The sequence below is a fragment of the Oncorhynchus keta genome, chromosome 14 (assembly GCF_023373465.1).
Source record: "Oncorhynchus keta strain PuntledgeMale-10-30-2019 chromosome 14, Oket_V2, whole genome shotgun sequence".
Taxonomy (NCBI): domain Eukaryota; kingdom Metazoa; phylum Chordata; class Actinopteri; order Salmoniformes; family Salmonidae; genus Oncorhynchus; species Oncorhynchus keta.
In genome coordinates this window covers 24,842,174-24,914,262 of record NC_068434.1, presented here as the reverse complement: position 1 = coordinate 24,914,262, position 72,089 = coordinate 24,842,174, and the positions used below count along the sequence as shown (strand labels likewise).

The window sequence follows — 72,089 nt, the reverse complement described above, 5'->3', positions numbered from 1 at the left end:
TTACACTCACCCCCCTTTTGACCTCCTCCTTTTCCGCAGCAACCAGTGATCTGGGTCACGGCACCAATGTAACAGTATAACTTTAAACCGTCCCCTCGCCCCTACCCGGGCGCGAACCAGGGACCCTCTGCACACAGACAACAGTCACCCTCAAAGCATCGTTACCCATCACTCCACAAAAGCCGCAGCCCTTGCAGAGCAAGGGGAACCAGTACTTCAAGGTCTCAGAGCAAGAGACGTCACCGATTGAAATGCCACTAGCGCGCACCGCTAACTAGCTAGCCATTTCACAGCCGTTACATATGACCTTCACATGTTCAGATAACCTCTGGTACAGAGCTGAGGTGTGGGGGCCAATGGGGAGGAGGGGGGAGGGGGAGCACGTCCTGCAGCTCTGCCTCTGATGACAGGCCTGTCCTCAACCTGCCCTTTGTCAGACTAAACACAGACCTTAACCTGGAGGGGCTCTCTGTGCTGCTTGGCCCTAGCTGCTTACTGCCCTACGCCATCCTACAGCTCACATGGAACCTATAGTATGCACACACATGCACACGTGCACGCAAGCACACACACACACACGCACACACACACGCACACACACACACACACACACACACGCACACACACACACACACACACACACACACACACACACACACACACACACACACACACACACACACACACACACACACACACACACACACACACACACACAGTCTCATGTTTTATGGCGATGCTCAGTTTAACTCTTTCTCTTTAACTTCTTGGCGCACCCATCCCGTTAGCAGGATAATTTTCGTCAACATCCTCTGAATTGCAGAGCGCCAAATTCAAATTATATTCCTAAAAATATTTAATTTTCATGAAATCACAAGTGCATTATAGCAAAATACAGCTTAGCTTGTTGTTAATCTACCTGGCATGTCAGATTTAAAAAAAATCTTTACAGCTAAAGCAAACCAAGCGTTTAGGTAAGGACATCTCTCTCAGCAGACAAACCATTAAAAATAGCTAGCAGCAAAGTAGATTGCTCACGAAAGTCAGAAAAGCAATAAAATGAATCGCTTACCTTTGATGATCTTCGGATGTTTGCACTCACGAGATTCCCAGTTACACAATAAATGTACCTTTTGTTCCATAAAGATTATTTTTATATCCAAAATACCTCTATTTGGTTGGCGCGTTATGTTAACCTGTTAAGTCGACCCTCTACTTTTTCGAACATTCTGTTAAAAATCGCGCAACATTTCAGCGCCCTGCTACTCAGGCCAGGAATATAGTATATGCATATGATTAGTATGTGTGGATAGAAAACACTCAGACGTTTATAAAACTGGTTAAATCACGGCTGTGACTATAACAGAACATGCGTTTCATCGAATAGTGCAGGAAAATCTGATCACTGAAAATGGAAATAAATATCCTTGCGCTACTTCCAGGAATTGTTCAAAGTGAACCGAATTAAATGAGGCCGAGGTTGCAGTGCCTACAGCTTCCACACGATGTGTAGAGTCTTGTCATTTGATTCAGCTTTGATTCTTGGTCAAACCGAATCAAGGGAACCGATTCCCTCCGGTCTCCGACCGGATGTTTTGGTCGAGCTCTCTCCAGACATTTTTTCGAGACAGCTACCTATAGAATTTACATCGCCTCCTGATGAATTTTATCGCTTATTAACGTGTACTAATACCTAAAGTTGCATTACAAAAGTATTTCGAAGTGTTTTGTGAAAGTTTATCGTCGACTTTTTGAATTTAAAAAAATGACGTTACGTTATGAAACGCTATTTTTTTCCGTTTATCACACAGTCTTCATAGATCGATATCTAGGCTATATATGGACTGATTTAATCGGAGAAAAAGACCCAATAGTGATTATGGGACATCTAGGAGTGCCAACAAAGAAGATGGTCAAAGGTAATGAATGTTTTATATTTTATTGTGCGGTTTGTGTAGCGCCGAATTTGCTAATTATTTTGTTTACGTCCCCTGCGGGTCTTTTGGGGTGTTACATGCTATCAGATAATAGCTTCTCATGGTTTCGCCGAAAAGCATTTTAAAAATCTGACTTGTTGCCTGGATTCACAACGAGTGTAGCTTTAATTCAATACCCTGCATGTGTATTTTAATGAACGTTTGAGTTTTAACTAATACTATTAGCATTTAGCGTAGCGCATTTGCATTTCCAGAGCTCTAGATGGGACGCCTGCGTGCCAGGTAGGAGCAAGAGGTTAAGTAATCCACAGGCTCGAGTGGTCACGACGGGGCAGACGAAAATTCAAAATAGTATCCGTAAAGTTCGTAGAAACATGTGAAACGTTTTTAATAATCAATCATCAGGTTGTTTTTACAATAAATGATCAACAATATTTCAACCGGACGGTAGCCTTTTCAATAGGAGAGAGAGAGAAAATGTTTGCTCCAAGCTGTTGGCGCATGCAAAACTCTGCTGGCACCCAGCCATCCACTGACGCGATGTGATCGTTATCGCAAATTTTTCAGAATAAAAGGATGAAACTATGTCTAAAGACTGTTCACCCCATGTGGAAGCCATAGGGAAAGGAATCTGGTTGATATACCTTTAAATGGAGGGAAGGCATGCAATGGAACAGGGAGCTTTCAAAATAAGAGGCACTTCCTAGTTGGATTTGCCTCAGATTTTCACCTGCAATATCAGTTCTGTTATACTCACAGACAATATTTTGACATTTTGGAAACTTTAGAGTGTTTTCTATCCTAATCTGACAATTACATGCATATTCTAGCTTCTGGGCCTGAGAAATAGGCAGTTTAATTTGGGTACATTTTTCATCCAAACATCAAAATACTACCCCCTACACTCAACAGGTTAATGCATCAAAGCCTTTGTGAGTGGGTGTGGCTATGAGGATATGGGTTAGTGTTGCGTCACATTGAGTTGTGTGTTTCGGTGAAAGGTGCAGTACATCTCTGTTGATTCAGATAGTGGACTGGTCCTCTGTGTATTCATTGGCCATCTGAATGGATGGTCCCGGAAGGATTTTGTGACCACAGCTGATCAGTGTCATCCTTGCTCTTTCTGGGACACGGGGAAACTAGGTCACTGGGATGTCAGTAATAGGGCTTTTACATAAGAGTGGGATGGGTTCCACAGATATGCAGCAGGGCTGTTGCAGAGATTCTCTCACAATGCAGTACAACAACCTAATGAGAGAGAGAGAGAGAGAGAGAGAGAGAGAGAGAGAGAGAGAGAGAGAGAGAGAGAGAGAGAGATGAAATTCTCATCCTTGGTTGAGATCCCTAAGAATGTCAGAAAGGCAGAATCTTATTATCCTAGGGAATGTGCAGAGTCGCAAGAGAGTGGAGGAGATTAGATGTTTCTGGCCTTTGAAGTACATTTTCCATTCAAATTCCATCAAGTGTTTGAGGGGGCACTGATAAGGGGCATCTCTTATAATTGCAGTGGCATTAAAAACCTTCATGTGAGAAATAATATGAACCTCTCCACCTCTTTTAGATGAAAACTTTCCCTCATTTCCAGGAAGTGTCATTCATTTGTGTGTCATTGTAAATCTGAAGAGACCAACATAACAATGAGCACAGAGTTATAGGAATCCATGTCCAAATATAACATAGAAAAGTCACAGTCCATAATCTGTACTTTTTCATAAATCCCTTTTACACTCTTCTCTCTCACACAGTAATCAGCAATGTACTATTTCGCAGTGGTGAAATAATTGTTGGTGTTTTCAGTGTTGGATTGAATAGTTCCACTATTTTCCCAATATCTAACTACTTTGTCTTATCTCTCACTTGTTTGGTAACTGTTTCAGTCAATTTAGTAATAGTCACTTGCCATCTCTTGGAATGAGAATTGAAGGAGAATACTTGTCTCGGGGATGTTGATGTTAGGGCAGTGACGGACCTTCAGAGTGTTGAGTCCCACAATCACGTCAGTATAATTTAGTGCCCTCTTAAACATTGTGTGTTTAAGCTACAGACTCTAGTTTGTCTATTTCTTCTGCATCCACTGATATCAACCATTAGCCTGTGTGATTAACAGGGTCTGAGCTAGAGCAGTGTTTGTGACAAGGACGCATCCCAAAAACGTATATTCTCACAAAAACGTCTGTAATGTCCAAAGCTACTAACTATTATAACCCCACTATGAAATGCGGAGACTCACGTACACTCACATGTAATCTGTTTTGTTATATGACACTGACAAGCCACACAACAGTCGTTAGAAGGTAAGGGGATCTTCTACATAGAAGATCATAGGAAATCCCTGGACATAGTGTCTATAATACTGTAATAAGCTCACATAGTTGCTGTCACAAACTCCATTCAGTTGTCACTGACTAGTTGGATATTCATTTTCCACTGAGCAAACAATTTATGTACTTGCAGCCTTCTTCTAAATGCATTTTGCTTGGCGGACCCTATTCTTGTATTGACATTTGTCAATAAAACTCATGAATGCCTCTGTTTATGTCAAATTGCTTTGTGTTTTAGTTTAGCTCTGGATGTCCTGGAAAGAAAATGGTAAAACATTTAATTGTGATGAAGAAAATGAAAGTAGTGAAACAACACAGATTTGTGATGGGGTCCTTGGGACTGATGAGGTTAAAAACGAGGCCGTGCTCAAATTGTGGGGCTGAATGTCGTGGTGGTGCAACCATTTGATCTGCTGTGTTGGTGTGTGTCCTCTTTGAACTTCACTTTGTGCTCTTGGCTTCTTATGAGTGGCTGGGGTTGGGTGTCAGGATAGGGTTGCTCCATGAGTCCTGGCCTAGTGGGTTCACTCAAAGTGGGGTGAACCAGGGCACAGGGAGAGGACCTCCCCCCACCCTCCAGGACACTTTGAGAGGGGTCAGGGTGACTTGACGTCCCCAGGGCCCGAGGGGAGCACCGTGACAGGATGTCCCCGAGGAGCTGGCCCAGGAGTGACAGGCCAGGCCTGGCATTTAGCCCTCAGATCCTGTTGCAGGGTGATACGTATGTGCATCAGAGCAGCACCTGACCAAACACTGCAGACCTGACAGAGGTGTCTGAACACGTTCGGCCTGCCCAAGAACATGTACTCACTCACTCCCTCACCCAGCCCCTGCCTTACTCTGGTACCAATAGCTGCCTTACTCTGGCACCATACCTACCTTAAAATCTCAAATGTACAGCTGCCTTACTCTGGCCCCATACCTGCCTTAAAATCAAAAACATGAATCTGTCTTAAAATCAAAAATCAAAATACTCTGGCCCTGTACCTGCCTTACTCTGGCCTAGGGCTATGGTGATTCAATTTTGTCAAGCAAATAACTGCTGGTCTCACAATAATTGACTGTTAATTAACATCAACTGTCACACCCTGATCTGTGCTTGTCTCCACCTGATCTTTGCTTGCCTTTTGCTTGTCTCCACCCCCCACCAGGTTTCTCCCATTTGTCCCCATTATCCCCTGTGTATTTATACATTTATAAATATATATCGTCTTGTCTCGTCAAGCCTACCAGAGTGTTTTTCCATACTCCTGTTTTTGTAGTTCCTGTTTTCTAGTCCCCCCGGTTCTGACCATTGTCAGCAGCATACCACAACTGCTTGCTTGCTTCTGAAGCTAAGCAGGGTTGGTCCTGGGCAGTTCCTGGATGGGAGACCAGATGCTGCTGGAAGTGGTGTTGGAGGGCCAGTAGGAGGCACTCTTTCCTCTGGTCTAACAAAATGTCCCGGGGCAGTGATTGGGGACACTGCCCTGTGTAGGGTGCCGTCTTTCGGATGGGATGTTAAATCAGTCTCCTGACTCTCTGAGGTCATTAAAGATCCCATGACACTTATCGTAAGAGTAGGAGTGTTAACCCCAGTGTCCTGGCTAAATTCCCAATCTGGCCCTCAAACCATCATGGTCACCTAATAATCCCCAGTTTACAATTGGTTCATTCATCCCCCTCCTCTCCTCTGTAACTATTCCCCAGGGTGTTGCTGCAAATGAGAACATGTTCTCAGTCAACTTACCTGGTAAAATAACAGATAAATAAAGATAAAATTGCTGCCTGCCCTGACCCTGAGCACGCCTGCCATACCATTCTGCCTGCCCTGACCTCTTGCCTGCCTGCCGTGCTGTACCTATCTGACTGACCCTGTTTACGAACTTCTGCCTGTCCTTGACCTGCCTCTTGTCTGCCCCTTGTCTATTAATAAATATCAGAGACTCAAACCATCTGCCTCCTGTGACTGGAAGGACTCCATACTTTGGCAGAACGCCATGACCAGGGTTTCAAATTATTAGTAGAGCAATTCCGGGGACTATCTATCAGGCAAAATGTCAGAACGGAAACCTCCAGGGCTCTCAGTAATCCCCCTACCAGTGGTGATCTTGTCCAGCCTACACCGGATTCCCGAGAACCCCGCTTACCACCTCCGGAGCTCTATGCTGGGGATCCTGGAACCTGCCGGGTGTTTCACTCCTGGTGCTACCTCATTTTTGAGCTGCAGTCCTCTTCGTTTTGAAGATAGCGTATCTCATAATGCTGATGTCTGGAAGGGTGCTCACCTGGGCTACGGCTGTTTGGGAGCAACAATCTGCCATTTGCCTTCGTCTCGAGGATTTCGTGTCGGAGGTGAGGAAAGTGTTTGATTCTCCGGGACAGAGGGGTCCTGAAAGCTACTTTTACTACGTCAAGACTCCTGTAGTGTGGCAGACTACACGATAGACTCTCACACGTTGGCCGCTGAGAATGCCTGGAAAATGCATTACATATCCACCTGTCCAGTAAAAGACCAGGCTCATCAGTAGGTACGAGTACGCTGGTGGGCCATACTGGGAGGGTTTCTACTCATATTACTCATACCCCTTTCCATGTTATCCTGCTGTGGGGTGACCGGTCTACATCTCTCCGGGTAATCATTGACTCTTGGGCTGATGAGAGCTTCATGGATGCTACTCTAGTATCTGACCTGTGTATCTCCACATAACTCCTCTCCATTCCCATGGATGCCAGGGCACTGGACAGATACTCCATTGTCAGGGTCATTCACAGTACAGTTCCCATTAACCTGCAAGTGTCAGGTAATCAATGAGTCCATACAGTTTCTACTTTTTTTATCTCCCCATGTTCCTGTTGTTTTGGGATTTTCATGGCTTCAGAGACGCAACCCCCTGATCGACTGGGCCACTGGTTCTATCCTTGGTTTGAGCCCGTTATGCCATACACATTGCCTTAATTAATTAAAACCTGTTGGTACTAGGGGGCAGTATTTTCATTTTTGGAGAAAAAAAAACGTTCCCGTTTCAAACGGGATATTTTTGTCAGGACAAGATGCTAGAATATGCATATAATTGACAGTTTTGGATAGAAAACAATCTAACGTTTCCAAAACTGTAAAGATATTGTCTGTGAGTATAACAGAACTGATGTTGCAGGCGAAAGCCTGAGAAAAATCCAATCCGGAAGTGCCACATATTTTGAAAGCGCTGCGTTCCAATGAGTCCCTATTGAGCTGTGAATGTCCTATCAACGAGCTTACGCTTTCTACATATTCCCCAAGGTGTCTACAGCATTGTGACGTAGTTTTACGCATTTATGTTGAAGAATAGCCGTAGGCGGCTACATTGCGTATGTGGTCAAATGATGTCTCCCAGGGTGACTCTCGCGTAAAATACAGAGGTAGCCATTACTCCAATCGGTCCTACTGAAAAACGAATTGTCCCGACGGATATATTATCGAATAGATATCATAAAAACACCTTGAGGATTGATTATAAACAACGTTTGCCATGTTTCTGTCGATATTATGGAGCTAATTTGGAATTATTTTAGCTGTTTTTGTGACTGCAATTTCCGGGCGATTTCTCAGTCAAATGTGAAGAACAAACGGAGCTATTTCGCCTACAAAAATAATATTTTGGGAAAAAATGAACTTTTGCTATCTACCTAGGAGTCTCGTGAGTGAAAACATCTGAAATTCATCAAAGGTAAACAAATGAATTTGATTGCTTTTCTGATTTTCGTGACAAGGTTGCCTGCTGCTAGCAAGGCATAATGCTATACTAGTCTATGATAAACTAACACAAATGCTTGTCTAGCTTTGGCTGTAAAGCATATTTTGAAAATCTGAGATGACAGGGTGATTAACATAAGGCTAAGCTGTGTTCCAATATATTTCACTTGTGATTTTCATGAATAGGAAGATTTTCTAGGAAGATTTATGTCCGTTGCATTATGCTAATTAGTGTCAGGCGATGATTACGCTCCCTCTAGGGGCGCATACCTGGCTGTTTCACCTGTCTTGTGCTTGTCTCCACCCCCCACCAGGTGTCTCCCATTTGTCCCCATTATCCCCGTAATGTAATGTAAACTACACTATCACAATAATTTCATTATTTATTTTAGGCAGGTCTAAAGAAACATGATACGAAGAAAATGTTGTCTATTTCAGAATATAATACAGTACAGAATATAATTCTCTGAATTGTCCTTATGTCCTTATGTTAGCCTGTGGGCTACACTAGTTTATTTAGCAGACAAGATTTCTTTAGAATTACGTGGCATTGTTTTTAAAATTATTTTATAGTATGAAGAATACAATTGAACATAGCTAAATAAAATAAAATATTTTCTCCAAACGATTTCCGAGGGAGTGGCTGGCACATGCGGCTATTCTGTGTTGAGTGGTTAACAAAGAAACAGATCCTCCTATATGTTTCATTTAGAGTTATTTATGCCACTTTAGTTGTGATACAAACATTGGGCTGTATGTTTCGATTTTTTATAGATTCTAGGGCTGCATGATGCGACTCCAATAATGATTTGAAAAAAGTTGCTTCAAAGGCATGAGCTCTGCTTTGTTTCTTATGCAAGCTGCACACACTTCATCAGTCTCTCATTCACAATTTGACAAGCACTTGATAATATTCTCATCAGGTTGAGAATTTCCTGGCGGTATCCCCCTTGTGTGGCCGTAATGACCCCTAAAAAATCCATGCCTTTTGTCGCAAAAGTGGCTGTTGTGCCCTTGGCCTGAATATAATAATTATAATTCTCTTCTCCCGGCAGCCGTGCCCGAAGCACCTCTCACTCACACGGCACTCTCAGATATCTAAATTCTTATTAGCCAATTTCCGTCACATGATTGGACCCTTCTCACAGACATCACAGCTCCGATGTATGCTACAAGTGAAGACAGACACATCGGGGACGCGACTGCGCGTGTCCATCTTATCGAATTTCAAGGTGCATATTGAAGATGTTAGAAGAACTGTCCACATTTACTTTTCGTCAGCCAACAAGATGAGTAGGCCTAACAAACAGCAAAAGCATTAGCCTATGTCAGTCTACTATCCCCCACAGTACAAAAGCGGACCTATTCTATTGGTCAACTTGTCCTTCTGTGCGAAAAATAAATATTCCAAACATATTCTGGGACAGTTGTGGGATGCTATAGATCCCAAATGAATAGAACCACATGCATCAAAACAACTTTTGCTGTCACGCCCTGATCTATTTCACCTGTCCTTGTGCTTGTCTCCACCCCCCTAGCCTTTTAAAATTGTAAACTTGGATTAGCTAACACAACGTGTCATTGGAACACAGGAGTGATGGTTGCTGATAATGGACCTCTGAACGCCTATGTAGATATTCCATTAAAAATCTGCCATTTTCAGTGCTAGCTGTGCCACCAGAGATTCTGGGTTCGAGCCCAGTCTCTGTCGCAGCTGGCTGCGACTGGGAGGCCCATGGGGCGGCGCACAATTGGCCCAGTGTTTCCTCCGACACAGTGGTGTGGCTGGCTTCTGGGTTGGATGTGCATTGTGTTAAGAAGCAGTGTGGCTTGGTTGGGTTGTGTTTCGGAGGTAGCATGGCTCTCGACCTTCGCCTCTCCCGTGTCCTTACGAGAGTTGCAGCGATTAGACATGACTATAACTACTACCAATTGGATACCACGAAATTGGGTAAAAAAATAAATAAAATAATAATAAATGTAAAAAACAATAGTAATTTACAACAACAATGTCTACAATGTATTTCTGATCAATTTGGTGTTATTTTACTGGACAAAAAAACGTGCTTTTCTTTCAAAAACAAGGACATTTTTAAGTGACCCCAAACTTTTGAACGGTAGTGTACATGTCAGTACATACACACAACAAGTAGGTCACATGGGGGAGAGGAGCTGTGTCATGAGGTGTTGACATCAGAATGGGATGAGATATTCTGGCTGGGTTTGCTTTATGTGGTTGAGCTAAGTCTTCCATAGTGCAAATTCAGAGGCCCAAGAAAGGGAAGCGAACCCAACAAATGAAATACGCATTCCCTTCACTGTTAGTTCAGTAAGTTCAGTAGTTAGATGGTTGGTCATTGTGTAAAGTCTTTGTTTGTTCACAGGGTTATTGAACTGTATTGTGTTTCAGAGATCCTCCCCTCATGTAGCCTGTGAATTATTGAGCTGGTTTGGGAAAGCCAGGTGGCTCAACATGAGGAGTATATTTTTAGCCTGTAGTCTCTTAATGGAGGTCTGAGAATGAGGTCTTTCGGGGGGACACTCCCAGTTCTCTCCATTCTCTCTTCCATACTCACCCCCACTCTCTTCTTTTCATCCAATCCCTCCCGTTCTCTTCCTATCCCCTACAGAAAAAAAGGTGCTATCTAGAACCTAAAATCGTTCTTCAGCTGTCCCCATAGGAGAACCCTTTGAATAACCCTTTTTGGTTACATGGTAGAACCATTTTGGGTTCCACAGAGGGTTCTACCTGGAACCAAAAAGGGTTCTACCTGGAACCAAAAAGGGTTCTCCTATGGGGACAGCCGAAGAACCCTTTTGGAACACTTTTCTAAGAGTGCACTCCCATCTCTGCCATTCTTTCTCCCGCTCCTCTTCTCTTTTCACACATTTTCGAACTATTATTTGTTTCAAATGAGAGGGTATAATGGAATAAGTAGTGTTCTGATATCAGAATATATGCATCTTGTATGGAATGAATATAGTTCTTCAAGGTATAAAAAAATGAAATATTTAAAATCTGAAAACCTTGAGTCATAAGGTGTTCCTCTATATTCCTCTATACTTGGAGTGGCAGGTAGCCTAGTGGTTAGAGTGTTGGGCCAGTAACTGAAAGTTGCTAGATTGAATCCCTGAGCTGACAAGGTAAAAATCTGTCTTTCTTCCCCTGAACAATGCAGTTAACCCACTGTTCCTAGGCTGTCATTGTAAATAAGAATTTGTTCGTAACTGACTTGCCTTGTTAAATTTTTTAAAAACTAATTGACACAGAGTGTTAGCATTATGGGAGTATTTGACACAGAGTGTTAGCATTATGGGAGTCTGCTTATTCTGCCTGTGCCTCTTTGTATGGAAGAGGAGCTGCTAAACTTGCAATGGAAATGCCCACAAGAGGCCCTTGGAATAATTCATCAATGTTTTGATAAGGGATAATGGAAGTGGTTAGGTACAATTCTTATGCGACAGATCTTTTTAGTGTGAGTATTCACCATCCACAGAGTCCCCCTCACTACTTCATGCCCATATCTCTCTTGTTCTTTCTCTCTCTCTCTCTCTCTCTCTCTCTCTCTCTCTCTCTCTCTCTCTCTCTCTCTCTCTCTCTCTCTCTCTCTCTCTCTCTCTCTCTCTCTCTCTCTCTCTCTCTCTCTCTCTCTCTCTCTCTCTCTCTCTCTCTCTCTCTCTCTCTCTCTCTCGTGGCTGACCAGTGCCCATTCATAATTCAGCTCCTTCCATAATGTATCCTTTTCACTCAATACTCAAATTAAATCAAATTGTATTTGTCACATGCCCCGAATACAACAGGTGTAGATTTGAACGTGAAACGCTTACTTACGAGCCCCTTTCCAACAATACAGAGTTAAAAAGTACAATACTTGCATACTATTGTTTGTACAGATGAACGTGGACTTGTGTCATGCACAAAGTAGATGTCCTAACCGACTTGCCAAAACTATAGTTTGTTAACAAGAAATTTGTGGAGTGGTTGAAAGACGAGTTTTAATGACTCCAACCTAAGTGTATGGAAACTTCCGACAGCAACTGTACCACCAAGGTACCACGTGCACCTATACAAACAATATTACGCATGTATAAACACCATGGGACCACTCAGCCATCATACCACTCAGGAAGGAGACGTGTTCTGTCTCCTAGAGATGAACGTACTTTGGTGCAAAAAGTGCAAATCAATCCCAGAACAACAGCAAAGGAAACAGGTACGAAAGTATCTATATCCACAGTAAAAACGAGTCCTATATCGACCTAACCTGAAAGGCCGCTCAGCAAGGAAGAAGCCACTGCTCCAAAACCGCCATAAAAAGGTCAGACTACGGTTTACAACTGCACATGGCTACAAAGATCGTACTTTTTCGAGAAATGTCCTCTGGTCTGATGACACAAAAATAGATATGTTTGGCCATAATGACACTCATTATATTTGGAGGAAAAAGGGGGAGGCTTGCAAGCTGAGGAACACCATCCCAACCGTGAAGCACAGGAGTGGAAGCATCATGTTGTGGGGGTGTTTTGCTGCATGAGGGACTGGTGCACTTCACAAAATAGATGGCATTATGAGAGAGGAAAATTCTGTGGATATATTGAAGCAACATCTCAAGACATCAGTTAATGCTTGGTCGCAAATGGGTCTTCCAAATGGACAATGACCCCAAGCATACTTCCATAGTTGAGGCAAAATGGCTTAAGGACAATAAAGTCAAGGTATTGGAGTGGCCATCACAAAGTCCTGACCTCAATCCTATACAAATGTTGTGGGCAGAACTGTGGGAAGCTTGTGGAAGGCTACCTGAAATGTTTGACCGAAGTTAAACAATTTAAAGGCAATGCTACAAAATACTAATTGAGTGTATGTACATTTCTGACAGGCTGGGAATGTAATGAAATAAATTAAAGCTGAAATCAATCATTCTCTGTACTATTATTCTGACATTTCGCATTCTTAAAATAAAGTGGTGATCCTAACTGACCAAAGACGGGGAATGTTTACTAGGATTAAATGTCAGGAATTGTGAAAAACTGAGTTTAAATGTATTTGGCTAAGGTGAATGTAAACTTCCGACTTCAACTGTAGTTAGGGGTAAAATTGCCTAGTAATCAGGATTGTTGATTAACAGAGTAGCAGCAGCGTATGTGAAAGAGTGTGAAAGAGTGTGAAAGTGTGTCTCTCCATGTGTGAGCCAGTGAGTGTGCATAGAGCCAGTTAGTGTGCATAGAGCCAGTGAGTGTGCATAGAGCCAGTTAGTGTGCATAGAGCCAGTGAGTGTGCATAGAGCCATTTAGTGTGCATAGAGCCAGTGAGTGTGCATAGAGCCAGTGAGTGTGCATAGAGCCAGTTAGTGTGCATAGAGCCAGTGAGTGTGCATAGAGCCAGTTAGTGTGCATAGAGCCAGTGAGTGTGCATATAGCCAGTGAGTGTGCATAGAGCCAGTGAGTGTGCATAGAGCCAGTTAGTGTGCATAGAGCCAGTGAGTGTACATATAGCCAGTGAGTGTGCATAGAGCCAGTGAGTGTGCATAGAGCCAGTTAGTGTGCATAGAGCCAGTGAGTGTGCATAGAGCCAGTTAGTGTGCATAGAGCCAGTGAGTGTGCATAGAGCCAGTGAGTGTGCATAGAGCCATTTAGTGTGCATAGAGCCAGTGAGTGTGCATATAGCCAGTGAGTGTGCATAGAGCCAGTTAGTGTGCATAGAGCCAGTTAGTGTGCATAGACCCAGTGAGTGTGCATAGAGCCAGTTAGTGTGCATAGAGCCAGTGAGTGTGCATAGAGCCAGTTAGTGTGCATAGAGCCAGTGAGTGTGCATATAGCCAGTGAGTGTGCATAGAGCCAGTGAGTGTGCATAGAGCCAGTTAGTGTGCATAGAGCCAGTGAGTGTGCATAGAGCCAGTGAGTGTGCATAGAGCCAGTTAGTGTGCATAGAGCCAGTTAGTGTGCATAGAGCCAGTGAGTGTGCATAGAGCCAGTGAGTGTGCATATAGCCAGTGAGTGTGCATAGAGCCAGTGAGTGTGCATAGAGCCAGTTCGTGGGCATAGAGCCAGTGAGTGTGCATATAGCCAGTGAGTTTGCATAGAGCCAGTGAGTGTGCATAGAGCCAGTTAGTGTGCATAGAGCCAGTGAGTGTGCATAGAGCCAGTTAGTGTGCATAGAGCCAGTGAGTGTGCATAGAGCCAGTGAGTGTGCATAGAGCCAGTTAGTGTGCATATAGCCAGTGAGTGTGCATAGAGCCAGTGAGTGTGCATAGAGCCAGTTAGTGTGCATAGAGCCAGTGAATGTGCATAGAGCCAGTGAGTGTGCATAGAGCCAGTGAGTGTGCATAGAGCCAGTTAGTGTGCATAGAGCCAGTGAGTGTGCATATAGCCAGTGAGTGTGCATAGAGCCAGTTAGTGTGCATAGAGCCAGTTAGTGTGCATAGAGCCAGTTAGTGTGCATAGAGCCAGTGAGTGTGCATAGAGCCAGTGAGTGTGCATAGAGCCAGTTAGTGTGCATATAGCCAGTGAGTGTGCATAGAGCCAGTGAGTGTGCATAGAGCCAGTTAGTGTGCATAGAGCCAGTGAATGTGCATAGAGCCAGTGAGTGTGCATAGAGCCAGTGAGTGTGCATAGAGCCAGTTAGTGTGCATAGAGCCAGTGAGTGTGCATATAGCCAGTGAGTGTGCATAGAGCCAGTGAGTGTGCATAGAGCCAGTGAGTGTGCATAGAGCCAGTTAGTGTGCATAGAGCCAGTGAGTGTGCATAGAGCCAGTGCAGGAGAATCAGTGCAAAAAAAGGGGGTCATTGTAAATAGTCTGGGTAGCCATTTGATTAACTGTTCAGCAGTATTATGGCTTGCAGGTAGAAGCTGTTCAGGAGCCTTTTGGCCCCAGACTTGGTGCTCCGGTACCGCTTGCCCTGTGGTAGCAGAGAGAAAAGTTTATGACGGGTGGCTATAATCTTTGACAATTTTTAGGGTCTTCCTCTGACACCGTCTGGTATAGAGGTTCTGGATGACAGGGAGCTTGGCCCCAGTGATGTACTGGGCTGTACGCACTTCCCTCTGTAGTGCCTTACTGTCGGATGCCAAGCTGTTGTCGTACCAAGAGGTGATGCAGCCAGTCAAGATGCTCTCAATGGTGCAGCTGTAGAAATACTTCCACAATCCCTTATTTTTCACGCAAATTAGCAAAAATTATTTGTCCCTCTGACAAAAACAGAACAAACCAAACAAGCATAAAGAAGAGGAGGGTCAGTGCAGTCCGATGGAGATCAGTCAGCGCTCATTTCCATAGGCCTCTCTGTCTGATTTGATGCTCTGTGACATATTGAGTCTAATTTGTAGCCTAAAGAACTAAACAGCTGTGGCCTATTTTATTGTGCTGTGTTCCGGTGGGTGATGTCACCATTTTTGCCTTGTAAGACTGACCTGTCTTCAGTGGTCAATGTGAAGATGTCAGTAGAATTTCTGTGGACTGCTGATGGAGGAGGAAGGGCAGAGGACAGCAGGCCTGTGTAAAGGGCTCTCCACAGTGATTTCACAGTCTACGCCAACGGAGCTACGGAGCGCTGTTTGCGCCGCGTTCCAAAACTCCAGCCGCACAAAAGTACGTACAACTACCTCCGTCGGATCCTTTGCGTGGACTGTGTAGAGCCTAGGTTTTCAATACGTCTTCGTCGTAAAGTATAAAGAGTGAGAACACGTAGTACTCATTTGTGCTTTCGATTCCTGACTGCTCCAGGACATAGCATACCTATGTGTTGTGAATGCGTGCATACAGGCCCCAGCCTGTCTGGCCAAGAGGGTGTACAGCACACCATATGTGACAGCTAGACACAACATGGCCAATCAGCTGGGACTGGGGGGGGTCAGGAGATGCAGAGTTTGACTGAATATGAATGAAAATGTATGTGGGTCTTGGTAAGAAAGACTATTGATTTTAATGAAACTATGAAATAGGCTTAGTGATCCTTTACATTGGTACTAGTTACTGTATATTAATATGTTGTGTTTATCTGTCTGTTTTACAGATGAAATGAATGGCAGTAATCTTGGTAAGTACCACAAACACTTTTTAATTGAATCTATTTGCACTTGATGTTTGAACAATCAATCATCTTGAACCTCCATTCTAACCATGTTCAGTCACTGAACACACTTGAAGTATATGAGAATGATAATACCATGTTAGAAACTGCCAGGATTCATCATCGGCACCTCATCACATAAAGCTCCCATCTGGTAAAGTAAACCCCAGCACAGTTTGTCTCAGTGATTCAGAGCAAACAACAGGTAAGCTCAGCCCAGTCCAGATGTTGTTATCTCTCGGGTCATTGTGTAACAGTCAGTTCAATTAAACAGGTAGGTATGTGATTGTAAAGATGTGGCTGTGTGATTATCACAGTGATACAGACTCTTGGATAGCCCACCACCAACCAGGCATGGAGGCTTTTTACATTCCTCCCTTCCAGGTGCTGAACACAGCAATGTGACTGGGACATCATCCACGTCAGCCACTTAGCGTCCGCCTCCAGGCCCAGTCAGGGATGCACTATCGGGTGTTCCACCACCGAGGAGAGGGGTTTGGAGGGACTGAAACCAGTCAGACCAGCCTGGCTTGAATGAATCCTGAATCCCTGCCCACCTGATTAGAGGTCTCACCCAGCCAGCCAGGATGTAATGACAGAATTATGTTCTTGCCACTTCCCGTCTGCCCCGGCTGGGCTTATAGTCACGCTAGCCTGGCACAGTATGTCATTAGCTCCCCAACTGTAGCCCAACGAGAGGCAGCAGCTCTGTCATTTTACATCTAAATCACAGGGCTCTCTGGAGATCACAGCAATGCTAAATCGCTCATGTAACCGCCTACCCCACGCTCACTTAGTATGCAGAGCTTATATATACTATATTAACACTGCAGAATTACTGTGACATTGATGGAACAGAGGCGAAGAGATGTCAACTAGGCAAAACTGTTATTCTGGATGATATTGACCTACTGTGATCATTCCATCTAACTGTGATTGTAAAAATATATTGCTAATAATATTAGAATGATTTTTAGATGATTTATGGTTAACATCACAGGGATGATTAACAGGCCAGCTCAGCATCCATCAGAGCTCCAACTAATCTGCTGTGATTAGTCTAAGCCTTCTACGCCAGGTTTGGGAAGGAAGGACTGAGTGATGAGAAACTATTCTCCACTCAAGAGTTTTGCTTATTTGTTTGGAATTGCTTGTCAAACGTGTAATTACACTGCCATTGGTTTGGATCCTCCCTATGATACAAAACTGTCGTCACACGAGTCGCAGACATGCAGGATTCCTTCAATAATGTACATAGGCTCCCATGCAGCTTTTTTTACGAGTCCTCACCTCCTGAGGCCGAGTCAAGACCGAGTACAAATGCATATGACACCGAGACAAGACTGAGACACTCAATATATTGTCCGAGACCGTGACAGGTCTCGAGTACTACAACACCGACTGCAACGTAATCAGAATCCTGCTATACAGATGTAGGATCTTAATTTGAGCCAGTTTGCTACAACAGGAAAATAATCCTACACCAACAGGACATTTTTATTATTATAATAATTAACTGGTATTGTGTAGGGGTTTGATACATTTTTAAGGGTAAATCAAGTCTAAAATGTCAATTCATTTAAGCATCAGCTGTCAGAGCAGCCGACCGATCATTGCACCTGTACATAGCCCATCAGTAAATAGCCCACCCAACTACCTCATTGCCAGATTGTTATTTATTTCTTTGCTCCTTTGCACCTCAGTATCTCTACTTGCACATTCACATTCACTTGCCTTCGGAAAGTATGCAGACAGAGTTTTTCCACACTTTGTTAGGTCACAGCCTTATTCTAAAATTGATGCAATAGTTTTTTTCCTCATCGATCCACATTCAATACCCCGTAATGACATAGCAAAAAAAACACACAAAAATGAAATATTACATTTACATAAGTGTTCAGACCCTTTACTCAATACTTTGTTGAAGCACCTTTGGCAGCGATAACAGCCTTGAATCTTCTTGGGTATGACGCTACAAGCTTGGCACATCTGTTTTTGGGGAGTATCTCCCATTCTTCTCTGCAGATCCTCTCAAGATCTGTCATGTTGGATTGGGAGCGTTGCTGCAAAGCTATTCAGAAATGTAAGATCAGGTTCATGTCCAGGCTCTGGTTGGGCCACTCATGGACATTCAGAGAGTTGTCCCGAAGCCACTCCTTCGCTGTCTTGACGGTGTGCTAAGGGCCATTGTCCTGTTGGAAGATGGAGGTCCTGAGCGCTCTGGAGCAGGTTTTCACCAAGGATCTTTTTGAACTTTGCTCTGTTCATCTTTGCCTCGATCCTGACTAGTATCCCAATCCCTGCCACTGAAAAACATCCCCACAGCATGATGCTGCCACCACCATGCTTTACCGTAGGGATGATGCCAGGTTTCCTCCAGATGTGACGCTTGGCATTCAGGCCAAAGAGTTCAATCCTGGTTTCATCTGACCAGAGAATCTGGTTTCTCATGGTTTGAGAGTCTTTAGGTGCCTTTTGGCAAACTCCAAGAGGGCTGTCATGTGCCTTTTACTGAGGAGTGGCTTCCATCTGGCCACTCTACCATAAAGGCCTGATTGGTGGAGTACTGCAGAGAGGGTTCTCCTTCTGGAAGATTCTCCCATCCCCACAGAGGGACTCTGGAGCTCGTTCAGAGTGACCATTAGGTTCTTAGTCACCTCTCTGACCAAGGCCCTTCTCCCCCGATTGCTCTGTTTGGCCGGGCGGCCAGTTCTAGGAAGAGGCTTGGTGGTTCCAAACTTCTTCCATTTAACAATGATGGAGGCCACTCTGTTCTTGGAGGCCTTCAATGTATTTTTTATTTTTTTAAATGGACCTTTATTTAACCATGTAGGCAAGTTGAGAACAAGTTCTCATTTACAACTGCAACCTGGCAAAAAATAAAAATAAAGCAAAGCAGTGCAGTGCAACAAAAACAACAACACAGAGTTACAAATAAACAAACGTACAGTCAATAACACAATAGAAAAGATAAATAGAAAAAGCTATGTACAGTGTGTGCAAATGTAGAAGAGTAAGGAGGTAAGCAATAATTAGGCCATATAGGCAAAATAATTATAATCTAGCATTAATATTGGAGTGATAGATGTGCAGATGATGATGTGCAATTAGAGATACTGGGGTGCAAAAGCGCAAGAGGGTAAGTAATAATATGGGGATGAGGTAGTTGTGTGTGCTATTTACAGATTGGCTGTGTACAGGTACAGTGATCGGTAAGCTGCTCTGACAGCTGATGCTTAAAGTTAGAGAGGGAGATTTTTGCAAATCGTTGCAGTCATTGGCAGCAGAGAACTGGAAGTAAAGGCGGCCAAATGAAGTGTTGCCTTTGGGGATGACCAGTGCAATATACCTGCTGGAGCGCGTGCTATGGGTGCCTGTTGCTATGGGAACCAGTGAGCTGAGATATGGCGGGGCTTTACCTAGCAAAGACTTATAGATTACCTGGAGCCAGTGGGTTTGGAGACGAATATGAAGCGAGGGCCAGCCAACGAGAGCATACAGGTCGCAGTGGTGGGCAGTATATGGGGCTTTGGTGACAAAACTAATGGCACTGTGATAGACTACATCCAGTTTGCTGAGTAGAGTGTAGGAGGCAGGATAGTCAGTTTTACGAGGGTATGTTTGGTAGCATGAGTGAAGGAGGCATTCTTGCGACATAGGAAGCCGATTCTAGATTTAATTTTGGATTGGAAATGCTTAATGTGAGTCTGGAAGGAGAGTTTACAGTCTAACCAGACACCTAGGTATTTGTAGTTGTCCACATATTCTAGGTCAGAACCATCCAGAGTAGTGATGCTAGTCGGGTGGGAGGGTGCGGGCAACAATCTGTTAAAGAGCATGCACTTAGTTTTACTAGCATTTCAAAGCAGTTGGAGGCCACGGAAGGAGTGTTGTATGGCGTTGAAGCTCGTTTGGAGGTTTGTTAGCACAGTGTCCAAAGAAGGGCCAGATGTATACAGAATGGTGTCGTCTGCATAGAGGTGGATCAGAGAATCATCAGCAGCAAGAGCGACATCATTGACATATACAGAGAAAAGCGTCGGCCCGGTAATTGAACCCTGTGGCACCCCCATAGAGACTGCCAGAGGTCCGGACAACAGGCCCTCCGATTTGACACACTGAACTCTGTCTTAGAAGTAGTTGGTGAACCAGCCGATGAAGATACGTAGTTGCACAATATTGTCTTTTATCGATGGCGGTTATGATATTGTTTAGGACCTTGAGCCTGGCTGAGGTGCACCCATGACCAGCTCGGAAACCAGATTGCATAGCGGAGAAGGTACGGTGGGATTCTAAATGGTTGGTGATCTGTTTATTAACTTGGCTTTCGAAAGATTTTTGAAAGGCAGGGCAGGATGATATAGGTCTATAACAGTTTGGGTCCAGAGTGTCTCCCCCTTTGAAGAGGGGGATTGCTGCAGAGGGGGCTGAGATGCTGGCCGGGGTAGGGTTAGGCAGGTGGAAAGCATGGCCAGCCCTAGAAAAATGCTTATTTTCACAGATTTCTCGGTGGTGACAGTGTTTCCTAGCCTCAGTGCAGTGGGCAGCAGTTTCCCAAAACAGTTTGGAATTAGTGCTACAGGAAGCAAATTTCTGTTTGAAAAAGCTAGCCTTAGCTTTCCTAACTGACTGAGTATATTGGTTCCTGACTTCCCTAAAAGGTTGCGTATCGCAGGGGCTATTCGATGCTAATGCAGAACGCCACAGGATGTTTTTGTGCTGGTCAAGGGTAGTCAAGTCTGGTGTAAACAAGGGCTAAATCTGTTCTTAGTTCTACATTTTTTGAATGGGGCATGCTTATTTTAGATGGATAGGAAAGCACTTTTGAAGAGCAGCCAGGAAGAATCTACTGATGGAATGAGGTCAATATCCTTCCAGGATACCCGGGCCAGGTCGATTAGAAAGTTCTGTTCGCTGAAGTGTTTTAGGGAGCGTTTGACAGTGATGAGGGTGGTCGTTTGACCGCAGACCCATTACGCACGCAGGCAATGAGGCAGTGATCGCTGAGATCCTGGTTGAAGACAGCAGAGGTGTATTTAGAGGGCAAGTTGGTCAGGATGACATCTAAGAGGGTGCTCATTGTTACGGATTTAGGGTTGTACCTGGTAGGTTTCTTGATAATTTTTGTGAGATTGAGTGCAGCTATCTATCTTAGGTCACCTAACAGTACGAACTCTGAAGATAGATGGGGTGCGATCAATTCACATATGGTGTCCAGGGCACAGCTGGAGGCTGTGTAGCAGTCATTTTTTGGTACCCTTCCCCAGATTTGTGCCTCAACACAATCCTGTCTCGGCACTCTACGGACAATTCCTCCTACCTCATTGCTTGGTTTTTGCTCTGACATGCACTGTCAACTGTGGGACATTATATACAGTGTCTTGCGAAAGTATTCGGCCCCCTTGAACTTTGCAACCTTTTGCCACATTTCAGGCTTCAAACATAAAGATGTAAAACTGTATTTTTTGTGTAAGAATCAACAACAAGTGGGACACAATCATGAAGTGGACCGACATTTATTGGATATTTCAAACTTTTTTAACAAATAAAAAACGGAAAAATTGGGCGTGCAAAATTATTCAGCCCCCTTAAGTTAATACTTTGTAGCGCCACCTTTTGCTGCGATTACAGCTGTAAGTCGCTTGGGGTATGTCTCTATCAGTTTTGCACATCGAGAGACTGACATTTTTTCCCATTCCTCCTTGCAAAACAGCTCGAGCTCAGTGAGGTTGGATGGAGAGCATTTGTGAACAGCAGTTTTCAGTTCTTTCCAAAGATTCTCGATTGGATTCAGGTCTGGACTTTGACTTGGCCATTCTAACACCTGGATATGTTTATTTTTGAACCATTCCATTGTATATTTTGCTTTATGTTTTGGATCATTGTCTTGTTGGAAGACAAATCTCCGTCCCAGTCTCAGGTCTTTTGCAGACTCCATCAGGTTTTCTTCCAGAATGGTCCTATATTTGGCTCCATCCATCTTCCCATCAATTTTAACCATCTTCCCTGTCCCTGCTGAAGAAAAGCAGGCCCAAACCATGATGCTGCCACCACCATGTTTGACAGTGGGGATGGTGTGTTCAGGGTGATGAGCTGTGTTGCTTTTACGCCAAACATAACGTTTTGCATTGTTGCCAAAAAGTTCAATTTTGGTTTCATCTGACCAGAGCACCTTCTTCCACATGTTTGGTGTGTCTCCCAGGTGGCTTGTGGTAAACTTTAAACAACACTTTTTATGAATATCTTTAAGAAATGGCTTTCTTCTTGCCACTCTTCCATAAAGGCCAGATTTGTGCTATAAACGACTGATTGTTGTCCTATGGACAGAGTCTCCCACCTCAGCTGTAGATCTCTGCAGTTCATCCAGAGTGATCATGGGCCTCTTGGCTGCATCTCTGATCAGTCTTCTCCTTGTATGAGCTGAAAGTTTAGAGGGATGGCCAGGTCTTGGTAGATTTGCAGTGGTCTGATACTCCTTCCATTTCAATATTATCGCTTGCACGGTGCTCCTTGGGATGTTTAAAGCTTGGGAAATCTTTTTGTATCCAAATCCGGCTTTAAACTTCTTCACAACAGTATCTCGGACCTGCCTGGTGTGTTCCTTGTTCTTCATGATGCTCTCTGCGCTTTTAACGGACCTCTGAGACTATCACAGTGCAGGTGCATTTATACGGAGACTTGATTACACACAGGTGGATTGTATTTATCATCATTAGTCATTTAGGTCAACATTGGATCATTCAGAGATCCTCACTGAACTTCTGGAGAGAGTTTGCTGCACTGAAAGTAAAGGGGCTGAATAATTTTGCACGCCCAATTTTTCAGTTTTTGATTTGTTAAAAAAGTTTGAAATATCCAATAAATGTCGTTCCACTTCATGATTGTGTCCCACTTGTTGTTGATTCTTCACAAATAAATACAGTTTTATATCTTTATGTTTGAAGCCTTAAATGTGGCAAAAGGTCGCAAAGTTCAAGGGGGCCGAATACTTTCGCAAGGCACTGTATTGTAGACAGGTGAATGTCTTTCCAAATCATGTCCAATCATTTGAATTTACCACAGGTATACTCCAATCAAGTTGTAGAAATATGTCAAGGATGATCAATGGAAACAGGCTGCACCTGAGCTCAATTTTGATTCTCATAGCAAATGGTCTGAATACTTATGTAAATAAGGTATTTCTGTTTTTTATATGTAATACATTTGGAATAATTTCTAATAACCTGTTTTTGCTTCGTCATTATGGGCTTTTGTGTGTAGATTGCATTTAAAAAAATCTATTTTAGAACAAGGCTGTAACGTAAAACGATTGGGAAAAGGTCAAGGGGTCTGAATACTTTCCGAATGCACTGTATAGTGTATCTTTTATAGCCTTTAATATGTTCACTCTGTTGGCTTCATAGGACGAACATACATACAATACTATGCTTGGAGCTTTCAAGAGCTACTTCAACATTTTGCTTCATATCTCTGTCATAATAGTAAATATACAGGTATATGTTGTTAATTTGATCACTGTTGTCGCTGAGAATTTTCCTGCGCTGCAGGAAATTTGACTGAACCTCCTGATTTGGTCTCGACTATGACGTAGAAATACATCTTAACTATAGACTACTGTAGCCTATCAAAATGTATTTATTGTTAGAAAGTATGAACTATTTAAAAATATATATATATTTATCTAATCTTCCTGCTGCAGAATTGTTTTACAAAACAACTGTCAAATTAAGATTTTACATCTGTATGGCTCCTTTTTTCTTACATTATTTGCTTTACTTTAGTTGAAGGTCCATGCTACAGTTGGTGACATAAGCTAATAATGAAGGTGCAGGGCCTGATTATACAATATACATTTATTTCATTTTTTTTATATCAAGAACATGACCTCTTCCACTAAGATTCGTGTCAGCTTAACTTTGCCCTTTAGTGAGGCATGTTGTGTAAGTAAGGGCCACAACATGAATAATGTTGGTGTTTGCGAGGCAGGCAGGCTGGTCTGAGTGTAAAGCTAACTGGAGCAGGAGAATGGCGCTGTTCGGCGAGGTTCACGGCTGTTATTCTTACAGGCGATGAGCGTGAAAGGAATTAATGCCATCTGACAGTTCTGGAGCAAGAAGAGGAGGGCTGGACGGAAAAGGAGGAGAGCGAGAGGAGAACGAGAGAGAGGAGAGGGGGTGTGAGAAGAAAGAGAGGAGGTATGGATGGATGGAGAAGAGTAAAGGAGGAAAGTACATTGGGGAAGTGTTGGATGAGGGAGACAATGAAAGAGGGAATTAGCTAGATATGGAGAAAGCAAGGATGAGCAAGATGGGGGAAGAGAGAGCATAAGCTAGAGAGGGGGAGGGAGCAGGAATGAACTAGATACTGTAGGAACCACCACTGTTCACCACCACAAAGAATGTCATATGGGCTCTATAGATGTTATCATGAAGACACATGAAAACTAGACTGGAATGTAACTCCAATGCATGCTGTCTTAACAGGCACGTTTGAAATGCTCTGAGACACTTCAACTCTGACATTTTATCACAGTCAAGCAAATCCAGTGTGGCTAGTATGTGTGATTTAGCTGAGGCCAAATTGAAAATTACTAGCCGGTCATTCTGGAATTGAGCCTCTAAGAGGATTCCTATGATAAGTCCCCAGGTGGGGTCAGTCTAAGAGATTTCTAACTGAGGTGAACATGGTCATTCATAGAATGCTGGGAATACACGTAGGGCTGAACACTGAAGATGGAGAAAAAGTGGAAAGAACTATGGGTGAGGGATAGGCAGACTGAGAATAGAGGGGCAAAACAGATTCCTAATGCTAATGAGGATTATAGAGACAGAGAAAAGAGACATGGCAGGTGAGGGAGAGACCAAGTGAGAGAAAAGAGACATGGCAGGTGAGGGAGAGACCGAGTGAGAGAAAAGAGACATGGCAGGTGAGGGAGGGAGAGACCGAGTGAGAGAAAAGAGACATGGCAGGTGAGGGAGGGAGAGACCGAGTGAGAGAAAAGAGACATGGCAGGTGAGGGAGGGAGAGACCGAGTGAGAGAAAAGAGACATGGCAGGTGAGGGAGAGACCGAGTGAGAGAAAAGAGACATGGCAGGTGAGGGAGGGAGAGACCGAGTGAGAGAAAAGAGACATGGCAGGTGAGGGAGGGAGAGACTGAGTGAGAGAAAAGAGACATGGCAGGTGAGGGAGAGACCGAGTGAGAGAAAAGAGACATGATGGAAGGTGAGTGAAGGATAGACAGAGAGAGAAGAGGGACAGGAAAGCGAGCAAAACAGATAGAAAGAGAGGAGAGGGACAGGGAAGCGAGGGAGGATCACACTGTAATTTGGCAGGCTCCAGGACCACAGTCCACAGCAGACTCCTTTTATAGGAGGAGTAGCAGACAGAGATCTGCAGCCTTCTGTCTGTGAAACCTGTCATTATCATGTTGGCTGAGAGAAGAAAACAACGTCTTGATGTCTCATCCTTAAAAACACACAAACCCCTCTGCTCCTGAACTCCAGACAGCCCAAATGCTTGATGTCGAGACTATCTCTGTTTTTTAGTGGTTTGAGTCGGGGGCCTTGCTTTATTTATAGAACACGGTATTGTTGGCCTAACCCTACTGAATGTGGTGTAGGTAAGGATCAAGACTAGTCCAGCCTGGTTTAACATATAGAAATTGAACCATCAGAAAATGGTTTATCACATCATGGGGAAGACAATAGCTTTCCATATATTTTTACCAATCATAAACCTCCAAAGCCACACATTTAGTGAGGTGATATTATTTTATACTAGTGATACTATTCCCTATAATAGAGACAGCAATGCTCCTCTCTGAAATAAGCAGTGTGTGTTGTTTGATCCAAGGCTTGTGGTAAAAGCCTGACTAAATTCCCTCAAACACTGTGTCTGTGAGCTGGGCTCATTCCCTGTCATCATCTGTCTCTCTAGCACGGTATACCTGTCTGCTGTAGGGGATCATAGGTTCTGTCTCTAGCACGGTATACCTGTCTGCTGTAGGTTATGATAGGTTCTGTCTCTAGCACGGTATACCTGTCTGCTGTAGGTTATGATAGGTTCTGTCTCTAGCACGGTATACCTGTCTGCTGTAGGGGATCATAGGTTCTGTCTCTAGCAAGGTATACCTGTCTGCTGTAGGTTATCATAGGTTCTGTCTCTAGCAAGGTATACCTGTCTGCTGTAGGTTATGATAGGTTCTGTCTCTAGCACGGTATACCTGTCTGCTGTAGGGGATCATAGGTTCTGTCTCTAGCACGGTATACCTGTCTGCTGTAGGGGATCATAGGTTCTGTCTCTAGCACGGTATACCTGTCTGCTGTAGGGGATCATAGGTTCTGTCTCTAGCACGGTATACCTGTCTGCTGTAGGTTATGATAGGTTCTGTCTCTAGCACGGTATACCTGTCTGCTGTAGGTTATCATAGGTTCTGTCTCTAGCACGGTATACCTGTCTGCTGTAGGTTATCATAGGTTCTGTCTCTAGCAAGGTATACCTGTCTGCTGTACATTTACATTACATTTACATTTAAGTCATTTAGCAGAAGCTCTTATCCAGAGCGACTTACAAATTGGTGCATTCACCTTATGACATCCAGTAGAACAGTCACTTTACAATTGTGCATCTAAATCTTAAAGGGGGGGGTGAGAAGGATTGCTTATCCTATCCTAGGTATTCCTTAAAGAGGTGGGGTTTCAGGTGTCTCCGGAAGGTGGTGATTGACTCCGCTGTCCTGGCGTCGTGAGGGAGTTTGTTCCACCATTGGGGGGCCAGAGCAGCGAACAGTTTTGACTGGGCTGAGCGGGAACTGTACTTCCTCAGTGGTAGGGAGGCGAGCAGGCCAGAGGTGGATGAACGCAGTGCCCTTGTTTGGGTGTAGGGCCTGATCAGAGCTTGGAGGTACTGAGGTGCCGTTCCCCTCACAGCTCCGTAGGCAAGCACCATGGTCTTGTAGCGGATGCGAGCTTCAACTGGAAGCCAGTGGAGAGAGCGGAGGAGCGGGGTGACGTGAGAGAACTTGGGAAGGTTGAACACCAGACGGGCTGCGGCCTTCTGGATGAGTTGTAGGGATTAATGGCACAGACAGGGAGCCCAGCCAACAGCGAGTTGCAGTAATCCAGACGGGAGATGACAAGTGCCTGGATTAGGACCTGCGCCGCTTCCTGCGTGAGGCAGGGTCGTACTCTGCAGATGTTGTAGAGCATGAACCTACAGGAACGGGCCACCGCCTTGATGTTAGTTGAGAACGACAGGGTGTTGTCCAGGATCACGCCAAGGTTCTTAGCGCTCTGGGAGGAGGACACAATGGAGTTGTCAACCGTGATGGCGAGATCATGGAACGGGCAGTCCTTCCCCGGGAGGAAGAGCAGCTCCGTCTTGCCGAGGTTCAGCTTGAGGTGGTGATCCGTCATCCACACTGATATGTCTTCCAGACATGCAGAGATGCGATTCGCCACCTGGTCATCAGAAGGGGGAAAGGAGAAGATTAATTGTGTGTCGTCTGCATAGCAATGATAGGAGAGACCATGTGAGGTTATGACAGAGCCAAGTGACTTGGTGTATAGCGAGAATAGGAGAGGGCCTAGAACAGAGCCCTGGGGGACACCAGTGGTGAGAGCGCGTGGTGAGGAGACAGATTCTCGCCACGCCACCTGGTAGGAGCGACCTGTCAGGTAGGACGCAATCCAAGCGTGGGCCGCGCCGGAGATGCCCAACTCGGAGATGGTGGAGAGGAGGATCTGATGGTTCACAGTATCGAAGGCAGCCGATAGGTCTAGAAGGATGAGAGCAGATGAGAGAGAGTTAGCTTTAGCAGTGCGGAGCGCCTCCGTGATACAGAGAAGAGCAGTCTCAGTTGAATGACTAGTCTTGAAACCTGACTGATTTGGATCAAGAAGGTCATTCAGAGAGAGATAGCGGGAGAGCTGGCCAAGGACGGCACGTTCAAGAGTTTTGGAGAGAAAAGAAAGAAGTGATACTGGTCTGTAGTTGTTGACATCGGAGGGATCGAGTGTAGGTTTTTTCAGAAGGGGTGCAACTCTCGCTCTCTTGAAGACGGAAGGGACGTAGCCAGCGGTCAGGGATGAGTTGATGAGAGAGGTGAGGTAAGGGAGAAGGTCTCCGGAAATGGTCTGGAGAAGAGAGGAGGGGATAGGGTCAAGCGGGCAGGTTGTTGGGCGGCCGGCCGTCACAAGACGCGAGATTTCATCTGGAGAGAGAGGGGAGAAAGAGGTCAGAGCACAGGGTAGGGCAGTGTGAGCAGAACCAGCGGTGCCGTTTGACTTAGCAAACGAAGATCGGATGTCGTCGACCTTCTTTTCAAAATGGTTGACGAAGTCATCTGCAGAGAGGGAGGAGGGGGAGGGGAGGAGGATTCAGGAGGGAGGAGAAGGTGGCAAAGAGCTTCCTAGGGTTAGAGGCAGCTGCTTGGAATTTAGAGTGGTAGAAAATGGCTTTAGCAGCAGAGACAGAGGAGGAAAATGTAGAGAGGAGGGAGTGAAAGGATGCCAGGTCCGCAGGGAGGTGAGTTTTCCTCCATTTCCGCTCGGCTGCCTGGAGCCCTGTTCTGTGAGCTCGCAATGAGTCGTCGAGCCACGGAGCGGGAGGGGAGGACCGAGCCGGCCTGGAGGATAGGGGACATAGAGAGTCAAAGGATGCAGAAAGGGAGGAGAGGAGGGTTGAGGAGGCAGAATCAGGAGATAGGTTGGAGAAGGTTTGAGATGATAGGATGGAAGAGGAGAGAGTAGCGGGGGAGAGAAAGCGAAGGTTGGGACGGCGCGATACCATCCGAGTAGGGGCAGTGTGGGAGGTGTTGGATGAGAGCGAGAGGGAAAAGGATACAAGGTAGTGGTCGGAGACTTGGAGGGGAGTTGCAATGAGGTTAGTGGAAGAACAGCATCTAGTAAAGATGAGGTCGAGCGTATTGCCTGCCTTGTGAGTAGGGGGGGAAGGTGAGAGGGTGAGGTCAAAAGAGGAGAGGAGTGGAAAGAAGGAGGCAGAGAGGAATGAGTCAAAGGTAGACGTGGGGAGGTTAAAGTCGCCCAGCACTGTGAGAGGTGAGCCGTCCTCAGGAAAGGAGCTTATCAAGGCATCAAGCTCATTGATGAACTCTCCGAGGAACCTGGAGGGCGATAAATGATAAGGATGTTAACCTTGAAAGGGCTGGTAACTGTGACAGCATGGAATTCAAAGGAGGCGATAGACAGATGGGTAAGGGGAGAAAGAGAGAATGACCACTTGGGAGAGATGAGGATCCCGGTGCCACCACCCCGCTGACCAGAAGCTCTCGGGGTGTGCGAGAACACGTGGGCGGACGAAGAGAGAGCAGTAGGAGTAGCAGTGTTGTCTGTGGTGATCCATGTTTCCGTCAGTGCCAAGAAGTCGAGGGACTGGAGGGAGGCATAGGCTGAGATGAACTCTGCCTTGTTGGCCGCAGATCGGCAGTTCCAGAGGCTACCGGAGACCTGGAACTCCACGTGGGTCGTGCGCGCTGGGACCACCAGATTAGGGTGGCCGCGGCCACGCGGTGTGGAGCGTTTGTATGGTCTGTGCAGAGAGGAGAGAACAAGGATAGACAGACACATAGTTGACAGGCTACAGAAGAGGCTACGCTAATGCAAAGGAGATTGGAATGACAAGTGGACTACACGTCTCGAATGTTCAGAAAGTTAAGCTTACGTAGCATGAATCTTATTGACTAAAATGATACAGTACTGCTGAAGTAGGCTAGCTGGCAGTGGCTGCGTTGTTGACACTACACTAATCAAGTCGTTCCGTTGAGTGTAATAGTTTCTGCAGTGCTGCTATTCGGGGGCTAGCTGGCTAGCTAGCAGTGTTGTTTACGTTACGTTGAGTTAAAAGAACGACAATAGCTGGCTAGCTAACCTAGAAAATCGCTCTAGACTACACAATTATCTTTGAAACAAAGACGGCTATGTAGCTAGCTACGATCAAACAAATCAAACCGTTGTACTGTAATGAAATGAAATGAAAATGTGATACTACCTGTGAATGCGACCGGGTTGTTGAGTCCTATTCGGTAGACGTTGGCTAGCTGTTGGCTAGCTAGCAGAGTCTCCTACGTTAAGGACGACAAATAGCTGGCTAGCTAACCTCGGTAAATTAAGATAATCACTCTAAGACTACACACTCTAAACTACACAATTATCTTGGATACGAAGACAGCAAAGACAGCTATGTAGCTAGCTAACACTACACTAATCAAGTCGTTCAGTTGAGTGTAATAGTTTCTACGGTGCTGCTAATCGGTAGACGGTGGACGTTTGCTAGCAGGCTAGCTGGCTAGCTGCTGGGCAAATAGCAGTGAAGACTACGTTAGGACGACGAAATACGATAATTATGCAATTATCTTTGATACAAAGACGGCTATGTAGCTAGCTTATCATAGGTTCTGTCTCTAGCAAGGTATACCTGTCTGCTGTAGGGGATCATAGGTTCTGTCTCTAGCACGGTATACCTGTCTGCTGTAGGGGATCATAGGTTCTGTCTCTAGCACGGTATACCTGTCTGCTGTAGGTTATGATAGGTTCTGTCTCTAGCACGGTATACCTGTCTGCTGTAGGTTATCATAGGTTCTGTCTCTAGCACGGTATACCTGTCTGCTGTAGGTTATCATAGGTTCTGTCTCTAGCACGGTATACCTGTCTGCTGTAGGTTATGATAGGTTCTGTCTCTAGCACGGTATACCTGTCTGCTGTAGGGGATCATAGGTTCTGTCTCTAGCACGGTATACCTGTCTGCTGTAGGTTATCATAGGTTCTGTCTCTAGCAAGGTATACCTGTCTGCTGTAGGGGATCATAGGTTCTGTCTCTAGCACGGTATACCTGTCTGCTGTAGGGGATCATAGGTTCTGTCTCTAGCACGGTATACCTGTCTGCTGTAGGTTATGATAGGTTCTGTCTCTAGCACGGTATACCTGTCTGCTGTAGGGGATCATAGGTTCTGTCTCTAGCACGGTATACCTGTCTGCTGTAGGTTATCATAGGTTCTGTCTCTAGCAAGGTATACCTGTCTGCTGTAGGTTATCATAGGTTCTGTCTCTAGCAAGGTATACCTGTCTGCTGTAGGTTATCATAGGTTCTGTCTATAGCACGGTATACCTGTCTGCTGTAGGGGATCATAGGTTCTGTCTCTAGCACGGTATACCTGTCTGCTGTAGGGGATCATAGGTTCTGTCTCTAGCACGGTATACCTGTCTGCTGTAGGGGATCATAGGTTCTGTCTCTAGCACGGTATACCTGTCTGCTGTAGGTTATCATAGGTTCTGTCTCTAGCAAGGTATACCTGTCTGCTGTAGGTTATCATAGGTTCTGTCTCTAGCACGGTATACCTGTCTGCTGTAGGGGATCATAGGTTCTGTCTCTAGCACGGTATACCTGTCTGCTGTAGGGGATCATAGGTTCTGTCTCTAGCAAGGTATACCTGTCTGCTGTAGGTTATCATAGGTTCTGTCTCCAGCACGGTATACCTGTCTGCTGTAGGTTATCATAGGTTCTGTCTCTAGCAAGGTATACCTGTCTGCTGTAGGGGATCATAGGTGGAAGAGATTGTATAATGGTGGTGCCTATTCATGTCTTTGTTTGTATAAGAGCAAGTTGGTTCACGTTGGAGTTATCTGTCTCTTGGTCCACTAAGTGAGTGAGTGGACCTGAGATGGCTCACTAGTTTTTGTTGTCTCCCTCTGCTGGTGAATCCTCTGAAGTCTGGTCATGTTGAGGCTGTAAAGACCAACCCCCGTGTTGGTTTCCCCGCAGCGCTAAAGGGCCCTAACCTCTCTTCCTCTGCTTACGTAATATGACATCATGTGTTGGGTTCCCTGCAGCGCTAAATGGCCCTCCCTCTCTTCCTCTGCTTACGTAATATGACATCATGTGTTGGGTTCCCTGCAGCGCTAAAGGGCCCTAACCTCTCTTCCTCTGCTTACGTAATATGACATCATGTGTTGGGTTCCCTGCAGCGCTAAAGGGCCCTAACCTCTCTTCCTCTGCTTACGTAATATGACATCATGTGTTGGGTTCCCTGCAGCGCTAAAGGGCCCTAACCTCTCTTCCTCTGCTTACGTAATATGACATCATGTGTTGGGTTCCCTGCAGCGCTAAATGGCCCTCCCTCTCTTCTTCTGCTTTCGTAATATGACATCGTGTGTTGGGTTCCCTGCAGCGCTAAAGGGCCCTAACCTCTCTTCCTCTGCTTACGTAATATGACATCATGTGTTGGGTTCCCTGCAGCGCTAAAGGGCCCTAACCTCTCTTCCTCTGCTTACGTAATATGACATCATGTGTTGGGTTCCCTGCAGCGCTAAATGGCCCTACCTCTCTTCTTCTGCTTTCGTAATATGACATCGTGTGTTGGGTTCCCTGCAGCGCTAAATGGCCCTTCCTCTCTTCTTCTGCTTTCGTAATATGACATTGTGTGTTGGGTTCCCTGCAAAGCTAAATGGCCCTTCCTCTCTCTCTTCTTCTGCTTTCGTAATATGACATCGTGTGTTGGGTTCCCTGCAGCGCTAAATGGCCCTCCCTCTCTTCTTCTGCTTTCGTAATATGACATCATGTGTTGGGTTCCCTGCAGTGCTAAATGGCCCTCCCTCTCTTCTTCTGCTTTCGTAATATGACATCATGTGTTGGGTTCCCTGAAGCGCTAAATGGCCCTTCCCTCTTCTCCTCGGCTTACGTAATATAACATCATGTGTTGGGTTCCCTGAAGCGCTAAATGGCCCTTCCTTCTTCTCCTCTGCTTACGTAATATAACATCATGTTGTTGTTGTTTTTACTGTGTTTAGGGTTGCCACCCGAAAACAGATTTTGTTTCCCAGGTTATTTAATAGGCACTCGCACTAACCATTTATGTTTTTACGGAACTATCTCCATAGTTCTGTAACAGGATATGAATGTCTATCACTCAATACTGTTTAGTATTGCAGTGTTCCTAAAGCCAGTGTGTTATCACTTAACTTGCGTTAGCTGGAATTACACTGATAAATAATGTGTGCGTTTCACCACCCCTGAATTACTGCCAGCTGGACACTGTGGAATGTGTGTGTGTGTGTGTGTGTGTGTGTGTGTGTGTGTGTGTGTGTGTGTGTGTGTGTGTGTGTGTGTGTGTGTGTGTGTGTGTGTGTGTGTGTGTGTGTGTGTGTGTGTGTGTGTGTGTGTGTGTGTGTGTGTGTGAGTGTGTGTGAGTGTGGGTGCGTGCGTGCGTGTGTGCGTGTGTGTATGCGTGTGTGCGTGCGTGCGTGCGTGCGTGTGTGTGTGACAAGCCTTCTTCTACTGTATGTTCTGTAAGGGCCCAACTGGCTAGGAAGTTAGGGGTAGTGTATCTTCATCCATTACTTGTATGACACAAAATGGTTGTCTATGACTTTACTGGTCGAAACAGAGAGTTTTGTTGGCAGTAGTTTTTAAATTCACAAAGTTCTGTTCTGTAAAAGGTAATGTGTTCTATGATTGATTTGATATTTTGCTTGGGATGAAACAGAATATATTGAAGATATTTGTGTAAGTCTTGTTAAATGGATGATGAATGGATTCTAAAGATGCTCTGTTTTAGGTATCAGTGTTTTTAATGTTTATTAGTGTTGACACTGACCAGTTCAGTTCAGTTTGAAATACCCTCAGGAAGTGCAGGGCAAAATCAGGCTCATTGATCTATGTCATCAGTGCCCTCAAAGCTCATTATGAAGCTGAGGACGCTGGGACTTGGGCGCTGGGACACTTCCCTCTGCAACTGGATCATGAACTTCCTGATGGGCCGCCCCAAGGTGGTAAGGGTAGGTAACAACACATCCGCCACGCTGATCCTCAACATGGGGGCCCCTCAGGGGTGCATGCTCATTCCCCTCATGTATTCCCTGTTCACTCATGACTGCATGGCCAGGCACGACTAACACCATCATCAAGTTTGTTGATGACACAACAGTGGTAGGTCTGATCACCGACACCGATGAGACAGCCTATAGGGAGGAGGTCAGAGACCTGACCATGTGGTGCAAGGACATCAACCTCTCCCTCAATGTGATCAAGACAAAGGAGATGAAGACCGAGCACGCCCCCGTCAATGTAGTGGAGCAGATTGAGAGCTTCACGTTCCTTGGCGTCCACATCACCAACAAATTAACCTCGTCCAAGCACACCAAAACAGTCGTGAAGAGGACACGACAAAACCTATTCCCCCTCAGGAGACCGAAAAGTTTTGGCATGGGTCCTTAGATCCTCAAAAGGTTTTACAACTGCACCATCGAGAGCATCCTGACAGGTTGCATCACTGCCTGGTATGGCAACTGCTCGGCCTCCGACCGCAAGGCACCACAGAGGGTAGTGTGTACGGACCAGTACATCACCGGGGCCAAGCTTCCTGCCATAAGGACCTCTATATCTGGCGGTGTCAGAGGAAGGCCCTAAAAATGGTCAAAGACTCCAACCACCCTAGTCATAGACTGTTCTCTCTGCTACGGCACAGCAAGCAGTACCAGAGCACCAAGTCTAGGTCCAAGAGGCTTCTAAAAACAGTTTCTACCCCCAAGCCATAAGACTCCTGAACAGCGAATCAAATGGAAACCCGGACTATTTGGATTGCCCCAACCCCCCACCTTCTTCTATGCTGCTGCTACTCTCTATTATTAGAGATTATAAACCTTGAGTGTGGACTGTATACGTATGAAACAACCCCGCTTTAGGCTTGGGCAGTGGCTATGGTAAAGAGGAAAGGAAGCATATGCATAGTCACTTTAATAACTCTACCTTCATGTACATATTACCTCGAATACCTCGACATTACTGTAATCTGGGAGACGGCGAGACTTGTCTCTGGCTACTACAATACTAGAGCAGGTCTGTTGATGGATCATCAATCTGCTATTTTACTACTACTATTACTGATACCAGTACTACTACTACTGTGAACAATGGTCACTATCCGCCCCACCTAAACATGAATGTCTCTGTCCTTGTATTCTGCCTCTCTCTATCAGTCTCTCCCTATCCTCTATGGCATTTGAATGTGTTAAGCCTCTTATATGTGACTTACTGAGGTAGTTCATTAGCATCGACATTGGGGGTGGGCTGTGGGTCGTGAGCCTCTGGGGCTGTGGGAGAGTGAACAAGTGGCTGCGGTATTAGCAGGGTGGAGCTCAGGACGGTGGGCTGAGACCTGACTGGACAGGACATGGGTGACCAGTAGTGTGAGGTCCCCAGGAGAGGAGGGTACAGGGTAGAGAATCATTAGGGTAACAGGGTAACAGTAGAGTACGTGGTCCACTGGTTCAGAACTGGACACTTCATAACATGGCTTCCTGGAGAGGACACTGGAGGGATGAAGGAGGAAAATCCATTGGATGGTAAAAGCAAAAAAAACAAAGACAAAGACAAAATAATTCACTTAGAACTAGTTATGGCAGTACACTATACCAAGAAATTCATTGGTGAACTGTTTGATTGGCTGTATGTTGTAATGTTGCTTTGTGGGTTCATTTTGTGACAATAAATGGTGGATCATTATTGTGAACACATAATTATCATTAATATCTTACACTTGTTAAGCATTATCTAGTGGCTCTGTTTTTTTTCCAGTGCACTGTTCCTGGTTTGCAACCTAGAACTGACACCTTGGTTAACTCTACTTGCCTTCTTTTGACAAAATGACTCGATTAGTTAATGTCAGTGTGTGTTGTCAGCTTGAAACTGTCTGTGTTTATGCTTGAATGTGCACGTTGGTCCTCTGTGGAAAGTGCCAGAGGCAGAGGGAGGGGAGGCTAATTTGGCCACGGGGAGCATTGTTCAACAGCAGAGAAAATAGGACCATCAGTTCCACTCAGATAACCCCTAACCATCATTGGACCTCAAGCCAAGCCGTGACCCCAGGGCTTGAACTCTGTGGTCATGTGACCAGGCAGTAAAGTGACCAGTGGTGTTGGCTTAGGAGCCTATGCTCAGAGAGAGGACAGTCTGTAGACGGAAGAGGTTGTCTGTCAGAGAGAGAGAGAGACAGAGACAGAGACAGAGAGAGAGAAGGACAAGAGTCATGAGGCTCCCATGCCCTGTGGCTTTTCTTTAGCGGAATCTGTGCATGAATGGCGTCCCGGCAAACTGGGAGAAGCATGAAATGGATACATGGGAAGGTAAGAGAGGATGGGAGAGTGAAAGGGGTTGGGTCTATAGCCTTTATGGCCCATACTTTAAGCAACCTTACATCAGCATGTATAAATGAGAGAACAGACTAGCATTTAGTTGAAGGGCTAATCAATGGTTTTGTCAAATCATTTTCTTAGTTTCGTATTTTCTTCTTCGGAAACCCATTATGTAATGATATTGTGACCAGTTTGTCACTTTTGTTGCTGCTGTACTTTCCAAGATATACATATATGTAATACAATAAATGACTTGATAGTTGTCTGTTATATATATATGTTATATATGTTTGTGTATTTAGTTAAATAATCAATTAATTTTCATGAATTTGTGAATACATATTTGAGGACTGTTCACATCTTTTCAGAGTATTTCGCCATATTTCAATGTGTGTTAATTTGAACGTAGTAGAGTGGGTATTGGTATGTGTAGTTGAGTGCTGTTGTGTACTGCTGAGTGGGGTTAGATATGTATTGATCTGTGGTCTGTGTCTGTGGCCCATCTGGAAAAGGTTTAGTCCCCAGTCAGCATTGTTTATGTGTTGGAGGAGAGGTTAAGATTACTCTACTGGGCAGTGTTAAACCCCTGGGTTAGCCAATTTTTGACTACCTTTGCAAACCTAACGCAGTTTCACTTTATTTCACCTCATTTGAATTCATATCAGCGTGTACTACATTTCAATTAATATTTTAGATTATATGTGCCATGCAAGAGTCATCGGTGTTTCATTTTGATACAAATCCCTTTTCATGTGTAAGTTAATGGTGAAGGAAATTGTAGTTATTCATTTACAGACCCAAACCAATCCATTCAGTCAGTCCTACTAACTATCATGTCCTTGGACTTTGTAGATGACTCAAACCTTACCAATGTTCTCAGTCAATGGAACTGTCACATTTCTCATTCCCAGCTGAGTTACAAATCAATGTAGTGCTTTTTTGGGACACAGTGGGGAGTTTATTTTCAATGTGGAATCAGTTGTTCTTCTTTCAATGGTAAAAGCCTCCATACATTGATTGTGGTCCTCTATTGGTTTCCTTTGAAACCCCAAACCTCTTGAAACATGAGTAGTATACAGATGTAGGATCTTAATTTGACATATATTGTCACAGCAAAATAGTGCAGCAACAGGATTTTAACATTTTGTTGGTTAGGCTATTAGTTGGCCAAAAGTAGGTTTCATGGAAAGTGCAAAACTGTTAATATAACCCTGTGTTAGTGTGGGTTTTCATTGAATTTATGTCAAACACCAAGCTCATCTGCGTTTCCAATTCTCAGCAACAAAATAGTGATTAAGATACTACACCTGTATGACCATCACTCAGTGCTACCATGGTTACCACCAGCCAGTGTTCTATCTAGCCTTTTGAGAGCCCTGAGCGAGTTTTGTAAGTTTACACATTTTGCCATGGTCGTAGAGAATATTTGGCAGTTTTAATGCAAGTCTTCTGCAGTTGTACAGATTTTACCATATCTGACTGAGTGACTAACAAAATCATTGGGGGCCACCTGGCGGCCAGGGCCCCTGGGCACGTGCCCGGTCGGTATTCGGCCATGATTACTACAATTTTAGATAACTGGCTAGACTAGCTTACCAATCTAAAAATTGTTAGCTGACATTGGCTAATTGAGTGACTGTCATTGACTGACAAAACAAGAGAAAAACTGCTAATGCACAACCAAATTTCGAACTTGCACCTTGTGTAAGTGACTGTTTATGTCGCTTATGCCTGGAGCCTACCCTGCTATTCTAGAGACAACCAGATCAAGAGCTCTTTGCTGAGCCCTATGTGTTTGATAATGTTTATCTTGGTATGTGATAGTCATTGTGATCGATTGTCTAGTGGTTTAACAAAAACATAACATTACCATCAGCTGAGTTGTTCCGTTTACGAATTCTCTGGGAACATTTCTCTCATGTTTCCTATTGTTTCTTATGTGTTGTCTTTTCAGGGAAGGGAGGGGCTACTGTATCCGCTCCCTTTCCGCATGCTAGTCCTATCCTGTCAGCTCTGGAAGTTGTGTTTCTTCTCCAGCTGAAGGAGGGTTAAATCCACTCAGTCTTTCATCATGTAAAGGAGCCCGCTGATGCCTCTCTCTGTCTCTCAACACACCAATTCACTCCTGCCATGGCTCATCCAAGCAGGAAGTAACCTTTCTTACAGATTCTGGGTGGAGGGAGTCTGCGTGTGCTTATGTGTGTCTGTGGATGCGGGGGTAGTGGGATAGAGGCTGTGTGTGTGAAGATCAATAACAGTGGGGGAGGTCAGGAACTGTGGCATCTGTACAGGCTAAATATAGCCAATGCCAACGCCTGCTTATTATGGCGTTCTAGGGTCTTTCCCCTCATTTAATTTGAACCTTTATGTGAGTTCTGATCCAGCCAAACCAAATCAAGTACTGCCAGCACACACCCCCGATGCATACACACTTTAAATCTAACACACACAAAACACCATCTGATACTCCCTATGAAAAAAAGCCATACCTTGACCTGATCACTTTATTGATTGTTCTTAATCCCTTTCTGATTAATCATTTGTTCCTATGCATAGTATGGATATTATTCTAGGTGCTGTTTTTAGTTAGATCAAGTCTATTTAGATAGTCAAGCCCCCCCCCCTCTAGACACAGGCACACACACACACACGGAAATAATAGCAAGTGCTTGATTGCATTATAGTTTGTATTTCCCGAGACAGGAAGGGTCTGGTAATGGAAAAGATAGGTGGGAGTTAGCCCGTTAGCCTGCTGAGCCTGTTAGCCTGTTAGCCTGCTGAGCCTGTTAGCCTGTTAGACTGCTGAGGCTGTTAGCCTGTTAGACTGCTGAGGCTGTTAGCCTGTTAGCCTGCTGAGCCTATTAGCCTGTTAGACTGCTGAGGCTGTTAGCCTGCTGAGTCTGTTAGTCTACTGAGTCTGTTAGCCTTTTAGCCTGCTGAGCCTGTTAGCCTGTAGCCACTTCTAAGAACCCAAGAAGCTATACAGAGAAATAACCAAACACGTCAACGAATATTGATTACATTCCAATATTGAGATCAAAGACCTGTTCAAAAGGGCAGCAGCTAGCCTAGCAGTTACAGCATTGGGCCAGTAACCGAAAGGTTGCTGCTACGAATACCTGAGGTCAAAGAATCTGTCCTTGTGCCCTTTAGCAAGACACTTAACCCTAATTTGATCAAAGGGCGCTGTACTACTATGACTGACCCCGTAAAACCATACATTTCACTGCACCTATCTGGTGTATGTCACAATAAAACATGCTATTTATTTTATTATTAAATGTACCTTTAGATGTATTCATCAAGATACTCAAATGAATGTGTTTGTGGTACGGCAGTATGCCAAAGTTGCCAGGTTAAAACATAGAAATGAGAACAGCAGAGCTCAGTATCTATTGTCTCAAGACTTGTCGCTGTTTAGGGCAAAGAGAATGCAAGATAACATTACCATTTATGCTGTTACAGAAACTCAACATTTTTGGTTTATTTGTATACTTAATCAATATTTTGGGAATGAGCTGGATTCACTTTAATAATGTTTAATAATGTTATCTCTAAAAAAATCTTACAAACTAGTGACTAATATAGTATTAAATAGCATAGAATTAACATGGTATCTGGCTAGAATGTAATTACCCAATGCTAATGACCCAGGCTGTAATCCCTGGTAAGATCTCAGCCTGCTTCCCAGAGACAGTACTGTGTGAGGGGGGTTAAATGTTATCCAGTATAGTATGCGATGTCAACATGCCACCATTGTCATGACTATGAGCCAAATCTGCAACTGCATAAATTAACATAACACTGTGGAGACAGGAGAGACCAAACAGCATGGTGGCTGACTGTTGGAAAGGTGCTGATTGGTTCTATCTTCTTACTGTCTCATAGAGATAGAGAGATAGAGTGGGAGAGAGAATGAGTCGGCATGTACTGTACTTAGTTAGGAGAAAGTATGCACCCTTTCCTCTATACTAGGCAGAGGAAAGGCCCTAAAAATGGTCAAAGACTCCAGCCACCCTAGTCAGACTGTTCTCTCTGCTACTGCACGGCAAGCGGTACCCGGAGCGCCAAGTCTTGGTCCAAGAGGTTTCTAAATAGCTTCTACCCCCAAGCCATAAGACTCCTCCTGAACCTCTAGTCCAATTGCTACCTTGACTATTTGCATTGTACCCCCTGTCATCTATGCATAGTCACTTTAATTAACTCTACCTACATGTACATAGTACCTCAACTAATAAGGCGCCCCCGCACATTGACTCTGTACTGGCACCCCCTGTATATATTGTTATTTTTTACTGCTGCTCTTTAATTACTTGTTACTTTTATCTCTTATTCTTATCCATATTTGTTTTGAAACTGCACTGTTGGTTAGTGGCTCGTAAGTAAGCATTTCACTGTAAGGTCTAAGGTCCATACACCTGTTGTATTCGGCACAAATACAATCTTATTTAAAGGAGTGAGTATTGTAGAGAGAGAGATGTAAAGAGGGAGGGAGGGAACAGTGGAAAAGTACAGGAGCTCCATTCAACCCCTGCTCCCTTTCAGCTGGACATGATTGTAATGGAAACACAAGACCAAACTGCTGAGTGTAATACCCTTCAGCAGGCCTTGTCCCAGTGTCACCCATTCAAAGGCTCCTCCATTGACCTTTGTCTGACTGGGAATCTGACAAAGGGAAGATGTTGCCACTATATGTCTCTTTTCTCAGCATGACACAGGTAATAGGACATGGGGAGAGAAACCATGGAGCCAAATCAAAAGAGATGCTCAGTTCATTAACAAATTTACCAAAAGGGAGTGGTTACATTTTTTGAATTTCAATTTTATTCCCCCAGTATAAACAAACCTGTTGATAAGGAGCATTGTTTTAATTGCTGAAATAAGATTACTGAAAGGGTTAACTCCAAACGTTACCTTGTGCATCAAGTTCACTAATGTAGTTGTAAGTAGGCCAATATCATTATTGGATCAGTGTGAAACAGGAGTGGTGTTTGGGAATGTCTCTTGTCCATGGACTCTGGTTTAAAATGCTTGCGTTGCATTTCCTGGTTTGCGTTAAAGTTTGAAATGAAACCCAGCCTAACCCCTGGGAAACAATGCAGGCTTTAATGGACTCAGTGGGAGGGCTGGGTGAGGGAGGGGTAAGGTGGGGGTCCCAGGAATTAGGCTGCAGAGAGAGAGGGTGGAGTTCAAGATGAAGCAAAGGCCTGACTTTACAACTCTTCGACTTGTCCCGTTACTGTGGATTTATCACCCTGGTCACATGATCCAGGAGGAGCCGGGGGAAGGGAGGGTGACCAGAACCAGGATGGAACCAATTTGACAGACTGGACCACTCGCTGCCATAGGGGGATGTGAGGCGGAGCCAGAGTTTGACGTGACACATTGAGATCAAGTGTGTGAAGGTGTGAAGCAGGTTGTTTATATGGTGGCCATGCACTTGAAAGAGAGGGTGACATATTTGGCAAATAAGACTCTGCTGGTGTGAATTAAGGAAACTAACGGTCATTGTGTTTTTTTCATTGAAGGATGTCAGGCATTTCACATGGGATGCTCAATGAAATATATGGTTTTGATGCATTCATGTGCTAAAGTAAGACAGACAAATGGCTTATTGAGGAGGAGGATCCATAGTGTAAAACTATGTGATCTTAGACTTGTTTTAAGGCAATGAAATATTTTATGTGCTCTCACAGCTTGGGTTGAAGTAAAATAGCTAAACAGAACATGGTGTTGGTGATCTATAACTTATAAGCAAGACAATGCAGAGGAAGATCCGTATACAGTATGCCCCAAAAAGAGCACCTTTTGGTGGCAGCCAATTTGAGAAACAGAATATAGCTCTCAGTTTAAACAAAGGGCGTATGTGGGTCTTGTCTTCTTTTCTGGCAGGCTTAGTGGAGGTGTTGTTCTATTTAGTACACAGCACAGGGGCTTAACGACTGAAGGGCTCTTGATTTAGACCTCAAGCTGAACCTTTTCTGATACCTCCACCCTTCCTTGGACCACAGGCTTCTGTCCTCATTGTGCTCCAAGAGCTCATTTTAATCAGGCTAAAGTCACTTCACATGGAATCATTATATAGGACATCAACATTTTCTGGATATAAAGTGCTTACATGCTGCAATATGTAGTAGTGTGAAAGCAAATTGATGCTCATCGTATATGGCTGCAGGTAGCCTAGTGGTTAAGAGTGTTGGGCCAGTAACCGAATGGTCACAGGTTTGAAACCCTGAGCTGACTAGGTAAAAAAAGCTGTTGATGTGCCTTTGAGCAAGGCACTTAATCCCAATTCCTCTGAATACGAGTGTAAATAGATATGTTGCTAAACTTACTTCTGACAGGCCTTGTTTTTTAATTGTACTCTGTACTACATTGTTATCTGTATGGCAGTGTGATAGATAGTCATTACATGAGTGTTCCATATAGAAGACCAAAAATTGGAGTCGTGTCACTGAAAAATCTATTGCACACTTCAACAACGCTTGTGTTGAGTCAAAGCTCCTCACTGTTTTCAGGGTGGCGGTGTGTTCACGTTATTAACTAATGATTAAATTATAATCTACTGGCGGGAACCGAGTGACCCTATTGTGTGTGTGTGTGTGTGTGTACAGTATGACAACCTCTGAGGAGCTTCCTAAGGAGACAGAATTTAGACCTCGTACCATTTAAATGGTAATACCACTGGGATTTAAAGGTCTTCAATTCACTATTCAGTATATCTGGGAGAGGCTTTATCCTCCTATACATTCCTCCTGCTCTGGCTAATTAGCTCTAATACATGAACCTTACTCTGGACTCTGGACTCTGAAAGCCCACTCTACTTCTTATAGTAGGCTTAGAGAAATACTGGACAGATAGCACCTCTTACAAATGTAGGATCTTAATTTGATGCAATGCAGGACATTTAAAATGTGTAGTTTATTTGAAGTTTAAAAGGCATCTGAAGTTTGTAATTTAAAAAACTATATATATTTTTATTTCACCTTTATTTAACCAGGTAGGCCAGTTGAGAACAAGTTCTCATATACAACTGCGACCTGGCCAAGATAAAGCAAAGCAGTGCGATAAAAACAACAACACAGAGTTACACATGGGATAAACAAACGTACAGTCAATAACACAATAGAAAAGTTTATATACAGTGTGTGCAAATGTTGTAAGATTAGGGATGTAAGGCCATAGTGGCAAAATAATTACAATTTAGCAATTGAACACTGGAGTGATAGATGTGCAGAAGATGAATGTGCAAGTAGAGATACTGAGGTGCAAAGGAGCAAAAAAAACAATCTGGGAATGAGGTAGTTGGGTGGGCTATTTACAGATGGGCTATGTACAGGTGCAATGATCGTAAGCTGCTCTGACAGCTGATGCTTAAATGAATTACAAAGTATTTACCACTTTGACATTTTAGACTTGATTTACCCTTACAGGAAATGTATCAAACCCCTACAAGATACCAGTTAATTATTATAATAATAAAAATGTCCTGTTGGTGTAGGATTATTTTCTTGCTGTAGAAAACTGGCTCAAATTAAGTTCCTACATCTGTATAGCAGGATTCGGATTACGTTGCAGTCAGTGTTGTAGTACTCAAGACCTGTCACGGTCTCGGACAATATATTGAGTGTCTCGGTCTTGTCTCGGTGTCATATGCATTTGTACTCGGTCTTGACTCGGTCTCAGAAGGTGAGGACTCGTAATTTATTCCCGAGACCAGTGGAGTTAAAAACAAATAATTAGCAGCTTCCATTCAGTCAGGAAGTATTCAGACCCCTTCCCTTTTTTGTTACGTTACATCCTTATTCTAAAATAGACTTTAATCAATCTACACACAATACCCCATAATAACATAGGGAAAACAGTTTTTGCTATTTTTGCAATACCTTATTAGATAGGTATTCAGACCCTTTGCTATGAGACTGGAAATTGAGCTCAGGTGCATCCTGTATCCATTGACCGTCCTTGAGATGTTTCTACAACTTGATTGGAGTCCACCTGTGGTATAATCAATCGATTGGACATGATTTGGAAAGGCACACACCTGTCTATATAAGGTCTCACAGTTGTCAGTGCATGTCAGAAATTAAATTGTAGACCAGTCAGCCAAAAAAGCTTTGAAACAAGAGAGAATTGATATTAGTGTTCCACTGGGTAGAGGTGAGGCCAAATGTAAGATGAGAGCCATTTTGATAGATGTGTGGCAGAAGAGATGGGACGCTAAGCCTAAGGGCCAGCGTTTATATGCCCTCCATAGAAAGGTCGGTGGACCAAGATTCAAAGGTCAGATTAGGAAGAAATAGGTGGTGCTTGCTTGATTGCGCTTAGGACATTATACATTGAACTTGTTATTACATCTGGTTGGCAAGCAAGGGAATGATTTGTGTCTGGAGTGTATGGTCGATGAAACGGTGGAGCATGTGTTGTTGTGTTGTTATATTGTTGTAAGTATGTTGAAGAGAGGGAAAGATTGAAGTGTAGGGTCATTGAGGTTGGACAGGGTTGGGGGAGTTTGGAAGCGATTTTGGGAGTGGGGGAGGGTCTATTAGAAGTTAGTAGGGCTCTTTTTTTCAGAAGAACTGATTTAGGTAGGAGGATATAGAAATGTTGTAAACCGTGATTGACTACACACTCCAGCACAGTAGATGGCGTCATGCACCTTTAATGTTGGTTTGTGGACCGCCATAATATCATAGAAGAGGAAGAAGTGCATGTCAGAGCAAAAACCAAGCCATGAGATCGAAGGAATTGTCCGTAGAGCTCTGAGACAGGATTGTGTTGAGGCACAGATCTGGGGAAGGGTGGCAAAACAATTCTGCAGCATTGAAGGTCCCCAAGAACACAGTGGGCACCATCTTTCTTAAATGGAAGAAGTTTGGAACCACCGAGACTTTTCCTAGAGCTAGCCGCCAAACTGAGCAATCGGGGGAGAAGGGCCTTAGTCAGGGAGGTGACCAAGAACTCGCTGTGGAAATGGGAAAACCTTCCAGAGGGACAACCATCTTTGCAGCACTCCACCAATCAGGCCTTTATGGTAGAGTGGCCTGACGGAAGCCACTCTTCAGTAAAAGACACATGACAGCCCGCTTGGAGTTTACCAAAAGGCACCTAAGGGACTGTTAGACCATGATAAACAAGATTCTCTGGTCTAATGAAAGCAAGATTGAACTCTTTGGCCTGAAAGCCAAGCGTCATGTCTGGAGGAAACCAGGCGCTATCCTTACGTTGAAGCATGGTGGTGGCAGCATCATGCTGTGGGGATGTTTTTCAGCATCAGGGACTGGGAGACTAGTCAGGATTGAGGTAGAGATGAACGGAGCAAGGTCCAGAGAGATGTAAGATGAAAACCTACTCCACAGTGCTCAGGACCTCAGACTGTGGCAACGGTTCACCTTCCAACAGGACAACAACCCTAAGCACACAGCCAAGACAACTCAGGAGTGGCTTCGGGGCAAATCACTGAATGTCCATGGGTGGCCCAGCCAGAGCCCGGACTTGAACCCTATAGAACATCTCTGGAGAGACCTGAAAATAGTTGTGCAGCAATGCTCCCCATCCAACCTGACAGTGCTTGAGAGGATCTGCAGAGAAGAATGGGAGAAACTCCTCAAAAACAGGTTTGCCACGCTTGTAAGACTCGAGGCTTTAATCACTGCCAAAGGTGCTTCAACAAAGTACTGAGTAAAGGGTCTGAATACTTATGTAAATGTGATAGCTCAGTTTTTTTAATCAATTATGTAAAATAATAGAGAAATCATGCAGAAAGTAGCCTACACAATCGCAAAGCAAGTGAATATATTCACACATGGCCTAATTTCAGCAGAATATCATAGGAAAACATGATTTTTTGCACTGTTGCCATTTGGGAACTTTTTGGCAAAATTAGAGTATACACACTTCTCCAGGCACCACTACACCAGTGTATAGGGCCGATGGAAGACAGCAGTCACACACAGCATGATGTTAAAGCATAAACAGTCCATAAATTCTGACATAATAAGCCAGTAGGTCCTAATCATAAGAATACAAAACACAACCATTAAGCATTTCCTAATCGAAATGTACAACTATTACTTCCCATTGCAAAAAGCATTTCACGTTTAGCACACAAAATTTGACCTAAAGTTTAAAGTGGAACTCACAGCATTTTAACTACTTTGCAGGTATGAAACAAACAGATAATCATAATACCAGTAAAAAATATAAAAAATCCTAGTGTATGCTACAAAGCCAACTTAATAAGACATTTTAAAAATAGGTTCCATTTGACTCAACATTCCATGACGTACACTAAGGCATTGTAGGCAGAATAGATGGATCCAGTTCAATGCATGATTAATATAATTCACCAATACATTTCTTGTTAATCCAAAACATATTGCTATCAGGTTCAAATCACAGCTGGCCTGGTACACTGTTTGCTGCCTCCATTCGGGATGCACTGTTTCAGTTTTAATGACTCAATATTATGGACAACAACGGATGAATGTGACTAGCATTCATCCGGAATGGGAATGTCAATACAATCAAACAAGCAAGGGAAAGGATCACAAGTCAGTCATAATGTGGCTAATAGGCTAGCTAATCTATTTATGTTGCAAGCTAAAAACACAGAGCCTAACATTAGCTCGATAGCTAGCTAGCTGCTATGAGGATGTCATGTCATGCCATTGGACGAGTGGGGGAGTGACTGACTTTTTCTCCTCATATCGTTTTTCGGGGCTAGAGATGCAGGTGTCATTTGGTTAGCTAGCAAGAACTTCAACGACTATTATCCAGTTAGCATATAATGCTTTCGCAAATTCACTACTTTACTCCGATTTCTGAGCACTCTCGTCTGAGTGTACCAGAGTGCAGAACCCGTGATGAATTTCTGAAGGCGCAACACACGCTGAATATGACCAGTGTCAGTAAACGTAGTGGAAAATAAGTTATTGTTAGTCAAGAACGCTCTAGAAAATATGCTACGGTGAGTAAAATGGTCAGAGTGAGGTGTTCTCTCGTTTATGTGTGGAAGTAGCTAGCTAGCAAACCAGCCAACTTTAGCCAGTTAGCTTTGGTGCTTGGTTGGGGCAAGCATGCATTGGCAGGCAAGCTGCAGAAGGACGAGGAGACTACAGTTCGCCATTGTTTATCAGTGCAATTTTGACGTCCAACTAACTGAACAACTTTGAGAGGGTTTATTTAATGTTCCTTTGTTAGATTTTAGCTCATCTTGCTCTGGCAAGCATTAGTTGTCCCACCCATTAAGTCAAAATGTGACTGGTTGATTCCACTGTCACTCCAAAATGTTACCCTAATACAGTTGAATGGCAGATCCCTTCATCTAGCTTCTGATGGCTGACCATCGGAATATTTAATATTTGAGATTCTTCAAAGTAGCCACCCTTTGCCTTGATGACAGCATTGCACATTCTTGGCATTCTCTCAACCAGATTATTGAGGTAATCACACTGTCGGTAATTTATTTGGAATTCAATGCACACTTAACCAGCATGGCTACCACAGCATTCTGCAGTGATACGCCATCCCATCTGGTTTGACCTTAGTGGGACTATCATTTGTTTTTCAACAGGACAATGACCCAAAACACACCTCCAGGCTGTGTAAGGGCTATTTGACCAAGAAGGAGAGTGATGGAGTGCTGCATCAGATGTCCTGGCCTCCACAATCAACCGACCTCAACCCAATTGAGATGGTTTGGGATGAGTTGGACCGCAGAGTGAAGGAAAAGTGCTCAGCATAAGTGGGAACTCCTTCAAGACTGTTGGAAAAGCATTCCAGGTGAAGCTGTTTGAGAGAATGCTAAGAGTGTGCAGAGTTATCATCAAGGCTACTTTGTTAAACACTTTTTTGGTTACTACATGACTCCATATGTGTTATTTCATAGTGTTGATGCCTTCACTATTATTGTACAATGTAGAAAATAGTAAAAAATCAAATCAAATAAAAAAACATGAATGAGTAGGTGTGTCCAAACTTTTGACTGGTACTGTACATGATGAGTTATTCCAGGGACAGAGTCTTGACCACCTTTCACAAAGGCTTCCCATAACTGGATGAGCTTGTATGAGGGGAAAGTTCACGTCTATCTGATGTGCAGGTTGACCAAAGGCCGTCAGTGAAAGACTTAGCTCAGAGCAGCTAGGGTTAATCTATGGGTTCAGGAGGAGGTAGCATTAATCAGGCCCACTATAGCTGAGGTCTCACCAGGCTACTTCAGGACTGGGTTATGGGACCAACAACCAACCACCCAGCACTCATTACAGTGTGCTAGTCATGCTAGTCATAGTGTAATAGCTGAGAATGGCGTTAAAGACCAGAGTTGTGGTTGTTTCTCTCTGTATCTTTATGAAACGTCATAATGCAGTCTCCCATGTTGATCTCTAAACCTTCACAGTTATAGGTTTACTGTTCAAATTTGTCCAGTAGTGGTCATCTGTTTTTCAGGAGGGAACTAGTTCATGTTCCTTTATTTTGGGAATTATGTTTGAAGCACACTCCCTATTTAGTAATGGATGATGAGAAAGGGGATAACAAACTTTTATTTATATTTATTTATTTCACTATTATTTAACCAGGTAGGACAGTTGAGAACAAGTTCTCATTTATAACTGCGACTTGGCCAAGATAAAGCAAAGCAGTGCGACAAAAACAACAACACAGAGTTACACATGAGATAAATGTGATGATGTGCAAGTAGAGATACTGGGGTGCAAAGGAGCGAAAATAAATAACAATAGGGGGATGAGGTAGTTGGGTGGGCTCTTTACAAATGGGCTGTGTACAGGTGCAGTGATCGGTAAGCTGCTCTGACAGCTGGTGCTTAAAGTTAGTGAGGGAGATATAAGTCTCCAGCTTCAGTGATTTTAGCTTTTTTTTTTAGTCATTGGCAGCAGAGAACTGGAAGGAAAGGTGGCCAAAGGAGGAGTTAGCTTTGGGGATGACTAGTGAAATATACCTGCTGGAGCGTGTGTTACGGGTGGGTGTTGCTATGGTGACCAGTGAGCTGAGATAAGGCGGGGCTTTACCTAGCATAGACATATAGATGACCTTGAGCCAGTGGGTTTGGCGACGACTATGAAGCGAGGGCCAGACAACGAGAGCATGCAGGTCGCAGTGCTGGGTAGTATATGGGGCTTTGGTGACAAAATGGATGGCACTGTGATAGACTACATCTAATTTGCTGAGTAGAGTGTTGGAGGCTATTTTGTAAATGACATCGCCGAAGTCAAGGATCGGCAGGATAGTCAGTTTTACGAGGGTATGTTTGGCAGCATGAGTGAATGAGACTTTATTGCGAAATAGGAAGCGGATTCTAGATTTAATTTTGGATTGGAGATGCTTAATGTGAGTCTGGAAGGAAAGTTTACAATCTAACCATACACCTAGGTATTTGTAGTTGTCCACATATTCTAGGTCAGAACCGTCCAGAGTAGTGATGCTAGTCGGGCGGGCGGGTGCGGGCAGCCATCGGTTGAAAAGCATGCATTTAGTTTTACTAGCATCACTACTCTGTACGGTTCTGACCAAGAATATGTGGACAACTACAAATTCCTAGGGACTGGGTTATTGGCTCTGGCAGCCAAAACAACCAAATACTCCATCTAAACTTGAATCAATTCTCAGTTGCGGTAGGGTTCTAGAAAAATAAGATCTCTTAACTTTCATATTACATCAAAATAATTTCCCAAATGCAAAATATACACTTACTGTACACTGTTTTAACAGTATTTTTCCTTGACAACACATTTGTGATGTCAGTCTTCCGTTTACACACATATCTAATAAGCACAGGTAGTTAACTCTGTTTTCCGTAAACAAGCACTGAAACATGGAAATGTGGCCGTGTGGGAACTCTAACCATATAAAGAAGATGTGTAGTAATTTAACATTTTGTTTCTCACTGATGTGAAAGATATGGTCCTTTTGTTTCCAAAACCGTATCACAAGCGATGCGTGTTAACATTTAGAACAAGCGTTGGGGCTCTTCACAAATCTCCCCCGGCCAGAAGATACTATGGTCAATAGGCGCTGAAGGTAGTTAGCGTCTATGAATGGGCTGGTGCTACCCTATCCACTATCCACCAACACACAACACACCCCTCAACCCCCGCACCATCCCCCCTCATAAAAGCTCTGAACAGATGGGTTGATACCATGGTTACAGTGAATAGCCCAGCAGAGCAAAGGCTGCTTCCAGTTGGAATGTGTCCATGTGCTGATCTGTAGCATGGCTGGCTGAGCTCACAAGATAACACACAACAACTCCACCCTCACTGGCTTAGCTTCCTAACTATGATATCAGTTACCAAGACAGCCCATCCCAAGTTCTGTTGGTCAATTATCTATTAAATGGGGGTTTATCGGCAGACTCAACAGCCTTGGTTTGTCAAATGACTTTCTTTTTTTTTTTACCTTTATTTTACTAGGCAAGTCAGTTAAGAACAAATTCTTATTTTCAATGACGGCCTAGGAACAGTGGGTTAACTGGCTGTTCAGGGGCAGAACGACAGCTCGGGGATTTGAACTTGCAACCTTCCGGTTACTAGTCCAACGCCCTAACCACTAGGCTACCCTGCCTCGCCTGGTTCACCAACTACTTCTCAGATAGAGTTAAGTGTGTCAACCCTGGCAGTCTCTATGGGGCAGCTAAAGGGTTCAACTCTCGGGCCGATTCTATTCTCTGTATATGTCAATGATGTCGCTCTTGCTGCTGATGATTCTCTGATCCACCTCTATGCAGACGACACCATTCTGTATATTTCTGGCCCTTCTTTGGACACTGTGTTCACAAACCTCCAGACAAGCTTCAATGCCATACAACACTCCTTGCGTAGTCCAAGGACCGTATAAGGTCCTTTAGTCCATTATTAGGCTCCTTTAGTCCATTATTGGGCTAGGGTAGCACTAACACTGTGGACAGCAGAGAGTGGGGAATTTAGGTTAATTTATTCTCTGTCAGCATGGTGAGTTTTATCATCTAGCCTAGAGGTACATGGGGATTTTTCCAGTTAAGATTTTAAACAGCGTTTTTGGTGTCATCAAAGTGTGCTGGTCTGGAGATTGTGCAGTTTCTATGGTGATTAGCAAAGTAACTAAGAATGTCAGGAGTTCCCAGAGGATTGTAAGTCATACATTTCAAGATAGAATCCTTAGTTGCGACATCCATTTTTGGACAGGTGTTGGTGGATAGGTTAACACAAATTAATAACATGTACCCATTGATTCTTGAAGAATATAACTTCTAAATGCCTCATGAGCTTATTAGCTCAACTGTCGTTCCCCGCCAGAACCCAGAATATAAGCCGTAAACAACGTAAATGTAATCAAACACTGTATATAGTCTCAAAACTATAGTTTTGATATCATCAGCTCGGTCTATGAATTTGAGAGTGGTTATATTTCTCCATCCCGTAGCTATTTAGAGAAACAGGAGTGGGGATGCCTCTGTTTTTATACAACGCCTGGAGAAATGTAACCACTCAAATTCATAGACAGGGCTATGGAGGCAAGGACTGGCCAGACATGATATAAAAGTTATAGTTCTAAACATGTTTTGGGCCTATAACATGTTTGTTTACATTTACATTGTTTACAAACATTGGAGTATTAAAACAAGCCAATATTCTGGGTTCTGATGGGGTACGGCAGTTAAACTAAGCTCATTAGGCATTTCTAAGTTATATTACTCGAGAATCAATGGATATATATCATAAGTGTATAGGTCCACAAATAGATGTAGCAACTAAGGATTCTAGATTGAAGTATATCTCTCTACGATCCAAACTCCAACACACACACCCACTGGAACATATGCAAACACAGACACGTACAAGCAACAATGCATGCATGCACATACACACCTATTGTCACTATATAGAGATGAATGTGAAGCTAAAGCTATTTAGCATCAGTGGTATTGGTATTTGGCGCCAAGGGCTACTGTAGTAAGCTACACTATATATACAGAAGTATGTGGACACCCCTTTAAATGAGTGGATTTGACTATTTCAGCCACACCCGTTGCTGACTGACGATTCTTGTGCTTCCAACTTTGTGGCAATAGTTTGGCGAAGGCCCTTTCTTGTTTCAGCATAACAACGCCTCCGTGCACAAAGCGAGGTCCATACAGAAATGGTTTGTCGAGATCGGTGTGGAAGAACTTGGCCCTGACCTCATCCCCATTGAACACCTTTGGGATGAATTGGAACGCCGACTGAGAGCCAGGCCGAATCGCCCAACATCAGTGCCTGACCTCACTAATGTTCACGTGGCTGAATGGAAGCAAGTCCCTGCAGCAATGTTCCAACATCTAGTGGAAAGCCTTCCCAGAAGAGTGGAGACTGTTATATCAGCAAAGGGGGGACCAACTCCATGTTAGTGCCCATGGTTTTGGAATGAGATGTTTGACGAGCAGGTGTCCACATACATTTGGTCATGTAGTGTAGGTATATTGTCTTTATTCTGTTTTCACATCTGGGTCTCTCATGGCCACCACATGTTGTTAAGTTGCTAACACTGTGTAATTGAACCTATTATTTTTGAATGTGCTTCATTTGGGACATCCTGTTCCACTACTTCCTTGAAGGCAGCCCCTCCTTCTAGCCTCTACCCAAGCCCCCAAATATCCCCCAACATATGTTCCAAATTACTGCCCTCACTTGGCCCGGTCTTTACAACATTTCCCATTTTGAAACGCTCAGCAAAAAAAGCTGCTCCATGTATCCTTCGAGGAAACAAGTTGAAGGCTGAAATATGAAGTCTCTGTTAATGGTATGCACTGTGTTTGTCTTCTAAGACAGCTGTGATATGAAACTACCAGTTGGAGAATCAGTAAGCAGTTGGTCTGATATATTTAATAAACTCAAATGAATTCCATTCTCACAAATTCCAGCATGTTCACTGAAATGTAGACTTTATGTGGGCTTGCGTTTCAATGTAATCTATATTTATTGAAATCGGAATGAATCTCGTCAGGTTTCACTGAGTGGTGTTAGACTATAGACACTCTGAAGAGTTTACATGATGCTGTCACTGTGTCCATCTCAGAGAAAGGAGAGCCTGTAAACTAATCACCAGACAGGCCAGCATGTGTCACTTTAGCCTGGTCCTTTCTCTTCTCAGACATACTAAATAAAACATCCAAGATGTCTGCACACTCTGTGCTCATTCTTCCTCACATTCAACTGGTTACACACTGGTTGGCGACCCTAGGTTACAGTATGATGGTTAGAGCTGTATTACACATCTTACATTTATATTTTAGTCATTTAGCAGACGCCCGACCTGACTAATGTTCTTGTGGCTGAATGGAAGCAAGTCCCCGCAGCAATGTTCCAACATCAAGTGGAAAGCCTTCCCAGAAGAGTGGAGACTGTTATAGCAGCAAAAGGGGGACCAACTCCATGTTAATGCCCATGATTTTGGAATGAGATGTTCGACGGTCATGTAGTGAATGTGTCAGATATCTGTTCTGTCTTCTGCTCTCACCAGTCATTCTGTCTCTTCTGTCAGATGATGCAGCTGACCCACGTGTTTGCCTCATCTGTGGAGACCGCGCCACAGGCCTGCACTATGGCATCATCTCCTGCGAGGGCTGCAAGGGTTTCTTCAAGCGCAGCATCTGCAACAAGCGCGTGTACCGATGCAGCCGAGACAAAAACTGTGAAATGTCGCGCAAGCAACGCAACCGCTGCCAATACTGCCGCCTGCTCAAGTGTTTACAGATGGGAATGAACCGCAAAGGTGAGGGGAGACCAAAGAGGCAGATTGACAAGCGGATGAGAGCCACACATTAGATTTTACTGTACTAGAACCATAGATTGTTCTAGAACCACAGATTAAATTAGAAGAGCTCCAAGAACTTTCAGCTCTCAATCAGACCCCCAGCTCTGTAGTTATGTAGCTAGTGCCCTCTGCTGGATTGACTGGGTAAGTGAATGTTCTCGTTTCACTGTACAATTTCTTGATTTTCTCCTGTGGCACAATCATAGCAGCCACCACCAGGTAGAGCCATAGTACAAACGTTGCCATCACAACCCCATAGGAATTGGACTTTGTGTTATGAAACCCAAACATACTTTTTTTCATTGTACTTTGTGTTGTGTATGCCCTGCACCTCTTCCCCATATATCTTGTTGGGGTGCTTATGGCTGTTATTTGTGTTTTCCAGCAATCAGGGAAGATGGGATGCCAGGAGGAAGAAACAAAAGTATCGGGCCTGTCCAGGTAAATATTCACTGTGCACTCTACTACAGCTAACTATTAGATTCCAACAGTGCCTTTGATATTTCAGAATCTTTCATAATTTGAATCCTTTCCATTTCAGTTGAATTATCTTAGAACCCATTATTGACAGTAATAATATAATAATAATAATGTGTGATTATTTTAATGTTCATATTCACTAATAATTTCATTAGCTGGCTTTGAACAAGGTAACAAGGTAATCAGCATCCCTTATTGCTTGCCGCACCAGGCATTATTTAAAATGTTCCATCTATGCCATTAATATTAGATGGAGAATTAGCCATGCTTTTCAATAGTCATTTAGGCATAGCCAAGATAGATAGAGTAATTGCCTTTAAGACTAAATTATATTGCTTTGAAATGCATGCATGTAAAGTAGTGAGTATGTGAAAGAATGCGTATTGGTGTGGATTGATCGTCAAATCTCATATCAGGGAAAATGCTTTGAAGGAGATTTGAAGGAAAGTCTGAGGAGCGGGGTTTTAAAAGAAAATACTCCTTTTCAATTCACATTTCGTCCTTGCCTTACAGTTCGTTACGTTTCTGGTAACCCGACATTCTTGTTCCGCAGTTCAAATTCACCGTAAATGTCACAGTAGCCACTATCCAGTAAGCACAAACTATTCAACAGTGACATATGCTTTTCTTCTTAAGCATTTTACACTATTGAATAATGCAACCAAACCATATTACAGTCTTGAATAAGGCAACAATGTGCAGACAATGAAAGGGTTTATTTTCTCGTCTGTAGGCTACACTCAATACATTTTAGCTTCAAGACATAAGCACAGAGTTGCTATAACAGCATGTCTTCATCAAGTAACGTTAGCCTATCAGAAATGAACAATTAACCCTCTCATATGAATATAAAAGTATAATAGGCCTACCTTACAACATTCCAACAAACCAGGTTTCATTTTGATCCTGTTTTTATAGCTTAAGCTATGTATTTATAGCCTAAAATAACACCATTTATTTGTCTTCTGAGAAAATGTGATCAAATGAGTTTATTTTCAGACTTTGGATGGCTAGGCTACTTAGGCCTTTTTAATTCCAAATTATTGACTGGAATTAATCAATCCACACAATAGTGATGACATACCTTTTTAATACGCTACACCTAGGGTCCGGAGTTGGTTAGGTTAGCCTACTACCAGATCAGGAAAAACTCTAGGCCCCGGGAAATCATATTCTCCCTACTACTCTGGAACCTGTGGTTCCACCTCTGAAATCACCACACAATGTTACAAATGAAAAAGACAAAAACAGATCCTATTTGTATGATCTACATTTGACATGTTTTTGGTGGTGGGGATGGGCTTCCATAGTTTTATGTGGCTCAGTGCAGACAGAAGCTACTGCAACAATTTCAGCATGTAGCAGGCTGTTACTGCAATTTCAGGTAAAAACTCAAGGAAACAATTCTGAAACATTAGGAAAATGTCTATACATTTCAGCTGTTTCAAAAACATTGCTCTGCTATTACCATTTATGCTGTAGGAGTGTTGGCTCAATGAGACTATTCTGTTTACACTGCCCTGCTTTAAGGAGGGCAACTGTTGGGCGAGTGTTGTGAGCTACCTCAGAGGTAGCGGTTGAGTTGTTGGAATTAATCAACAAGTACACAAGTTTACATTTGAGTAATAGGAGCCGATGGTATTTTTAAAGAATGTGTAGTAAGTGTGAAGAGGCTCTTAGTCTTGATATGCTAATGCTCTGCAAATGGCTTTGTAGATTATGTTCTCTGTATAGTGTTTATGAAGTGGTAAGGACAGCCATGGACAGCCATATTGTTGGTACCTTATCCTTGTGTGTGTGTGTGTGTGTGTGTGTTTCCTAGGATAATTATACCCTGGATAACAGTGTTATGTTAATCAATGCAGATGTCTCTTACTCTCACCCTCAATCTACCCCTCTCTGCTCTTTCACTCTCCTTCTCTCTCTCTCTCTCTGTTCTCCCTCTCTCTCTGCTCTCTCTCACTCTCATTCTCTCTCTCTCAGATCACAGATGAAGAGATTGAGCGGATCATGTCGGGACAGGAGTTCAAGGAGGAAGCCAGTCTGCCGGAGCACACCTGGAGCAACAACGGTGACAGTAGTGACCACAGTTCTCCTAGCAACGGCGCCTCCGAGGGCAACCAGCCTTCACCTGCTTCCACTCTATCATCCAAGTGAGTTAGCAACTCGTCTACATGAGGGAGCATCGTAAACATTGTCAGCAGTTAGTCCATGTATGAGATAATTAACTGCCCCTGACATTGTACCACCTCATTACCTAGTTTTTGCCAAGTTTGCTACCGAAAGAATGCCTGAATGCAATCTATTGAGATTTAGCAGCGATATCTGTAGATTGAATTCAGCCCATTATCTGCTGTTTTTGGAGACATGCATAGTGTCTATCTGCAAGCAGCAAGGCCAAACATAGTAGTATTTACATCTCTCTGTGTAACCATCAATTTATCTAAATCAACATGTACTCTGATTATGTTAGATGTGCATAGAAACAGGTATTCATAAAATCTCAGCAACTGAGGCACACTTATGAGATACCAAAACATAATTGATGGCATTTAGTGTAAGTACAGTATTTATTTGAATGAATATCTGACTATTGTGTTTTCTCTGTACAGTCGTTCTTTAGAGATGGGTGGTGGCTACACAGCTGCTGTCAGGGACCAGTACATCAACGCCCCCATGAACACCCCCTACCAGCTGCTACCTCACCTCTTTAGCTACGCTGCCCAGTCAGGCCTGCTGGCCCCCCAGCCCCGCAGCCTCTACCCCCAGTCACACTCCCTGGTGATGCAGCTTGTGGCTGCAGAGGACCTGGCCCCACTGGCCACCCCCATGCTGATAGAGGAAGGGTGAGTAGGCCTGCTTAACCTGACATTTCTGCTGAGCAATGGAAGTGTGGCATGTATTTCACATAACAATTTCAGCAGAAATCTATTCGGAAATGTGTTTTAGAAATGTGTGTTCCATTTTACAATATACATTTTCTGACCATGTGACCAGGTCAGCCAAAGCTCCTGGCCCAATACAATAATATGAACAGCATGCTGTTATGAATCCTGTTGATATTCACATCCGCGTCTCTCTGTCTCCCTGTTATGTGTGTCAGGTACAAGGTGACTCAGGTGGAGTTGTTTGCGCTGCTGTGTCGTCTGGCCGACGAGCTGCTGTTCCGTCAGATCTCGTGGATCAAGAAGCTGCCGTTCTTCTGTGAGCTGTCTATTGAGGACTACACCTGTTTACTCAGCTCCACCTGGCAGGAACTGATCCTGCTGTCCTGCCTCACCATCTACAGTGCACAGATCTTTGGAGACCTGGCTGACGTCACCGCCAAGTACACTCCCTCTGATGAGGAGCTGCAGGGGCAAGTACTGCCAGGCAGTAGGATCACTGTCAGTGTTAAACAATGACACTGGGGGTGACCATACCCGCCGGCCATGTGTTCATAGGTTTATTTTGCTATCAATGTATGGAAAGAGACCATTTATCTGAGAGCCCCTACTCTTATTTGGTGTTGGTGTTCATGCATCAGAGGTTACAATGCAATATTGTTCGCTCACCTAGGCTTATGTTATTGTAGTATGTTTGGAGGTGTGGTGTTTGAACAGGGCTCTAAAGAGAGGGGATCATGTCAAAAGTTGAGTTGTGTTTCCTTCTACAACAACAACCTCCTATAGTGACCATCATTCCACACTGTCAGTTCACTATCTTTAAAGGCAATGATGTCTGTACCATTACACATATTGGCATTGGACGTGTGCCAAATGAACTGGCCCGTGAAGCAGACAACTCCTCAGGACTGTGGCTAGCACAGTCTGGGCCATTATGAAATACAGGTCCGTCCTAGATTGGCCATAATACTGTGGGGGCTTAGTCGTGTGTAAATCAGACCAGAGTTATCTGACCTTATGGCACACTTGCTCCTAATTTTCAATTGAATTTACGGCTGGGTTGTGTTGCAATAGCCCATTTTTCTGCAGTTTTCCCATTCAAGGAGAAGGTGTCTGACTAACTATGGAAGTGCTAAACGCTGTGTAGGCACATGTACTAAAGATATTAGATAAAGAGACCCGGATCTAAGGGGAGCTGTAGTGTAGAGACAGGCATGGAGATTGATGAGATCAGTTATTCAGTTTGACATGTTAGTATCTGCTCCTTAAAGCCATGGCCACAATTTTCACTGGGGATGGGGGGACATGCTACCCCCCACATTTCCTGAAATTGCATTTATCAATGGAATGTGATACAAAACGAGGCAACAGTTGGCTTTAGGACCATGCGGATGTCTCTGAGGTTCAGGTAGGCTGTTTGGAGTGTTTATCTGACTGAAGAAAAAAAAAACATTATGTCCCCCCGCATCTAAAACCAAAGTAAAAAGGAAATGTTTAGTTAGTGAGATGAATGTCCTTAATCACTTGTAGGGGATCAGACATAATCCACTTCTCCCCATTTAATTTCCCCTTCTTATTATGAATCAACTTTCACATTATCATGATTCTACTCTCTTTTAACTTTTTCTTCCTTGGAAGTCTTGCACTTCTGTAGCGTGTGCGAGTGTGTGTGAGAGCTGGAAGTCTTGTTGATTTTGTGTTCTTTGTGTACGTTTTGTTTTTGTGTGTGTCACATTTCACAATATCACCATGTTTTTGTATGCGTCCCCCCCAAGGTTCAGTGAGGATAGCATGGAGTTAATGGAGAGGCTGATCTATCTGTTCCGCAAGTTCCACCAGTTGAAGGTCAGCAACGAGGAGTACGCCTGCATGAAAGCCATCAACTTCTTGAACCAAGGTAACACACACACATGCACAGCCAGCCAGACACAGCACTGTTGCAACAGGACTTCAACAACTGCTCTGCTGCTCAGATGCTTTATTAAGTCAAAAGAATGAAAACGTCACACACACTATACATATAGCTAAGGTCCTCAATGTGTTCCTGTCTGTGCAGATATCCGCGGTCTGACTAACGTCTCCCAGTTGGAGCAACTGAACAAGCGCTACTGGTACGTGTGTCAGGACTACACAGAGTACAAGTACCCTCACCAGCCCAAACGCTTCCCTGAGATCATGATGTGTCTGCCAGAGATCCGCTTCATGGCAGGTAAGTTGGTGCATGGGGATTGGCATGGAGGGCGTTGTATTTTATGACATGCTAATATAAAGGTCCATAGCAAGGTAGGCGATAGGATAATTGTTCTGTACTCACACACTGTAAAAAACCTGTTTCTTTCCAGGGAAGCTGGTGAACGTTCCTCTGGAACAGCTCCCCCTCTTGTTTAAAGCAGTTCTGCACTCCTGCAAATCCAGCTTCATCAGCAACAGGACAGGAAGTTCTCCCTGTATGCCTACTACTGGTACCTCCCCCGGGAACTGAGCCCCGCACCCTGGCCCCAGGACCGCCCTTTGACAAGAATCTTACCTGGGGGGTGGGGCCAGGGACTGGTCCTCCTTCCTGTGAATGTGACAAGCAATTTTTGTTCTCTATATATTTATTACACGACAGAGCTGAATGTATGCTGATTTACGCTGTGCACATGCTTCTGTACAAACTAAATGCACATAGATGCATTGGTCTTTGGAGTTTACAAATATGTATCCGATTGCTCAACGTGTCGGTGTTGCCATTGTTAGAACTAGATTTTTAAGATTGATTTGATTCGGAATGGGGACGGGTATAAATGAGTTGACAAGTGTTTTGAGACTACCTCAGGAAGATGATGTTGCTATTTTCAGGTACCTTTTTCTCGCTGTTTTGAAATGAAGAGGTTGCCCGGTCTAAATCAAATCCCTGTAAATGCTGTAAACTCCTGAATCATAGAAGATAAGTCGGCCTTTACCATTACATTGACCAAAGGCATTGCTGCATACTCATTTGAACCAAAGATAGAAAAGCATTCAACCCTGCAATCAACAAATGAATGTCCTGAATTTCCCACTAGTTCTGGTGTATTTTCTCACTTCCTGTAGTATTTTTGTACACTCTTTCATACAATCCACAAACAGACATCCTGTAGGGATGGCCTGGTCAATGTAACATTCCTTGTCTTTCAGTGAGGTGAAATTTTGTTCGATTGTGGGAACTTACAGGTATTTTCTACAATCATAGACTGCAGAGCAAATTTAGTTGCATAGTTGCAGGGGTAGGGGAAATGTGTTATTAGCTTTAATGCTATTTTTTTTGACCAATGTGATATGCAAAGTTTTTTAAGCAGCACCCATAGATTAGTGATTAGTCGATAGCTCAGTATAATGGTTTCTTATCAATGAAGGACCAGGATAAGAAATGAATCAATCTGTTTAAGAGCCAGAGGGGAGACTCTCAGACAGACAGTGTAGCTCGTTCTTATCTTAACCCCTAGGCTGAGACACCACAAACAATGGCTCCACTCTCTTCTCTCCTAGTCCCTGTTGCACCCATCTATTCCTTCAGACATACAATCCACCTTGGCTTTCAGCCCTCCACTGGTACTTCCTTGCCCAAACCTGAGCCTCTGCACATGCTCACTGGGTTGATGGTCCGATCTGCACAGTTAGGCTACAAGGAAATGCTGGCTTGTTCATTTGTACTACTACATTTGTAGACAGTGTTGGGTTTAGAATGCTCAGGTGACTGTATTTTGACTGCAACAGAGGAGAGATGGAGGAGACATTAGGGGCATGTCTATTAATCTGGTCTGGGTTGACAGACTAGAGGTTACTTCTGGCTTGCACACATTGTTTAAAAAAGCTATATAAAGAAATAGGTTCTTTATTTATGAAGTATGAGATGATCATTTCAACCAGCCGTTAGCCGTTTCATAACAACCATTGTTTAAAATGTGGAGCAATGCAGTCCTTGCAACGACTCTTTTATGCATGCTGTGGTGAGGCAGGAGACATTCCTTGACTATTACCATGGCAAAGTGCCCACCCCGCATTCTCCTCTCTCTCAGGTCCTAGTGGACCGGTATTTAAACAGGGTAAAGTGAGTGTTATGTATTGCATTCATGAGTTACTCAGTGGTCACTATGCTGATGTACTTGTAGGATTCTTAATTGTAGAATTCTGGACATTGTAGGTCCTTTTAGAAAGTGTTTCATTTTTTATTTTCTTCTGTTTTATGAAAGTGGCTGTTGTTTAAGGGCATGTTTTAAGACTTTAACTGTTGCTCCCAGTTCAGTGTTTAGCTTATTTATCGGAAGATGGTCGGAGACAGGACTTAACATCAGCAAGGTCAGAGAGGTCCCTTTTCCACTCTGAGCATAACCAAACTAACCTCAATCAACAGGTTGGCTTACGATTGCTGCCTCCATCACTGGGTCTAGACTAGTCTGTCTATATCTTCTTAGCCTTAACACTGTACTACACTGTACCATCTAATGTCCTGAACCACACTTTGAATACTTTCACCAATGCAGTGTTCTTTGTTTCAGTAGTTTCAATTAGCCACTTTTCCATGTTTTGTTGTGATACATTTCATGTATTTTGTTTTTTGGAGTGGAAAAAGACCCCTATCATTTGTTTTATTTTTAATCATTTCTGATGGATGTTGAATGTGATTCTATCAACTTGATGCCACAGTTCCAAAGGAAATAATATTCATGGTATTGATATTACAATTCTAAAGTGTTTACGAATTGATTACTTTTACTATTACCATAAACACTGATTTGATGAATAGAATGATATATGCAGAGAGTGAATTAACCAATGGCAGGCCCCTGTGAAACCGGTAAATATACAGTGCATTCAGAAAGTATTCAGACATCTTGACTTTTTCAAAATGTTGTTACTTTACAACCTTATTCTAAAATGGATTCAATTGTTTTTTTTACTCATCAATCTACACACAATACCCCATAATGACAAAGCAAATGTATTAAAAAGAAAAAACAGATATCACATTTAAGTAATTATTCAGACCCTTTACTCAGTACTTTGTTGAAGCACCTTCGGCAGTGATTACAGCCTCGAATCTCTATTTGAGATGTCAGATTGGGTTCAAGTCTGGACATTCAGAGACTTGTCCTGAAGGCTCTCCTGCGTTGTCTTGGCAGTGTCCTTATGTTTGTTGTCCTGTTGGAAGGTGAACCTTCACCCCAGTCTGAGGTCCAGACCGACTAATCTCCCAGTCTCTGCCGCTGAAAAACATCCCCACAGCATGATGCTGCCACTACCATGCTTCACCGTAGGGATGGTGGCCGGTTTTCTCCAGACGTGAGTCTTGGCATTCAGGCCAAAGTATTCAATCTTGGTTTCATCAGACCAGAGAATCTTGTTTCTAATGGTCTTAGAGTCCTTTAGGTGCCCTTTGGCAAACTCCAACTGGGCTGTCATGTGCCTTTTACTGAGGTGTTGCTTCCGTCTGGCCACTCTACCATAAAGGCCTGATAGGTGGAGTGCTGCAGAGATGTTGTCCTTCTGGAAGTTTCTTCCATTTCCATAGAGGAACTCTGAAACTCTGTCAGAGTGACCATCAGGTTCTTGGGCACCTCCATGACCAAGACCTTTCACCCCCAATTGCTCAGTTTGCAGACAGCTCTAGGAAGAGTCTTGGTGGTTCCAAACTTGTTCCATTTAATAATGATGGAGGCCACTGTTTTCTTGAGGACCTTCAATGCTGCAGAAATGTTTTGGTACCCTTCCCCAGATCTGTGCCTCAACACAATCCTGTCTTGGAGCTCTACGGACAATTCCTTCAACCTTATTGCTTGGTTTTTGCTCTGACATGCACTGTCAACTGTGGGACCTTACATAGACAGGTATTTCCAAATCTATTGAATTTACTACAGGTGGACACATATCAAGTTGTAGAAACATCTCAAGGATGGTCAATGGAAACAGGATGCATCTGAGCTCTATTTCAGGACTCATAGCAAAGGGTCTGAATTCTTATGTCATTTATTTTTGCTTTGTTATTATGGGGTATTGTGTGTAGAATGATGAGCATTTATTTTTTGAAATCCTAATTAGAATAAGGCCGTAATATAACAAAATGTGAAAATAGTCAAGGTGTCTGAATACTTTCTGAATGCACTGTATATGCATATTTATGCATGATTTCTGAGAGTTTACCATCAGTAAACAAAGCCCGGGAGGTGTTCCAGTCATGATGGGGAGCAGCCAGCCACTGGTCTGGGGGGCTTAGTACACATGGCATGCCTAAACTCAGGGATCAGATCTTCTTAGGGGACATGTGTGTGAGACCCTAGTCCAGTGCTGCTGTCCCCATACAGTTTCACTATGGCCATCATACGGAAATATAGAGACTCTTAGTGGCAGATCATTCCTAGTAGTCGTTTTTTTTTTATCTAACGTCACATTGCTACCTACCTTACAGCCACCTCCACGACTGTTTGCCACTTTCATGTTTTGAAATACATGTATTACATTCTCATTAGTATTCTATTATTTTCTAGAATGTGTTTTCACCGATAATGGATATGTCATTTGCAATTGCTATATTGAAACTACCTCTTTTTTTGTGTCATCACGTATTTTACTTTCACACAGGTAATGCTTGATAAAAAATCATATTCATTGGTTTCAATAGCTAGGTTCCCATCCAATTGGTACTGATTTTCTTGCAAATATTCTAAAATCCGCATAAAGAAAATATGCGCATTTCCCACCAGTGGTGTTTCCACCAAACGGATTTGCGGTAGTGCACAAAAAATGTATTTATTTGTTTCAATTTTCATTTACCAAAAAAAAATCTACATTTCAAAGTGTTTCTATCGCATTTTCAGCTCTACGGATAGTTTTGTCACAAAAACTGTTGTGCTAAATGGCACATGTGACTATTCTGGTCGTGGAACCTGTGCTCTAGCCAACAGCTCGCACATACAGTGCAGTTAGGCTGTGCGGATTATGAGATTATTATGGATTATTAAGAGCGAGAATATTTTCATTTGTCAAACGACAGTCAAGCATCGATCATCATGTCAGACCCTCAATATTTATTGGAAAGGAGCGTAAAGCTCATCACCTTTAACACTCCATCACACATGATTTAATCTGTAGCCTAATAAACTGCATGATTTCCCGATTCGTAGCGGGAGGACCATACACCATATCATTGTGTGACTCCAAGTTAACTTTCGGTATGATGGTCATTATATCAATATTTGTGCATAAATGCGTTTCCACCACCATTTCTTGCATAATGAATTTTACTGACACGAAAAGATCCCACCATGTCGAACTAACAAATTATCTGTCGACATTTATAAAATTGTACCGAAATGTCTCCATCACAGCTGTCAGGATTTTTTTTTATACCGTATGACTTTACTCGCCTAAAACATTTGAATGGAAATGTGGTTATTGCACCAATGTTCTGTTATTTTGTGTCTCTTATTTTATCCAGTTACCTCTCACTGTTACTTATTGTGCATGTGAATGTTGCCTCATATGCTATTCCGTGCTACCTCAGGAAAAACTGTCGCCTAGGCCTTAGTGGGTGGGAGTTAGTTTGACCACCTTGCCACTTTACATTTACTCTAACCACTTTTTAAAAATCTGTGATCATCATATATTTTCCAACATCGATTATGTAATTAATGACGTCATACCTCACTGATCAATGAAAACTGATCTTATTTACCATCTTGTCATGATTACCATACCAAAGAATTTCGACAGGAATCTAAACTTGAATCAGTTTACTTTGTAGTGTCATATTAATAAGTATTGTATTCCAATCAATGTATTGTGTTCCTTCACTATATTGATATAGTTGTTTTGATGTACCAAACAATCTACTTGTGAAGTGTAAAGAGTAAAATGATCAGTATCATGATTGATATTTATAACGCTGCTTGTGAGTGATTATCAATTACAATGTAACTTTGGCCAAACTGCCATTTACTGTTGTTCACATGTTTTTCCTCACTCCTCTCAATAATAACTGGTGAATGAGTTTTGTGTTTTAAAAGTGTTTTAACAAGCTCATTCAGTGTTATAACAATGAATTCACGGAGGCTCATCAGCGAGCCCACAATGGGGAATGTCTAAGGCAACCAGAAGAGCAGATAAAATCAGAATGTATCTCTGGGAATAACATCTTAATGTTTTTCCATTGAATGTGAAGATACCACTAGATATGCAGGTGAAACACATGACATTTGTATCTGCCATGTTTTTTGTTGTTATTTTTGTATCTTTTGAAAACCCTTTCTCCTCGTCTTGTTACTTACTACCTGTGATGAATGTGATCCATACGTGTTCAATGCATGTTTAGAATGTGTTAGGATTTGAAACCAAATAAATGTGAACGTTATGCAACTGTGAGATTGTTGTCATTTCAAGCATTATTTGAGTGCCATGTAGAACCCTTTACACAGAGTGTTCACCATGGAACCCAAAAGAGTTCTACCTGGAACCAAAAGGGTTCTCCTATAGTGACTGCCGAATAACCCTTTTGGAACCCTTTTTTATAAGACTGTAGTGTTTTTGGAACGCACAAGCTAGTCAGCAGATTTTGGATGGGCCTAATCTGTGTGTCCCTGATCCATCCCCCAACATCCAGTCTAATTTGTTTTGCGACTATTATTCACACACACAAAAACAAACTGTTCCTGCATGTCAAATCAGATACAGAATGATCTGTACCTAGACAACGTGAATTATGATCATCTACATTTAGGTGTAACTAAAGTGCAGGAACAGCCACAGTATACTGTACCTTTGGTAGAATCTAAATGCTAAAGCTATAGGGATTAATGCAATGCATATTTAAATGTTAAGCAATTCATATCTACTATAATAGGTATAAGTTGTCCTTACTATAGTCAGAGAAGAGGAGGAGAGAGGAGAAACACATGATCAGCAGATTCATGGTCCTGTTTAGGAGGTTGATCGATAATTTGTATTTGTATTTGTAGTTATTATGGATCCCCATTAGCTGCTGCCTGGGGTCCAGAAAAATTAAGTCAGTTCTACAGTTTTAAAACATTACAATACATTCACAATAGACTTCACGACACATTAAGCGTGTGCCCTCAGGCCACTACTCTACTACCACATATCTACAACACAACATCCATGTGTGCGTGTGTGTGTATAGTGCATATGTTATTGTGTGTATACATGTGTCTGTGCCTGTGTTTGTGTCTCTTCACAGTCCCTGCTCTTCCATAAGGTGTATTTTTATCTGTTTTTTTTATCTAATTGTACTGCTTGCATTAGTTACTTGATGTGGAATAGAGTTCCATGTAGTCATGGCTCTATGTAGTACTGTGCGCCTCCCATAGTCTGTTCTGAACTTGGGGACTGTGAAGAGACCTCTGGTGGCATGTATTGTGGGGTATGCATGGATGTCCGTGCTGTTTGCAAGTAATTCAAACAGACAGGTCGGTGGATTCAACATGTCAATACCTCTCACAAATACAAATAGTGATGAAGTCAATCTCTCCTCCACGTTGCGCCAAGAGAGATGGACATGCATATTATTGATGTTAGCTCTCTGTCTACAGCCGTTCTGCCCTGTTCTGAACCATTTGCAATTTTCCTAAGTCACTCTTTGTGGCACCTGACCACACGACTGAACAGTAGTCCAGGTGCGACAAAACTAGGGCCTGTAGGACCTGCCTTGTTGATAGTGCTGTTAATTTTAAGAAGGCAGAGCAGTGCTTTATTATGGACAGACTTCTCCCCATCTTAGCTACTGTTGTATCAATATGTCTTGACTATGACAGTTTACTACAATCCAGGGTTACTCCAAGCAGTTTAGTCACCTCAACTTGCTCAATTTCCACATTATTCATTACAAGATTTAGTTGAGGTTTAGAGTTTAGTGAATAATTTGTTGTAAACCTAATGCTTTTAGTTTTAAAAAAATATTTAGGACTAACTTATTCATGCCACCCTTTCTGAAACTAACTTCAGCTCTTTGTTAAGTGTTGCAGTCATTTCAGTTGCTGTAGTAGCTGACATGTATAGTGTTGAGTCATCCGCATACAGACTCAAAGCCAAGTGGCATGTCGTTAGTAAAGATTGAAAAAAGTAAGGGGCCTAGACAGCTGCCCTGGGGAATTCCTGATTATACCTGGATCATGTTGGAGAAGCTTCCATTAAAGAACACCCTCTGTGTTCTGTTGGACAGGTAACTCTTTATCCACAATATAACAGGAGGTGTACAGTCATAATGCATACATTTGTTCCAGCAGCAAACTATGATCGATAATGTCAAAAGCCACACTGAAGTCTAACAAAAGTCCCCACAATCTTTTTACATCAATTTCTCTCAGCCAATCATCAGTCATTTGTGTAAGTGATGTGCTTGTTGAATGTCCTTCCCGATAAGCGTGCTGGCTATTTCAATCAATAAAGTTTTTTTTACTATTCTTGGGTAGCCTGAATGACTTTTGCTTCCCTCCAGGCCTGAGGGCACAAACTTTCTAGTAGGCTTAAATTGAATATATGGCAAATAGGAGTGGAAAAATTGTCTGCTATTATGAGTAATGTTCCATCCAAGTTGTCATACCTCGGTGCCTTGTCATTGTTGGGGCAGCAGGGTAGCCTAGTTGTTAGCACGTTGGACTAGTAACCGGAAGGTTGCAAGTTCAAATACCTGAGCTGACAAGGTACAAATCTGTCGTTCTGCCCCTGAACAGGCAGTTAACCCACTGTTCCTAGGCCTTCATTGAAAATAAGATTTTGTTCTTAACTGACTTGCCTAGTTAAGTAAAGGTCAAATTAAATTGTTGATAGACAATCATTTTTTCTCCTCTTTCACACTCATTTTACAGAATAAAAAATTATAATGCATATGTTTCATAATTTGGTCAGATATACTTAGATGTGTAGTGCCGGTGTTTGTTGCTGGCATGTCATGCCTAAGTTTACTAATCTTGCCAAAAAATCAATAAAGTAGTTGGCAATATCAGTGAGTTTTGTGATGAATGGGCCGTCTAATTCAATGAAAGAATGGAGCTGAGTTTGACTTTTTGCCCCAAATTTCATTTAAGGTGCTCCAAATCTTTTATCATGTATCTTTTGTTTCATAGTATATCCTCTTATTTTTATTCCATTTAGCCACGAGTTCTCAATTTGCAGTACGTTGCCAATCGGTTGTGCTGACAGACTTATTTGCCAGTGGAGCTGCTGCTTGAATCATGTGTGTGATTGTCAGTGGACCTGCTGCGTGCATCATGTGTGTGATTGTCAGTGGACCTGCTGCGTGCATCATGTGTGTGATTTGTCCAAGGAGTGGGCTATAGGAGAGGACCCACTTATCTGCTCAAGGCTACGTGAGGTGAGGCAAGGTGAGGTGAGGGGCATTTGACAGGCTTTTCGAACAGCAGCCCCTCTTCTCTCCCCTGACAGGATTCCCCCCCCAGCCTTCACTGACTGACCTCCACTCTCAGGTATATTCAAGTCTGAGCGTGTGGAGTCCCTTTCAATTGAGACGTATCATGCAGGGATAACAAATGATTTACATTAGTTAAAATATGTGTAGTAAGATCTATCTCTATTCAACATCAGATTTGCAACTTTTCAATTTACACTATCCTTACTTTAACCTCAGATGTGGTGTGGCCAAAGCCACATTCCTGCTTCTTGTGTGAGTGCGCCTTTTAGCATACCGTAAATAGTCAAACAAAATAAGGATAGCAATTCAAACTATACAGGAGGTTCTCATCTAAACTATATTTCACTTAACATTGCACACTTGATTAATGCAATGATTCACAAATGTGTGGATATTTTAAATGCCTTTCAAGGGTAGGTAGCATAGACAACCACATGTAACATATGGATTTGCAATAGTATACACACCAAAGGTCCCAATGCAAAGTTACACCCTTACGTTTGTAATGTTCAAAAAACAGAAAACATCTACCCACAAAACACAGGTGGGAAAAGGCTACCTAAGTATGGTTCTCAATCAGAGAAAATGATCGACAGCTGCCTCTGATTGAGAACCACACCAACCACACAGAAATAGAAAACATAGAACACAAAACATAGAATGCCCACCCCAACTCACGCCCTGACCAATCCAAAATAGAGACATAAAAAGGATCTCTGAGGTCAGGGCGTGACAACTTCAAATGAAAGAAAATACTTATGTACTCATGACTACTGGTTTCAATTACATTTTCAGCCAACTTACAAGCAAATACTATATGAATTTACTGCTACAAATCGTCACGCAAGTTTGCTAGCCAACTAACATGCTAATGTTAGCCCCCATCAGCCTACTTAAGTTACATTAGCACTGCATGAGTCAGCCAGTTGCTATGAACACATAGCTTACAGCTACATTAACCAGTTATCAAATAATGTTACCGGTATATCTTAGCCAGCAAGCCAGTCAGCTAAATTGAGCTATTTAGAGTGCTAGCTAGTCTAGCCAGCTAACTAGACTAGCTAGCCAAACACCATGGTCAACATAGTGAACTAGTAAGCCAGAGAACAACACCAACTAGTCTAACAAAGGCAGGAACCCACAAACACAAAAAAAATCCAGCAGCGATAAAATAGAGAGAGCGGAGACTTACTGATTGACGGCTGAGTTAGCTCAACAACAAAAAAAGCCACGGAGAGAGGCGCTTCTGAGAGAAGCTCCAGACAGATGGACTTGATCACAACAGCACAGTCAGATATTGTAGTGTGCTAGTAGTAAGCCAAGATTGATAAACGCTGTTAGCCTATTCACGGAGCCCTGATGTGTGGAGAATCTGATTGGTTGTTTACAACACACCTTACTCATGATCGGTTGATTGTAGCGCACCACTGCCAACACTCAGTCTGCATGACTAGTGGCTAACATTAGCCAGCTCGAGCTAGTTAACACATAGTAGATTCTCCATATGACTGTGACAAATAGAGCGTGGTCGGTAGTTTAGAAGATATCCAGAAATTAGTTAATAAATATGTAAAAACCCCTAAACATAACTATGTTTGTAGTTATAGGTGACCAGATCATGACAACAACGAAGTTACTAAGTCATTCACCACACTGTTGTTACTAGGGTGAGTAAAAACACATGCTTCCTACCCTTTAATTTTACATTTGTAACGGCGTTCTTCATTTGTAGAAAGAGAGTCGGACCGAAATGCAGCGTGGTGGTTACTCATGACTTTAATGAAAAAGTGACACATGAAATAACTATACAAATACAAAAACAACAAACGGAACGTGAAACCTAATTACAGCCTATTTTTTTAAATAAAAAATAATTTATTATCTTCAATACCATTCATTCTTTACAACTCATAATTTACATACATACTCAAATTAATGGTATTTTAATTAAACTAATTAAACTAATTAAACTAAACATAAACCACAAACAAAACCTCAGGGGAGCATCTTCCCTCCCCGTCACCCTACAAAATACCTTTCTCTATCTCCCCGTCCCTAATCTATCCTCTTACAAATCTAAATGACACCCAGCCCTAAACCCCCCTTCCACCTCTCCCGAGCAGCATGCTGCCCCCACTTCCTCTCCTCCCTCTTCATCCTCCCCCTCAAATCTCCTTCCACCCTCCTCACTATCCCTTCCACCCCACAATCTCTCCCTGTCTTCACCATGTTCTGCCTTGCGTCCCACAGCCCCCGTTTAAAGAGACTCATGAGAAGCCAGAGCAGAAACCTGTCCCTATCCGTCCCTCTCGCTCTCCCTACACCCCTCTCTAACCTGGCCCACGTCAATACAAAATCCCCCTTTACCAAACCTAACAACACCCGTGCCCTAGCCCATACTACTCCGGCAAAGGCACAGTCCCAAAAGACATGGCGCACAGTCTCCTCCCTGCCACAAGAGGATCTTGGACAGGTGGAGGATTGCACCAAACTATACCGGTACAAGATGGAACGTACCGGCAAGCACTTATGGAGGCTCAACCAATTCAGGTCCTTGAGCCTGTTGTCCAGACCCCGCGCCTGCACTCCCTCCCAGACCACTTCCGAGATGCCCACTACAGGCGCCGGACTCCCTGCCTTTCTGACCTCCTCGTACAGGTGCCTGTGATCTAAACCTACTCGGGCAACTTCAACCTCAGGGTGTGCAAGCAGCCACTTGGTCGCATGACCAAAGTGCCACGGCAGCTGTTCCGCCCGAGGACCCGTGTTAGACCACACCATTATGCTTCTCGCCTGATACGAGAAAAACACCCGCAGGAGGTAACCGGACGGGTGTATCACTGGCTGAGCAAGCTCCGTTAACAAGAAAGAAACAAAAATTGTGTCCAGCTTGAGGGGGAAATGTGGTACCCCCCTACCTCCCTCCCCGATGGGACAGATCATGCGTGCCCTGGCGACCCACTCGCACCTGCCACTCCACATAAACTGAAACACAAGCCTCACTAGAGGCCTCCTCAGACAAGCCAGCAATGGGTAAATGTATGTCAAATACAAAAGAGACGGCAACACATCCACCTTTAGGACCAGGACTTTGCCCATAAAAGATAAATACCTAGCTTTCCACATTGCTAGCTTCCTCTGTACCACTGCGATACGCATGTTCCAGTTTAGCGTCGCTGAGCCGGAGGTCTCAAAATGGACCCTGAGAATCCTCAGGGCCCCCTCACAGAGAGATAACCCCCCAGGCACATCCGTTCTACCGCTCCATCTTCCGAAAATCTTGACAGAAGACTTTGCATGGTTCAGAACTGCTCCCGACGCTCGGGTGAAATCCCCAAAGATGGCA

The 72,089-nt window shown here is 43.4% G+C and overlaps 1 protein-coding gene across 1 annotated transcript; it reads left to right on the top strand.

The window, feature by feature from the left end:
- The first annotated feature begins 36,019 nt into the window (after nt 1-36,019).
- Nucleotides 36,020-65,710, top strand: LOC118394216 (nuclear receptor subfamily 6 group A member 1-A-like). The gene is made up of 9 exons (XM_035787442.2): nt 36,020-36,178; nt 53,705-53,935; nt 54,363-54,418; nt 56,441-56,610; nt 57,070-57,303; nt 57,561-57,815; nt 59,118-59,239; nt 59,399-59,551; nt 59,685-65,710. Exons 1-9 carry the CDS (start codon nt 36,127-36,129, stop codon nt 59,822-59,824), a joined length of 1,413 nt encoding a protein of 470 aa, XP_035643335.1. The 5' UTR covers nt 36,020-36,126; the 3' UTR covers nt 59,825-65,710.
- Nucleotides 65,711-72,089: the final 6,379 nt, after the last annotated feature.

Excerpts from the sequence above, each read along its gene's own strand:
- LOC118394216 (XM_035787442.2), top strand. The coding sequence starts at position 36,127 with ATGAATGGCGTCCCGGCAAACTGGGAGAAGCATGAAATGGATACATGG. Across the intron at positions 53,936-54,362 it reads GATGGGAATGAACCGCAAAG|CAATCAGGGAAGATGGGATG; the intron begins GTGAGGGGAGAC and ends TGTGTTTTCCAG. Across the intron at positions 59,552-59,684 it reads AGAGATCCGCTTCATGGCAG|GGAAGCTGGTGAACGTTCCT; the intron begins GTAAGTTGGTGC and ends GTTTCTTTCCAG.